The sequence below is a fragment of the Lissotriton vulgaris genome, chromosome 6, assembly GCF_964263255.1.
Source record: "Lissotriton vulgaris chromosome 6, aLisVul1.2, whole genome shotgun sequence".
In the NCBI taxonomy this organism is placed as follows: Eukaryota; Metazoa; Chordata; class Amphibia; order Caudata; family Salamandridae; genus Lissotriton; species Lissotriton vulgaris.
The window spans coordinates 1,222,822,685-1,222,894,773 of record NC_141694.1 but is presented as its reverse complement, the minus strand read 5'-3'; the positions used below and the strand labels follow the sequence as shown (position 1 = coordinate 1,222,894,773).

Sequence of the window (72,089 nt, the reverse complement as noted above, 5' to 3'; positions counted from 1 at the left end):
AAGGTACTTTAAATCAAACTTAGGTAATGAGTCAGGAATAATGTAACAATTAATTTGATACCTCAAAGCCCTATATTTGATTGTCCCACAAGGAAGTTAGCACTTAGCAGTTAGGATTGTGAAACCCCAAGTTAGACAATAGGACTACGGTCCTTAGTATGACGAAAATTACCATTTCAATTTTTCACTGTCAGGTCTTGTAAACCACAAAATAAACATGTCCTTCTTTTTACTATTTTGCCGCCTGCTTTGCGTGCTGATACGACCTGCCTTAGGGGAGGCATAACTATTAAAAAGAAAGGTTTAGACTTTGCAAAAGGGTTATTTTTGGCAGTTTAAAACCTAGCTGATGCTGCTGTGATGGCATCCCTAAAGCCATGTTTTCAAATGGTCACTTCAATGGTAGTGCAACTAGTGCTGTTGTCCACTGGTGACATTTAATTTTCAGACACTGGATACTCTTTGTACCATATACTAAGGACCTATAAGTAAGTTAATTATATCAATCAGGCGTTAGCCAATTGCACAGATGATTTTAGGGGCAGATCACATGTAGTGAGACATGGTCAGCAGGGCCCAGTCCACTTCCGAGTTGAAAAACCAGAGGCATCCAATGGGGAGGGGGGTGATCATGCAAAATGATCCCTTTCTTTACACCATTTCAGTAGGCTGGACAAGTGATGTTAAAATGTTTTGCTGTACAAAAAAGAGAATGATGATTAGTTCTCATAAAATTGTGTTACTAATAATAGGTCGTTTATTATACAAACTGTGGAAAGAGGATAACAGGGTGAAAGGATGAATGAATAGACAATGGATGGGTGCAGAGAATAAGGGTGGATGGAGGGACAGATGGATGGGTGTCAAAACAGCTAGGTGGCAGGCAGACCAAGAATTTTACTTACAACCTAGAACACTGACCCCGACTCAACATGTTTGATTAAAAAAATAAAAGATACTCCTTTTTTATCTTCCAGGCTTATGGACTCTCAAATAAAATAAAATTAAATAGTTATTTTAAGAGTGATTAGGGGTTTTGAGGAAAAAGATCCCTTATCAACTGGCTAATCAATCGGCCTGCTGTTCTCATTTGACCTGTAAGTCTCCTCTTTGAATGTTCACTGAAAAACACAAAGGTTACAGGGGTGTTATAGTTAGGCTCAGATTTCACTCATACAAAAACCAGTGACAATCAGCAGCTACATGTATCTGAGATAACTATAACTTACGCCCCTGCAGTGCACTCCTTATAACCTCACATATTACATCACTCATGGCATGGTCAGTGGCATCACTCATGACATCTCAAACGACATCACTGATGACATCATCTAGTGAGTGAAAGTGTTTTTTAAATGTTTATGAGACTTAAAGATATATAGTAAGCTACTGCATAAGTTACATTAATACCTTTCTAAAATAGTAAGGAGTGATACTATTTCTAACAGATTTCATCTGAGAGGCTATGTGACTGTTATCAGTGTGGGAGTGGGTGTGTGGGTGCTCTATGTGTGCGAGTGGGCATGTTAGTGGATATATAGGTGAATAAGGGTGTATATGAGTAGATGTATGGGTGTATGAGCAGCTGCATATGTGATTAAGTGTGATTGGCTGTATAGGTGAGTGAGTGGTTTTCGTAGTGGCTTTATGGGTGGGGAGTGTGTAAGTGGCTGTTTTGCTGACTGTGGCTGTATGAGTGGCTCTATGGGTAGGTGAGTGAGTGGATGTGTTAGTGGCTGTATGGGTAAGTTAGTGACTGTTTGAATGGATATATGGGTAAGTGAGTGTGTGAGTGGCTGTTTTGCACAGTAAGTGTCAGTGGTAGTGGCTGTATAGGTGAGTGAGTGGGTGTGTGACTGCTTTTATGGATGTGTCAATGGGTATGTAAGTGGTTAACTGAATTATTGAATGGATGTGAAAGTGCTAGTGTGAATGGCTGTGTGGGTGGTTGTCTGAGTGGCTGTATTAGTGAGCGATTGGCTCTGTGAGTGGTTCTCTGGGTGAGTGAATGCTGGTGTGAGGGGTTATATTGGTGAGTGAGTGGGTGTGTGAGTGGCTGTATGGATGAGTGTGTGGGTGTGTAAGTGGCTGTATGGGTGGGTGATTTGGCTCTGCTTGCATCTTTATGAGTGAGTGTGTGTGTGTGTGTGAGTCATTGAATGGGCTTGTGAATGATTATGTGAGTGGTTGTGTGGATGTGTGAGTAGACGTATGGGGGGTTTTCAGGGGGTGTGTGACTGCTTCTGTGGATGATGATGATGTCATCAGTGATGTCATTAGTGATGTCACCAGTGATGTCACTGACCATGACATGAGTGATGTAATATGTGAGATCATAAGATGTGTATTGTGGGGGCGTAAGTTATAGTTAGCTCAGGTAACTATCCTGCTGAATTTCAATGGTTTTGTACCCCAGGGATGTGGTAGTCCCGAGGGCAAGGGGTCAGTGTGGACCCCCTCTTTGATGAGTATTTTTGGCCCTTGGGGGTGGTGGTCCCGGGAGCTGGGGGGGTTTCTGCGCAGGTCCCGCATTTTTAAAACAATAGCCCCAGGGAGGTGGCATAATTTAGCCCATGGAGGGGACCTTGTGCGCCCCTGTTCTTATTCATAAAAAGCAGCATGCCCCCAGGACCTGGCCTACCCAGTGGCAACATTAAAAGCAAGCGCGGGGGAATGTGCTTGTTTTTTTTTCAATTCAAGATGATATTCACAGACATTCACAAATGTTGCTGTGAATTTCAAAATAATTGCCTTTTTACATTCCTCCAGAACCAAGGCTGCGGGGTTAGGGTATTCGTACCCTGCCCCCTTTTCATTTTTTTGTGGGACTCGGAGTCCCAAGATGGCTGCCTTGTTGAAGCATTGGCAGCCAATCAGAGCTCTGCACAAGCTTGTTACTATTTGCAAAGGCTTCGCAGTCGTAGATATACAAATTTGGACAATTAATCAGTAGATTTATATAGTCATACATATCACCCCTGAGGGTATCCCGGTGCTGTCGGTGGGCATGGAGAGAATAAATGATTTGCCCAGATTTACATGATGTTCAGCCGACACCGAGACTCGAACCCGAATCCTCAAATCCCAAGTCACAAGCTCTGGCTGCAGTGCCACATCCTCTCCTCTTTCCTTTAACTTCTCAAACTACAAAATGGATTGATAACAAATAACTGAAATTGTGATATGCGAATCAAAAGCTACTTTTATGCCAAATTGAGTATAATTCCATTCAGCGGTTCGGGCTGTAGTCATGTTCATAGCCTCTAGTGGAATTAACATGGGAACACACCATTTTTGACCTGTACTTTCTTGGCCCCCGCTTGGCGATTTGCCCCCAAACTTTCTATGTACAACTAAATTCACCAGCGCACTTTTTGGGGAAAATTTCGTGAAGATTTGTCAAACAGCGTCAAAGATAAAGGCACTTCAAAAATGCTTCATCTATGGAAACATGGTCTTAAATATGACTACTTATTGGTGCCCCTCAGTAGGTAATGGCAGTCAAAAGAGGTTATATACCAAAAGACACACCTATAGTCTCATTCATGTGTTTGAAAGCATCATATGCAGTAAAGCCCTACCTCTCTCGAAACTGACTTAAGTGGTGTTTATCATTAAGGGAAGACATCCCTTAAGGATTAGAACCCTCACTCACCCGAAGTTGACATGCTTCATCATATGGGTTCTCCTTACCAGTGTTGAAAACCTAGTTAACACTGGGAGCTGCTACTTTTGAGTTTAAGGAAGGAGCTCAGAGATGTTTTTTGGTAAGGAGACGGATAGTAATCCCATATGTGAGATGATGAGTGTAGTGAGGTTTGCAGCGCTGTGTAAAATAAAGATAGAAAGTGAGTTAAAACTGCATAGATAGAAATCACTGTCAATTGCTTTATTAATGTGTTCTACCTGACAGGGTTAAAATGAGACAGCACAGTGGTATGGATGTACAACCACTGTCACTTATTGGTCAACATGTTTCATCCTGTTGATCAAACTTTGTATCAGCGGCTTTCTACAGGACCAGATATACTCGTGCTATTGCTGCTGCAACAATGTGAAAATAATAAAGTTTATACAACACCGTTATTCCTATTCATCCTTCTTTTCTCAGGTTATACCCAAGGTATCTATGGATAGAAGACAAGAAACAGGAAATGGAGAAAGAGAGAAAGAGAAAAAGGAAACAAGCAATAAATCGCATGTTAACTTGAGCATTGTGCATTGTCACTATGTCAAAAGTCTATTTATGCTTCTTATTAGTCACAATCAATATGGACTTACCCTCAATTGTAGGATAGCCCTGCCTCACCTCTACCTGACAGGCTGCTCTGGAAGGAGGCCCCGCGCTGCGGGAAAAAAGAAAAGTGTTGAAGGTGTCGGGGATCTCTACACCATCTACACTCGAGTCCTTATTTCTTTGTAAACCAGGAGGCCAATAAGTACATCTAGGTCAAGTAGTTAAAGGAGACCTATCACGCAACTCCTCTGAGTATCTCTTTAATTTAAATTAGAGGGTATTAGCCAGATACTCTATCGGGAGAAAACAGACTATATCCTACTTAACAAATGGATAGTATCACTCATTTGTGACTTGCAGCGATCAAAATCACAAAAACCATATCTCAAAAACGATATAGCCCCTGCAAATCTCTTACTTGTCCGTCGGTACCTCGACTCGAAATAGAGCTCGCCCAGGGAGGTACCGAATGTGACAGCAAGATCGTATTTATATGCAAGCGGCATGATTTCTTGCCGCTGTGTGAGAAATGGGTCCTCATGCTCATAGGGGTCCTCGCCATAGCCTGTATTTTCTATTGCGCCTGAGTCCTTGAGGGTGACACTTCTTTCTGCGCGTGTGCGCTCAACCAGCATCATGCTTAAGGCACTCCTGCAACCGATATGACAAAAATTGTCGACACATGAACCACAAAAGGAACAAACCCCCTCCTATGAATCACATAATCGCACCTTTAATGCCCCGTTGCCTCCCGGAGAACTGCACACTCCATTAGGCCTGCCTGTGTGGGTGACACTACATTCCGTGCATGCGCACCCGATCAATGTCATCCTCTCAGCATTTCTTATTAGTGAAATGCGAAAAGTATTGACTAATGGACCCCGTGGAAATTAGAAACACGGTACATGTATTTGTTAGTCACACTCTCATCTCACTCAATGTCTCGTTCATTACAAGGGAGACATATTTGGTTAGTTATGGGTCAAGATTCGACCCTTTTTCCTAAAAAGCAGGAGCCGTCTCCTCTAGACACGCGCATGCGTATGAACCAATACGCTCTATCTAAGCTGTGTAGCTTCTCAAGACTAATACTTGTGAGATCATTGGGCGTCTGTTGTCACCAGTCTACTACGGAGCTTCCAAGGTTGTGTGCAGAGACATAATACTTATTCTCCAACTAGTTCAGGTGATACATCAGACATTCAATGATTGTGATCTATCAATCCTTTTGTATTTTGGGAGTTACTTATAAATACTGCTTTAGAGAGAAGCCCAAGGTATTTCATCATTTAGGCCTGTTCTATCTGTTTTGAGTCTGTAGACCCACTGTTGTTCTTTGCGGAATAAGAACCTAGCCGGATCAGTCAAGTGTGGCGGGATCCAAGGCTGTTTTAATACCACCCAATGTAGATCAGTATCTAGGTGGCCTTTATCCAGAAAATGATTGGTCAACTTTGTGGAACGTTTACCACATCTGATTGTACTTTTATGTTCTTGAATTCGAGTTTTTATTTTTCTAGTGGTCATCCCCACATAACGAAGCAGGCAGGGACACCATATCAAATAGATCAGTCGCACACTGTTACAATTGGTGTGTTTATTGATTTTCCATGGGCGGGAGGTTCCAATGTCAATTTCTAGAGTTTTTTCTGTTTGGGGGCAAACTGTACACGTGCCACAAGGAAAATGTCCTACCACAGGTGGAAGATTCCATAACGTTGTCTGGACCCTGGTGTCCTTAGTCCCTTGTGGTCGAATATGGACTAATTTATCCCTTAAATTGGCACTCCGTTTGTATGCGAACAGAGGTCGAGGAAGTACATTATCCGCTAAGTTCAAAACCTGCCAATGTTTGTTAATACTTTTCTTAACAGAGTTAGAAAAATTAGAAAAGGCATTCACAAAAGTTAGTCTTTGGTTTGCTTCTTTTGTTTTTGTCTTTTCTAACAGCGCTTCTCTATTGTTGTTAGCTGCTCTTTTTCTAGAGTTGTGAATTATATGGCTGGGGTATTTCTTCTCCCTTAGGTCTCGTGATAGTGCTTTTGCATGCTCTTCATATTGTTCCAACTCTTTACAATTACGTCTTATACGTACAAACTGCCCGAAAGGTAAGTTTTCACGAAGGGCTCGTGGATGGTATCTCTGAAATGACAAACGAGAGTTACACGCAGTTGGCTTCTTATATAGCTCTGTTATCAGCTCACCATTTCTCGGTATGATTCGAAAATCCAGAAACAGGAGAGTAATCTTAGAAGATTCAAGGGTGAACCTCAAGAAATCATCTTGATTATTTAGCCATTCGTGGAACATTTTCAATGTCTTTTCATCACCTCTCCAGATGACAAAAATATAATCTATGTACCTTTTCCAGATACGTAGATGGTTCAAAAACGGATTGCCCGGTGTCAGTATCGTCTCTTGTTCGAATTTGTGGACATATAAGTTGGCCAGGCTGGGGGCACACACTCTTCCCATACAAGTACCTGATATTTCCAGATACAGTTGATCCTCAAATCTGAAAAAATTCTCTTTGAGCACCATTCTTGCACAAAACATGACGAATTCAATGGGTGTTATGCTCTCCCAAGTTAGTACTTCCAACATTCCCTTTATTGTGGTCAGTGTCTCTTCCTGTGGAATACACGTGTAGAGAGATTCCACGTCGAAGGACACTAACCAATCCAGTTCTGTGTCAAAAGGCACATCTTGAATATCCGTGAGTAAATGTTTTGTATCCTGAATGAGAGTTGGCATCTGGGATACCAGGAGATGTAGAAAGACATCTACAAAGCTCGACAGGGGTTCAAGTAAAGAACCGATCCCCGAAACAATCGGTCTCCCTGGTGGAGGTCTAGTGGCTTTATGTATTTTTGGTAACACATAAAAGTAAGGTACTATTGGTGTTGTAGCTACCAAGTATAGTGCTTCATTATCCTTAATTCACTTCTTTTCTTTTGCCTCTTCCACTTACTTGATGATCTCTTTTTTCAAGCGTGTGGAGGGATCTAATTGTAACTTTTGATATGTCTTAGGGTCACTCAGTTGTCGGAGACACTCGTCTCTATAGGTCTCTTTATTCAGAAGTACCACCACTGAATAAAAACTCGACTTCAAGAACATAAAAGTACGATCAGATGTGGTAAACGTTCCACAAAGTTGACCAATCATTTTCTGGATAAAGGCCACCTAGATACTGATCTACATTGGGTGGTATTAGAACAGCCTTGGATCCCGCCACACTTGACTGATCCGGCTAGGTTCTTATTCCGCAAAGAATAACAGTGGGTCTACACACTCAAAACAGATAGAACAGGCCTAAATGATGAAATACCTTGGGCTTCTCTCTAAAGCAGTATTTATAAGTAACTCCCAAATTACAAAAGGATTGATAGATCACAAGCATTGAATGTCTGATTTATCACCTGAACTAGTTGGAGAATAAGTTTTATGTCTCTGCACACAACCTTAGAAGCCCCGTAGTAGACTGGTGACAACAGACGCCCAATGCTCTCACAAGTATTAGTCTTGAGAAGCTACACAGCTTAGATAGAGCGTATTGGTTCATACGCATGTGCATGTCTAGAGGAGATGGCTCCTGCTTTTTAGGAAAAAGGGTCGAGTCTTGACCCATAACTAACCAAATACGTCTCCCCTGTAATGAAGGAGACATTGAGTGAGATGAGAGTTTGACTAACAAATACATGTACCGCGTTTCTAATTTCCACGGGGTCCATTAGTCAGTATTTTTCGCATTTCACTAACAAGAAATGCTGAGAGAATGACATTGATCGGGCGCGCAAGCGCGGAAGGTAGTGTCACCCACACAGGCAGGCCTAATGGAGTGTGCGGTTCTCCGGGAGAGAACGGGGCATTAAAGGTGCGATTATGTGATTCATAGGAGGGGGTTAGTTCCTTTTGTGGTTCATGTGTCGACAATTTTTGTCATATCGGTTGCAGGTGTGCCTTAAGCATGATGCTGGTTGAGCGCACATGCACAGAAACAAGTGTCACCCTCAAGGACTCATGCGCAATAGAAAATACAGGCTATGGCGAGGACTCCTATTAGCATGAGGACCCATTTCTCACACAGCGGCAAGCAATCATGCCACTTACATATAAATACGAGCTTGCTGTCACGTTCGGTACCTCCCGGGGCGAGCTCTCTTTCGAGTCGAGGTACCGACGGACAGGTAAGCGATTTGCAGGGGCTATATCGTTTTTGAGATATCGTTTTTGTGATTTTGGTCACTGCAAGTCACAAATGAGTTATACTATCCATTTGTTAAGTAGGATATAGTCTGTTTTCTCCCGATAGAGTATCTGGTTAATACCCTCTAATTTAAATTAAAGAGATAGTCAGAGGAGTTGCGTGATAGGTCTCCTTTAACTACTTGACCTAGATGTACTTATTAGCCTCCTGGTTTACAAAGAAATAAGGACTCGAGTGTAGATGGTGTAGAGATCTCTGACACCTTCAACACTTTTCTTTTTTCCCGCAGCGCGGGGCCTCCTTCCAGAGCAGCCTGTCAGGTAGAGGTGAGGCAGGGCTATCCTACAATTGAGGGTAAGTCCAAATTGATTGCGACTAATAAGAAGCATAAATAGACTTTTGACATAGTGACAATGCACAATGCTCAAGTTAACAGGTAATTTATTGTGTGTGCCCTTTTTCTCTTTCTCTCTTTCTCCATTTTCTGTTTCTTGTCTTCTATCCATAGATACCTTGGGTATAACCTGAGAAAAGAAGGATAAACAGGAATACCGGTGTTGTATAAACTTATTATTTTCACAATGTTGCAGCAGCAATAGCATGATTATATCTTGTCCTGAAGAAAGCCGCTGATACAAAGTTTGATCAACATGCTGAAACATGTTGACCAATAAGTGACAGTGGTTGTAAATCGATACCACTGTGCTGTCTCATTTTAACCCTGTCAGGTAGAACACATTAATAAAGCAATTGTCAGTGATTTCTCTCTAGGCAGTTTTAACTCACTTTCTATCTTTATTTTACACAGCGCTGCAAATCTCACTACACTCATCATCTCACATATGGGATTACTATCCGTCTCCTTACCAAAAAACATCTCTGAGCTCCTTCATTAAACTCCGAAGTAGCAGCTCCCAGTGTTGACTAGGTTTTCTACACTGGTAAGGAGGACCCATATGATGAAGCATGTCACCTTCGGGTGAGTGAGGGTTCTAATCCTTAAGGGATGTCTCCTCCTTAATGATAAACACCATTTAAGTCAGTTTCGAGAGAGGTAGGGCTTTACTGCATATGATGCTTTCAAACACATGAATTAGACTATAAGTGTGTCTTTTGGTATATAGAGTTATTAATGAGGGAACACACACCCACAGGTCTATAAACTTTCCCCTTTGACCCCTAATCTACGGTAGTGATATAACAGTCAAAAGAGGTTACCCACAAGTGAAGTGTACTCTCAATTAGGCTTTTATTAGTAGAGAACAACTTCAGTAGATCGCACATCGAAACAGTAAAATGCAGATACTTATCAGACTTCACGTCATTTGGCAAAAGAAAACTGCACAAGGACAGCAACATTGTTCCCAAATCATCCCCATTTTAAACAGTCATCATACTCAGGTGAACAAACAGCTAGTGCCAAGAAATATGGGATTGGTAGTCCATGTATTCACCATGCGGGTCGCTGTGCTCACACAAAACCAACAATAATTTCCCTGCTAGTGCAATCCACAATAAAGTAATTCTCTAACGCTTTGACCACTGTTGCTCCACAAATTGCTGCCCAAATAAGCACATTGTGTGTCACAAAGAAATAAAATATCCACGAAAGAAGGGACTCAAACAGATAGATTCAACAAAGAACAAAAATATATTTCCACTACAATGTTTCAGCTTCCGCCTTCCTCAGGTAGTACAAGATGGTTGGCTCAGTGGCTGCACGGATGACGCAGCTGAATTTTCAAAAAGCATCATGAATGAAGATTCCATTTGGAATGTGGAGTCAACGCGGTCCTGAGAGCTCTTGAGATATGCAGTAATCAGGTTGTATTGTCAGTACTGTCAGTCCATCTGGATGCAGTGATTTTAAATGGTACATCCAGAAGTTTTCTCTGGAGTCCAGTAGATCTTCCTTTGAGACATGTTCCACGGGAAAAATCTTCAAATCTGATAGTAAATGATCCACAAAGTTAAAATAATTGGCTACAGACTGGTCAATTTTCTTATTAATTATTGCCGATTTGTGGTTCCTGAATCGGGTACTGCATATCTCAAGAGCTCTCAGGAGGGGCCAACTAGCCTACAGGAGTTTCCATGATTGACAAAGTACATGGCTAAGTGCCCCTTCTACACTTTCTACTTTTCTATCAATCTCATCCTATTTTAAGACTCGGTATTAGGGATTCTTGTAATTCACAAAATACATAGCTCAGTGCTACTTTCTATACTTTCTACATTTCAAACTATCTGTTTTATTCTGAGGCAAAGTGCCTAGATGACCTACGGATAACTTACCATCTCTTTATCCACAAAAGGTCAATATTCTATGTCTCCTTCTCCCCTTTCCCTGCTTACCTCCCTTAATGTTGGCTAAGGGCCTCAGTGGCTATTCGGGTGGCTGGACTTTCTCCTCAAACCCTGGTTAGCATTATCTATACCCTCTTTTTTACCTGCATTCTCCTGTCTTTTGAAGTATATATATATATATATATATATATGAAGAAACACTTTCCTGACGAAAAGAGGTGAGTCGCACACGTATCGCATTACTTTTTAACAGCTGATTTATTGAAATGCTCCATATTCCGTTTCCTAATGCATTTCGACCGTTCCACGGTCTTCTTCAGAGGAGGAGCTCGGCAAGTCTTAGTGGCGGCGCTGTAGCTGCATGGCCATAACGAAGCTTCTTTTCATTGTCCAGCCCATCATGGGCGTGTCATTTTACCTTGAGCTTCTGGTCAATGTAGTCACTTTGCCGCCTTCGTCACAGCCCTTCAATGGGAGACGCTTGTGCCAATTAGTGCTGATGCGATATTCCAACAATCCGCTTTAGGAACTGCTGGGACCTGTACCATGGTCCAGTCCATGGTGGCTGCCGCTGCCCTGTAGCCTTGAGGCAGGAAACTTGAACGGTCAGATGCGGGCAGTACCGGCGCTCTTCCCAGGCGGTGCGGTGTTCCACGGCCAGACCAAGCCGTTAAATATGAAGAAACACTTTCCTGACGAAAAGAGGTGAGTCGCACACGTATCGCATTACTTTTTAACAGCTGATTTATTGAAATGCTCCATATTCCGTTTCCTAATGCATTTCGACCGTTCCACGGTCTTCTTCAGAGGAGGAGCTCGGCAAGTCTTAGTGGCGGCGCTGTAGCTGCATGGCCATAACGAAGCTTCTTTTCATTGTCCAGCCCATCATGGGCGTGTCATTTTACCTTGAGCTTCTGGTCAATGTAGTCACTTTGCCGCCTTCGTCACAGCCCTTCAATGGGAGACGCTTGTGCCAATTAGTGCTGATGCGATATTCCAACAATCCGCTTTAGGAACTGCTGGGACCTGTACCATGGTCCAGTCCATGGTGGCTGCCGCTGCCCTGTAGCCTTGAGGCAGGAAACTTGAACGGTCAGATGCGGGCAGTACCGGCGCTCTTCCCAGGCGGTGCGGTGTTCCACGGCCAGACCAAGCCGTTAAATATGAAGAAACACTTTCCTGACGAAAAGAGGTGAGTCGCACACGTATCGCATTACTTTTTAACAGCTGATTTATTGAAATGCTCCATATTCCGTTTCCTAATGCATTTCGACCGTTCCACGGTCTTCTTCAGAGGAGGAGCTCGGCAAGTCTTAGTGGCGGCGCTGTAGCTGCATGGCCATAACGAAGCTTCTTTTCATTGTCCAGCCCATCATGGGCGTGTCATTTTACCTTGAGCTTCTGGTCAATGTAGTCACTTTGCCGCCTTCGTCACAGCCCTTCAATGGGAGACGCTTGTGCCAATTAGTGCTGATGCGATATTCCAACAATCCGCTTTAGGAACTGCTGGGACCTGTACCATGGTCCAGTCCATGGTGGCTGCCGCTGCCCTGTAGCCTTGAGGCAGGAAACTTGAACGGTCAGATGCGGGCAGTACCGGCGCTCTTCCCAGGCGGTGCGGTGTTCCACGGCCAGACCAAGCCGTTAAATATGAAGAAACACTTTCCTGACGAAAAGAGGTGAGTCGCACACGTATCGCATTACTTTTTAACAGCTGATTTATTGAAATGCTCCATATTCCGTTTCCTAATGCATTTCGACCGTTCCACGGTCTTCTTCAGAGGAGGAGCTCGGCAAGTCTTAGTGGCGGCGCTGTAGCTGCATGGCCATAACGAAGCTTCTTTTCATTGTCCAGCCCATCATGGGCGTGTCATTTTACCTTGAGCTTCTGGTCAATGTAGTCACTTTGCCGCCTTCGTCACAGCCCTTCAATGGGAGACGCTTGTGCCAATTAGTGCTGATGCGATATTCCAACAATCCGCTTTAGGAACTGCTGGGACCTGTACCATGGTCCAGTCCATGGTGGCTGCCGCTGCCCTGTAGCCTTGAGGCAGGAAACTTGAACGGTCAGATGCGGGCAGTACCGGCGCTCTTCCCAGGCGGTGCGGTGTTCCACGGCCAGACCAAGCCGTTAAATATGAAGAAACACTTTCCTGACGAAAAGAGGTGAGTCGCACACGTATCGCATTACTTTTTAACAGCTGATTTATTGAAATGCTCCATATTCCGTTTCCTAATGCATTTCGACCGTTCCACGGTCTTCTTCAGAGGAGGAGCTCGGCAAGTCTTAGTGGCGGCGCTGTAGCTGCATGGCCATAACGAAGCTTCTTTTCATTGTCCAGCCCATCATGGGCGTGTCATTTTACCTTGAGCTTCTGGTCAATGTAGTCACTTTGCCGCCTTCGTCACAGCCCTTCAATGGGAGACGCTTGTGCCAATTAGTGCTGATGCGATATTCCAACAATCCGCTTTAGGAACTGCTGGGACCTGTACCATGGTCCAGTCCATGGTGGCTGCCGCTGCCCTGTAGCCTTGAGGCAGGAAACTTGAACGGTCAGATGCGGGCAGTACCGGCGCTCTTCCCAGGCGGTGCGGTGTTCCACGGCCAGACCAAGCCGTTAAATATGAAGAAACACTTTCCTGACGAAAAGAGGTGAGTCGCACACGTATCGCATTACTTTTTAACAGCTGATTTATTGAAATGCTCCATATTCCGTTTCCTAATGCATTTCGACCGTTCCACGGTCTTCTTCAGAGGAGGAGCTCGGCAAGTCTTAGTGGCGGCGCTGTAGCTGCATGGCCATAACGAAGCTTCTTTTCATTGTCCAGCCCATCATGGGCGTGTCATTTTACCTTGAGCTTCTGGTCAATGTAGTCACTTTGCCGCCTTCGTCACAGCCCTTCAATGGGAGACGCTTGTGCCAATTAGTGCTGATGCGATATTCCAACAATCCGCTTTAGGAACTGCTGGGACCTGTACCATGGTCCAGTCCATGGTGGCTGCCGCTGCCCTGTAGCCTTGAGGCAGGAAACTTGAACGGTCAGATGCGGGCAGTACCGGCGCTCTTCCCAGGCGGTGCGGTGTTCCACGGCCAGACCAAGCCGTTAAATATGAAGAAACACTTTCCTGACGAAAAGAGGTGAGTCGCACACGTATCGCATTACTTTTTAACAGCTGATTTATTGAAATGCTCCATATTCCGTTTCCTAATGCATTTCGACCGTTCCACGGTCTTCTTCAGAGGAGGAGCTCGGCAAGTCTTAGTGGCGGCGCTGTAGCTGCATGGCCATAACGAAGCTTCTTTTCATTGTCCAGCCCATCATGGGCGTGTCATTTTACCTTGAGCTTCTGGTCAATGTAGTCACTTTGCCGCCTTCGTCACAGCCCTTCAATGGGAGACGCTTGTGCCAATTAGTGCTGATGCGATATTCCAACAATCCGCTTTAGGACCTGCTGGGACCTGTACCATGGTCCAGTCCATGGTGGCTGCCGCTGCCCTGTAGCCTTGAGGCAGGAAACTTGAACGGTCAGATGCGGGCAGTACCGGCGCTCTTCCCAGGCGGTGCGGTGTTCCACGGCCAGACCAAGCCGTTAAATATGAAGAAACACTTTCCTGACGAAAAGAGGTGAGTCGCACACGTATCGCATTACTTTTTAACAGCTGATTTATTGAAATGCTCCATATTCCGTTTCCTAATGCATTTCGACCGTTCCACGGTCTTCTTCAGAGGAGGAGCTCTGCAAGTCTTAGTGGCGGCGCTGTAGCTGCATGGCCATAACGAAGCTTCTTTTCATTGTCCAGCCCATCATGGGCGTGTCATTTTACCTTGAGCTTCTGGTCAATGTAGTCACTTTGCCGCCTTCGTCACAGCCCTTCAATGGGAGACGCTTGTGCCAATTAGTGCTGATGCGATATTCCAACAATCCGCTTTAGGAACTGCTGGGACCTGTACCATGGTCCAGTCCATGGTGGCTGCCGCTGCCCTGTAGCCTTGAGGCAGGAAACTTGAACGGTCAGATGCGGGCAGTACCGGCGCTCTTCCCAGGCGGTGCGGTGTTCCACGGCCAGACCAAGCCGTTAAATATGAAGAAACACTTTCCTGACGAAAAGAGGTGAGTCGCACACGTATCGCATTACTTTTTAACAGCTGATTTATTGAAATGCTCCATATTCCGTTTCCTAATGCATTTCGACCGTTCCACGGTCTTCTTCAGAGGAGGAGCTCGGCAAGTCTTAGTGGCGGCGCTGTAGCTGCATGGCCATAACGAAGCTTCTTTTCATTGTCCAGCCCATCATGGGCGTGTCATTTTACCTTGAGCTTCTGGTCAATGTAGTCACTTTGCCGCCTTCGTCACAGCCCTTCAATGGGAGACGCTTGTGCCAATTAGTGCTGATGCGATATTCCAACAATCCGCTTTAGGAACTGCTGGGACCTGTACCATGGTCCAGTCCATGGTGGCTGCCGCTGCCCTGTAGCCTTGAGGCAGGAAACTTGAACGGTCAGATGCGGGCAGTACCGGCGCTCTTCCCAGGCGGTGCGGTGTTCCACGGCCAGACCAAGCCGTTAAATATGAAGAAACACTTTCCTGACGAAAAGAGGTGAGTCGCACACGTATCGCATTACTTTTTAACAGCTGATTTATTGAAATGCTCCATATTCCGTTTCCTAATGCATTTCGACCGTTCCACGGTCTTCTTCAGAGGAGGAGCTCGGCAAGTCTTAGTGGCGGCGCTGTAGCTGCATGGCCATAACGAAGCTTCTTTTCATTGTCCAGCCCATCATGGGCGTGTCATTTTACCTTGAGCTTCTGGTCAATGTAGTCACTTTGCCGCCTTCGTCACAGCCCTTCAATGGGAGACGCTTGTGCCAATTAGTGCTGATGCGATATTCCAACAATCCGCTTTAGGGACTGCTGGGACCTGTACCATGGTCCAGTCCATGGTGGCTGCCGCTGCCCTGTAGCCTTGAGGCAGGAAACTTGAACGGTCAGATGCGGGCAGTACCGGCGCTCTTCCCAGGCGGTGCGGTGTTCCACGGCCAGACCAAGCCGTTAAATATGAAGAAACACTTTCCTGACGAAAAGAGGTGAGTCGCACACGTATCGCATTACTTTTTAACAGCTGATTTATTGAAATGCTCCATATTCCGTTTCCTAATGCATTTCGACCGTTCCACGGTCTTCTTCAGAGGAGGAGCTCGGCAAGTCTTAGTGGCGGCGCTGTAGCTGCATGGCCATAACGAAGCTTCTTTTCATTGTCCAGCCCATCATGGGCGTGTCATTTTACCTTGAGCTTCTGGTCAATGTAGTCACTTTGCCGCCTTCGTCACAGCCCTTCAATGGGAGACGCTTGTGCCAATTAGTGCTGATGCGATATTCCAACAATCCGCTTTAGGACCTGCTATGTATATGTATATATATATATATATATATATATATATATATATATATATATCCTTAGTCAAAGTTCGCTAATCCTCCGGCCTCCAAATGACGGCGGGCATAGAGCGAGGGAGTGACCCCCTAGTATTGTAGGCAGTCATCCACAGATTACATTTAGAAAGTATACGGCTTTGAAGGATGTCTTGTGTAGCAATACCCCGAAAGAAAAAACTGTTATGGGAGTTGTAGTGCCAGCAATTCCTTAGTCAATTTGAATGCGCTTGTACCTGCCGCAGGTAAGACCCGGCATGGGTCCCGGTCGTTGCATCCATTTCAGATCCTGCCACATTCCTCCATATATACAACTCCCATAACTACATTGACGTGAATAATGGGCATGACATTACATAAAGGAAGTTGTTGCCTACCTATAGCGCAAACTTTTCATGTATGCCTTTGAAGAAGGGATGGCCCCGAAACGCGTCAGGCTTTGAAAGGACTGCTTATTGCACTGGCCCGCGCATCCATTTGCACCTGAAATAAAGGCTGGTAACCTTCACCTTGTTTCGAGTGTGGCTCGCTTTGGGATACCGCGTGTTTGAAAAAAAAAATATATATATAGTTAGGATTTTTTCTCTATGGGATTTTTGAAAATTCTATGTCTAATAACTTTGGCGTTTGTGGACGGAATTGGCTGAAATTTTCAGGAAAATGGAACATTTTGTTTCTGAGCAGCCCCTGACAATTTGGGGGGGTTTCATCAAGGGGGGGCCGAGAAAAAAGGGGGGTCCCAAAACGCGTTTTTCCCATGTTAATTTCCATAGGGCGGTTGGCCTCACTTTTAGCTCGAACGGCTGAATGGATTTGCACGAAACTTGGCAAAATTGCAGGGACTGTTAGCCCGATGTGCCTTTGCTAGGTCTCAATATATGTGCTCCAGTGGATTTTGAGTAATTTAGGTTCAAAAAAAGATATATATCTGGGCGGAGCCTAACCACACATCTGATCTGATTGGCTGTCAGCACTTCATCCAAGAAGTGTTGGCAGCCATCTTGGGACCAATATACATGATAGCACCTCATTAAAAAGCATTGTAGTTAGTAGAGGGTTTTAGGACTTTAGTTACATTATAAATCATTTGTTGATGGTACCATACTCGTTTTAGGAATTGTGGTGGGTTCTAAGGTGATTTTACCATTGAAAAAACCTTCTGCTGTGATATCATGAATATTGTTTGAAAGAAAACTAATATCTCATGATTTTCCCACAGTGGTTTGGAAGGGGATCTAGAAGCTAAACTGAAAGCATATTTTCTGTAAATTCACATTATCTTTCTCAGTCATGTGAAAATGAAGTCTGACATTCTCAGTAAAACCTGTACATCCAACAAGGACAGAGACTGTCAGTTGATTCCTTTGTGCTCTACTGCAGCCTCCTAAAGTGTTCTAAAGAACAACTAGAGCGCCAACAGTCCTACGTATTACAAAGGTATAGCACACCTGGAGCCATCGTGATGGGAATAAAGTGGTAACTCTTAAAACATTTAATTTAAAAAGGAACAAAATGAGGGGGTATATTATGCAATAGAAGGTATTATTAGTGCTGCAGAAAGAAAAATTAGGGCACATTTTGAGTGACTTTTCAAATCCTCTTCTATTTCATTAAAAAATTCTGACATGCAGTCTCCCAAAATGGCCACCAGAGACAAAAGAGCCCAAATGTAGCCCAAATATCACCCAGATGTAGCCCAAGTATAACCCAATGACAGAATGTCCCAGAGTGTTCTAAAGAACAACTAGAGCGCTAACAGTCCTACTTATTACAAAGGAATGGCACACCTGAAGCCATCTTGATTGGAATAAAGTGGTAACTCTTAAAACATTTAATTTAAAAAGGAACAAAATGAGGGGGTATATTTTACCATATGAATTATGATTAGTGCTGCAGAAAGAAAAATTAGGGCACATTTTGAGTGACTTCTAAAACCCTCTTCAATTTCATTAAAAAATTCTGACATACAGTCTCCCAAGATGGCCACCAGAGACAAAAGAGCCTAAATGTAGCCCAAATATCACCCAGATGTACCCTAAGTATAGCCCAATGACAGAATGTCCCAGAGTGTTCTAAAGAACAACTAGAGCGCTAACAGTCTTACTTATGACAAAAGTATGGCACACCAGAAGCCATCTTGATTGGAATGAAGTGGTAAGTCTGAAAACACCCAATTTAAAAAGGAACAACATGAGGGGGTTAATTTTGCCATAGAAAGTATGATTAGTGCTTCAGAAAGAAAAATTAGGGATCATTTTGAGTGACTTCTCAAATCCTCTTCTATTTCATTAAAACAATTCTGACATGCAGACTGAAACATGCACTTTGAATACCAGCAGCAGACGTCCCTGGTGAGCAGTAGCTTTACTACAGTGATCTAATGTGCAACTAGAGTGCTAACATTCAGAATTTATGGCAAATGTGTGACACATCTGAATGCCTTCTTGATGGAACCAAAGTAAACAAGCATTGAAAATGCAATAGATCTCGCCCTCTTTTAAGTTAAAGCCATTCTGTTTGTAATGAGGTGGCTTTTTAGCTTTGCTTTTATTAGTGTTTTTTCAACTTTCATGTAAATAACATGCATCTGTATGCATATAAGTATATGTATGCATGCATTTATGTTTGTATTTATATAGATATACAGATGATATATGTTTATATATGTATGTATATATATATATATTCACTGAAAAAAACATAGGTTATAGACCGGGGGTCGCCAACCGGTCGATTGCGAGCTACCGGTAGCTCGCAGAGGCCCTGTGAGTAGCTCGCGCCGCTTGTGGCTCAATTTAGTAGCCCTTCAGTGTTGTTTGGGCTCTTTAGGCTGTTTTGATGCTCCGTTGCCCGCTCTCTCCCAAACCAGCTGCTCTGATTGGCTTTGAGCTTAGCTGGGGCGGGGCAGGCCGACGAGGATGACGTCGTTGGTCATGATGAGTGTCTCGTGACCATTCTATGCGCCCCCTGCCTTTCCCTTACTAGCACCACACTGCATTGTTGTGTGTCACGAGTGCGAAGGTACGGTGCTAGTGTGTCGTAGCTGCAGCAGGTGTGGCTGGGCAGAGCAGCTGGTTTGCTGGTCGCGCTAATTGCCGTTTTCAGCAGCAGCACAGCCTGCCACCTAATTTTCATCAATATCCAGAGCAGCAGCAGGTAAGCCATGGGTGCACGCCAGCACTGGGGCCTGGAAATACGTCGCCAAAGACCAGATCTGCTAAAGGCCCTGCATTCTAGTCATATTGTCTTGTGGAAGCCTCCATCCAGCATGCAGGGTCCTTTAATCTGGGACAGAGTCTTGTCACCATGAAGCGCTGGTCATGGGAGCCTGGTAATAGGAGAGGCCGCTCTGCGGTATTAACATTGATGCAAATTTAAGTGTCTATGTCTGAGTCAGACACCGCCCATTGCTGCCTCTCTCTCCTCTCTCATAACAGCTCCCTTGTGGGTAGGCATCACTTGGATGCAAGGGTGAGGTAAAATGACCTGCCTTGGCAGTATCATTCATCTCTCTGCCACCGCTGTCAGCCCCCGTAGATTAGGCCCGGGGAGATAGTGGTAGTGTAGTGGAACTCAAGGAGGGTACGGTTCTGAATCCGTGACACAAATCCAGTGCGTCAAGTGTGCTGAGGCAGGGCCCACAAATCTACACACCTTCCTCTGATGACCTGGAAATAATTTCCTTTTCTAGAATAGAGCCCTGTTCTGGCCTGTCGGTAGGTGGTTTGGGTGGACCCAAGATCGGGATTGAGACTGTTAAGTGTTAATTTTACTCTGTTTTGATTTTGAGGGAGCGGGTGAATTTTCTACAGCAGGCATATTTGGTTGTTCCGATGTATAAGAATGTGAGTGTTGTGCACGTCTTACAATGCATTTTGAAATGCAGCCGGAAGTTTTCCAGCACTTGCGTCTTTGAAAGCATGGGGCCCAGGCACATTTAGGTTCTGCTCTCAGTTTACTTGAGAGGTGGGTTGGTTGGTGACTACAAGTTTCTGAGAGCTGCCTTGGGAGTCAGGGTTGGGCCTGGCCCATTCATCGTTGCAGGGCCGGCTCTTGTTGCACGTACAGTAGGTGTCAGTTACAGGGTAAAAAGCCTCAAGGTTTTACACTCAGTAATAAATTTGTGTAAGTCAGGCCTGGTGTAAGTGAAAAGGCCTTGCCAATGACGTGTTGAGCTCACATCCAGTGCTCCTGCGATAATGACAAAGTCCCTACACCAGTGCCCCCTGCTACTGCCCATGTAGCACTAACTTTGCTTCTGTTTCATGAAGCCCCAGGTCCCTTGATAGTACCAACATCTACCTCTCCATACAGTACCCACCCTGCAACTGCCACAGTTTGATCCCCTTCTATAGCGCCCACCTTGCAACCACCACACAAAGTCCTAACCTTACCTATCCTAGTGCCAACATCGCTGCTACCGGAGCTAGTCTTTGCAATGCATTCTATCACCAAACTCCCCCTCATCCTACACACCACAATGTATCTTTTCCTTTCTGTGCCCTTTCTACTTCCACAATGTGCCCCACGTACAAAGCCTCGGCCTTCCTTCCACAAGTAATTATCTTTCCAGCTGATATTACTACTTAAAGCAGTGGCCTCCTCTTTCACGGCTTGTGTTGTCACTATTGTGGCTTCTGCTTTACTTTGTTGTCTCACTGTTGTGTCTGAGTCTGAGGTACGCCCCACATGTCAGTAATGTGGCATGTCATGGCCCTACTACTTACTACATTCCCACCTATTGGCCAGGAGCCAAAGCTCTCACATGTAGCCCAGTACCATCATCTTATTTTACTTTTCAGGGGAACTGTGTCATTTTCTTTTTGTGTGGAGTTTTATAGCGCAAACTAGACCTGAAGGTATCAGAGCGCTTTACATGAGCACCAGTTACGTTACTAACAGACACATTAATTTTTGTTAGGCACAGGGAGATTAAGTGATTTGCCCAGCCCCAGAATGTTGAGCGCCCATGCTGAGAATCGAACCTGGTTCCCCACCTCAGAGTTCGCCCGCCCTAGCCATTAGGCCACATTTTCTCCCCATCTTTAAAATGGCTACACTTGATATCTTGCATTGTCTGGTTCTGGTTATTAGTAGGTGTGTGCAAAATACACATAATTTCCATTCACGCAATTAGGTGACATTTTGGAAAAACTTACTAGGTCCAATCACGCAAAATGCTTAAATGCCAAATTAATTAAGAAGCGCTCTCTATTACTTTATTCTGGTGGGCATATTTAGCAAACGTTCACACAGCATAGAAAGCCACCTTGCTGCGCTAATATAAAGGGCAGGAATGGACAGGCATTTAAGAGGGTAATCCCAAGAGAATGGATAATTAATATTGTTTAGGAAGGTGATATTGTGTAGTGTGGGTGATACCATCACCATAAGCCTGAGGTCACAGGGCTATGTCACAAAAGTCTGCAGCTGTCATGGAATATTACCTGGAGTAGTTTTGAAAGCTCGTGTTAATTAAAAAAGAGCCCCATGTTTGCTACAAATGTAGGAGAACCCAATAAAATGTTGATTTGCAAATCCTTCATCTTTGTGAATTGGGCACTTGGTGAGTGTGGTACAATTTTAAGTCCTCTTCCTATTTATAGAAGTCAACTAAAGACCATACAAGCCAATAACCATGCTTTGGTCAAAATTATTCAAATAGCAGGTCATTTGTGAAAAGCAGTTGTCCTGTGTTCATAATTAAACATAGCTAAGGTGAGTTAGTTATCTCACTTTCCAACTGTGCTGTTTCATTTACCAGCATGGCTTCTACTCACAAATGGTCTGCAATACAACATTATTAAAGGTGTCCATGTGGTATTCCTGCCTGTTATGGATTGGGGATGTTGACACATGCAAAGTCTTTTCTTTCAGTGTTATTGTGTTCAAACCACAGTATGGGCTCTGAAGAAATAGGTTTAACGTCAATGAAACTGGGCGGGGGAGGTCTCTCAGAAAAAAGTGCGAGTTGCTTGGGGTTTAGTAGCTCACGACGATTTTCACTGACAAGAAGTAGCTCTCACTACACAAAAGGTTGGAGACCCCTGTTATAGACCATATATAGTTAGGAATTAGCATTTACAAAACCTTGAAAATTCACTGAAAAAACCATAGGTTATAGACCATATTTAGGGGGTCATTAGGATGGAGGATTTTCCGCATCCTCTGGGCCGGCGGAAGCCACCACTGGCCCGGAGGATGCGGAAAATCCTCTGCGGACCCACCAGGACCCACCGCCACATTAGGATGGCTGGTGGGTCATGGTTTAGGTCCGCAGCTTTTCCGCCGCGGCTGGCTTACAACCGCGGCGGAAAAGCACTAAAATGGTGAAGGTGTCTCTTAGACACCGTCAGCCAGATTAGGATGTGCTTGGGAACATGCTTTTCGGCGGCGGCTTTTCCGCCGTGGAAAAGCATGTGTAACTGCACTGCAGGGGCCCGTTGCGGGCCCCCTAGGTGTAGTGGGGGGTGCACATGGGGGGTACCTATGGTACCCCCCTGCATTTGCGTGCACAATGCAGCAGGCACCGCGCGGTGCCTGCCGCTTTGTGCACGCAAATGCTGTGCATGCATTTTTAACATTGCTGCGGGTGCAGCTTGAAGCTCCACCCGCAGCAATGTTAAAAATAGAGGATGTGACCGCCACCCTGGCGGTCACATCCTAATCTGCATAGAGGGAACGCCGCAGCCCATGCGGACGTTCCCTCATGCTCTGGGGTCGCGGACGGACTCAAGTCCGTCCGCGATCCTAATGACCCCCATAGTTAGGAATTAGCATTTACAAAACCTTGAAAATTCACTGAAAAAACCATAGGTTATAGACCATATATAGTTACAAATTCGCATTTACAAAACCTTATTTTACTCACACAAAACCATTGAAATTCCATATATAGTTAGTTGCACTAACTATATATCGCGCACCCGCAATCCACTGCTGATGATGTCACATATTACATCATTCATGACATGGTCAGTGACATCACTGATGACATCACTGATGACATCTCAAATGACATCACTGATGACATCACTGATGACAACATCCAGTGACTTGCTCACCTCCCGACCTACAAGCGCCACTGCGGTATCGTGGAGCTGACTATTTCATTCACTGGCAATATCTTTCATTTGGCATTTTACTCTCTTGTGATTAAGCGCCCATTCCACCGCGTAGCGCTCCGCATTTGCGTAGTTGATAGCAGTTTAGTGCAGATATTGTCTCAGGCGTATTGTGCTATTACTGCTGTTGTCCATCTCAGGATTTTTAATTTTATTTGCTACCTGTGTGCATAGCGCCGCTGTTCTGACTGATCGCATTTGTTTTGGTGCATTTACTTTGCCCTCGCATAGCGTTGTGTTGTTGTTTGGGAGCCCTCCATTTTGTTGTGCCTGCAGCCCGTCCCTCATCCTTCGCTAACGCCTCCCAGCTCACCCTCCCACCCACGAAGCACTTGGAACCACTCGGCTGAGAAGCCCCTGTGACCAGCTGAACTCCCTGCGAAGCGGTTGCTCCTTGCTCACCTCCCGACATACAAGCGCCACTGCGGTATCGTAGCGCTGACTATTTCATTCACTGGCAATATCTTTCATTTGGCATTTTACTCTCTCGTGATTAAGCGCCCATTCCACCGCGTAGCGCTCCGCATTTGCGTAGTTGATAGCAGTTTAGTGCAGATATTGTCTCAGGCGTATTGTGCTATTACTGCTGTTGTCCATCTCAGGATTTTTAATTTTATTTGCTACCTGTGTGCATAGCGCCGCTGTTCTGACTGATCGCATTTGTTTTGGTGCATTTACTTTGCCCTCGCATAGCGTCGTGTTGTTGTTTGGGAGCCCTCCATTTTGTTGTGCCTGCAGCCCGTCCCTCCCCCTTCGCTAACGCCTCCCAGCTCACCCTCCCACGCTCCCCCCCTCCATCTTCCATTTATGGCCAATGCCCCCACGCGCAGCGTCCATGCGCTACGGCCACGCCGAAGGTGCGCCAAAGGTAAGCCCGTCTACGCCCGTCCGCGCCTGGACCGCGCCCAGCGCCAGACCCCCTGGTCCTCGTAATGCCCACCTCTCCCGCATTACTTACGATGCCACCACCCTCCTAGCCCTTAACCCCGACCGCTCCCCCAACTGCATCCAAGCCGCTCCCGGACACACCCATGGACCCTTTTCCTGCAACTCCTGCAAGTTCGAGGGCACCAAAAACAACTCCTCATCTAAGAACACACGACAGACATCCGACCCCAACCACCTAAAATGCATCCTGCTCAACACCCGCTCGGTCCACAGGCATGCCATTGACCTCTGGAATCTACTAGACACCATCTCTCCGGACGTCGCCTTCCTAACAGAAACATGGATGAACGCCACTTCAGCCCCAGACATCACCATCGCCATCCCGGAAGGCTATAAGATCATTCGCAAGGACCGTACCGGCCACACAGGTGGAGGCCTCGCTATCGTCCATAAGAAATCCATCCGCATCTCAACCAGCTCAGACATCAATCTCGCCAACACTGAACACCTTCACTTCCAGATCCACATCGACCCCAAGACCACACTCAGAGGCACCCTCCTTTACAGGCCACCAGGACCCCGCGCACAATTCAGTGAAGACATCACGGACTTCATCACTCCACACGCGCTCCCCTCCGAAGATTACATCCTTTTGAGAGACCTCAACTTTCACCTTGAAAAGAACAACGACCGCAACACCACCACCCTTTTGGACAACCTCGCCAACCTCGGACTTAAACAACTTGTCACTACCCCCACCCACATCGCAGGTCACACACTCGACCCTATCTTCACCTCCAGCAAACATGTCTCCTTCAGCCACACCACAGCTCTCCTCTGGACTGACCACAGCTGCGTTCACTTTACCTACAACAAGCCCACATCCAACAACCACCCCCAACCCACTCAGCAAAGAAACTGGAATAAAATCACCATCGACCAGATCTCCTCTTCTCTTCTTCAAAACCCCCCAGCCCACTCCTCAAACTCAGACCAAGCAGCCACCAACCTCACCCAATGGTTATCCAACAGCGCCGACATCCTAGCACCACTGAAAAAACGACAAATCAAACTAGGCAGCAAGAAGGCTCCCTGGTTCAACGAGGATCTTAAGAAATCCAAGAAACTCTGTCGATCCCTTGAGAAAGCCTGGAAAAAAGACCCAACCACCAGCACCAAGGACGCCTTCAAAAACGCCACCCGCATACACCACCAACTGATCCGGAATGCCAAAAAAGCCGCTTTCAAGGACCGTCTAGATAACAACGCCCACAACAGCAAAGAATTATTCAACATCGTCAAGGAATTTACCAACCCCTCAGCCAACTCCAACGACATCACCCCCTCTCAAGCCCTCTGCAACTCCCTAGCCTTATTCTTCCACAACAAAATTGAAGACATCCACAACAGCTTCGACAACCAACCCAAAGACAAATCCACCCTACCCCCTGCAGGACCCCCACCCCCTCTGAACATCCTCAATGACTGGAAGCCAATCTCCACTGAGGACACCATCCGTCTGATGAACTCCATCCACTCAGGATCCCCAACAGACCCATGCCCTCACCACATCTTTAACAAAGCAGACTCCATCATAGCACCGCACCTCCGAGACGTCATCAACTGCTCCTTCAACTCCGCAACCTTCCCGGAAAGCTGGAAGCATGCCGAACTCAGCGCCCTCCTGAAAAAACCCACAGCTGACCCCACCGAACTCAAAAACTACCGCCCTATCTCACTTCTTCCTTTCCCGGCCAAAGTCATCGAGAAAGCGATCAACAACCAGCTCGCCGCATTCCTCGAAACCAACAAATCCCTTGACTCCTCACAGTCCGGCTTCCGAGCCAAACACAGCACTGAAACCGCCCTCATCGCAGCAACAGACGATATTCGAACTCTACTGGACAATGGAGACACAGTCGCCCTCATCCTCCTCGACCTCTCTGCAGCCTTCGACACGGTCTACCACAGCACCCTTTTACAACGCCACAGAAACGTCGGAATCCAAGGAAAAGCACTGGAATGGATCACCTCGTTCCTCACCGGAAGAACCCAGAGTCCGCCTTCCACCATTCAAGTCAGAGGCCACTGAAGTCATCTGCAGTGTACCTCAAGGATCTTCACTCAGCCCCACACTCTTCAACGTATACATGAGCCCCCTCGCGGTCATCGCATGCCAACACAACCTCAACATCATATCCTACGCCGACGACACTCAACTGATCCTATCACTCACCAGAGACCCTAACACTGCCAAAACCAACCTGCATGAAGGAATGAAAGAAGTAGCAGAATGGATGAAGCACAGCCGTCTGAAACTGAACTCAGACAAAACAGAAGTCCTCATCCTAGGCACCTCCCCCTCCGCCTGGGACGACTCTTGGTGGCCAGAGGCCCATGGAAAAGCACCCATCCCGACGGACCACGCACGGAACCTGGGCGTCATCCTGGATTCCTCACTCTCGATGAACAGACAAGTCAACGCCGTTTCTTCATCTTGCTTCAACATTCTTCGCATGCTCAAAAAAACATTTCGCTGGATCCCCACCGAAACTAGAAAAACAGTCACCCACGCCCTGGTCACGAGCCGACTGGACTACGGAAACACCCTCTACGCCAGTACCACCGCTAAACTCCAGAAAAAACTCCAAAGCATCCAGAACGCTTCAGCCAGGCTCATATTAGACATCCCGCGCAAAGAACACATCTCTGATCATCTGAAAAACCTCCACTGGCTCCCCGTCAATAAGAGGATTACCTTCCGGCTCCTTACCCACGCACACAAAGCACTCTACGAAACCGGACCTGAATGCCTCAACACACGACTGTCCTTCAACACCCCCTCCCGCCAGCTACGATCCTCCAACCAAGCCCTTGCCACTGTACCTCGCATCAACAAAACCACCATGGGAGGTAGATCCTTCTCCTACCTAGCAGCTAAAACCTGGAACTCACTTCCCACTGACCTTCGCCTTACTCAGAACCACCTAGCATTCAGAAAGCAACTTAAAACGTGGATATTTGACAAATGATTCCCCATCCTTCTTCAAGCGCCTTGAGACCCTCTGGGTATGTAGCGCGCTATATACATTTTTTTACTTGACTTGACTTGACTGTATGTTTCTGTAAAGTTAAAATATGTCTTACATATTGAAGAATGAGTGGATGTATAAGTGTCTGGATGAAGGATTTAGTAGGTGTATGACTGACTGTATGAGTGAGTGATTAAATGTGTCTCACTGAGTGCATGGGTTAGTGACTAAACTGTCTTAATTTGTGCATCGTTATGTCTGTTGTTCTGTAAACTGTTGCATGTGTTGATAAGTAGCTATATGAGTAACTATATGGGTTATTGATTGGTTGCCCAAGTATTTGTATGGGAGACTGAGTGTGTGTGTGGGTGGCTGGGAGGTGTATGACTCTGTGCATAGATGTGTGAGCAGTTGATTCATTAGATGTATGGTTTCAAAAGTGCATGTGGAAACAGCTGTATGGGCGGTTGACTGTGTGCATGAGTGTATTGGTGAGTGAATGGATATCTCAGTGCTACATGTCAAAGTAAGTACATATGTAAAACACAGTACATGTGAGAGTTGACATATATAAATAACTGTGCATAAGAGCCAGTGAATGTGTGAGTGGCTGTATGGATCATTGTGAACTTGTATCAGGGATTGTATAAGAGAGTAAATATGTGTTGGTATATGTTTGAATAAGAAAAGTTTGTATAACTGTATAGTTGAGGAAATGGAGGTGTGATTGATTCTTTGCATGACTGACTAGGTGTGTGAGTAACTCCATGGATGAGTGACAGTCTCTGAGTGTCTGTTTACACTGATTGTATCTAAGGTTATATTAGAGTCTGAAGAGGTTCATCGTATTATCACATGAATGATATCATCAGTGATGTGATCAGTAATGTCAAATGAGATGTCATCAGTGATGTCATCAGTGATGTCATTTGAGATGTCATCAGTGATGTCATTTGAGATGTCATCAGTGATGTCACTGACCATGTCATGAATGATGTAATATGTGACATCATCAGCAGTGGATTGCGGGTGCGCGATATATAGTTAGTGCAACTAACTATATATGGAATTTCAATGGTTTTGTGTGAGTAAAATAAGGTTTTGTAAATGCGAATTCGTAACTATATATGGTCTATAACCTATGGTTTTTTCAGTGAATATATATATATATACAAAAATCCTCAAAGCGCTCGTAAGCAATGCGCACTCGGAAGCAGGCTGTTCCCAAAATTGATTTATTCTCAAAATACGCTACTCGTTTCGACACTAACTAGTGTCTTGCTCACACGTGTGAGCAAGACACTAGTAATGTGTTGAAACGCGTACCCCAAGTGCATTCTGGTATTGAAGGGAGGTGAGGGTTTTATACGGAAGGTGTTGCTTATGGCGGCAGAATGCAGCTTTTCACTTTTTCATCAACTCATTGAGGTGTTTTAATTGTTGGAACATTGAACTACCGCACCACCCACTGAGGTAATACTGCTTATTGTGACTGCCAATACCAGAATGCACTTGAGGCATACGCCGGATGAGGCGCACGTACCCGCCCATGTGGGTGTAACTTTTTTGAATAAAGGCAGGTGTTCAATAGCTTGGCTGCCGGAGTTTCTGTGACGGAAGGCTCCTGATCAAGGGCGCAAGCCTGAAACGCGTTGAGTGGCGTAGTGTGATGAACTGTGATTACTGTTACTGCTGTGGCATCCGTGACAGAAGTTCGCCCTCCGGGAGGGCATCCTTTCCTGGGGCTACCTTTTGTTTTGATATATATATGTATATATGAGTATATATATATGTATGTGTGTGTAAATATATGTGTGTGTATATATATATATATATATATATATATATATATTTATATTGTTTGCAAATTAAGAGATTCACCGCACTCCAGGAGGCTAAATTCAAAGTAAATAATTGCAGCTTCAACCACTCCTCCAACGTGTTTTGACTCAACACGGTCTTTGTCACGGTTCATGCGCCCTTCATCTATGTTCACTATTTTATACTCAATCCCATATTGCCACCTGTGCTGCATTCTGGGAGTTGTAGTTTACTTTGTGAATGGAAAAATAATTATAATGATAGAAATTTCATTTCAAATACCAAAGAGTGTATACAGTTACTAATTGCTATTGGATGCTGTCAAATGATAATGCTTCTTATTAACGTAGTCACTGTCAGTTTAGGAAAGATGTGGCAAAAGGAGTGTTCTCAGTAGTAACAAAAGGGTCATTTAGAACATGGAGACCACACACACACACAGAACTTTGTAACTGTTTAAAAAGTGTTTTGCTGCATTTCCCTATCCTGAATGCACACATAAGGTTAGTCAAAGTAAGGAGGCAGCAAGCATTCATTCAGGGTGGGAGGGTATTCCAGACAACCCTTTAGTTTACACACAGTGCAAGGAAATTGATTTTCCACCTGGAGAAATGTTTTCTATATGGAGACTAAAACAATAAATAGAGCTAAAGAAAGCCCTATACTGCAGATTGTCCACCTCCAGAACAACTGCACACATACAGTTATTGGAAACATGAACAAGGATGTGCATCCTATCAGTTTTGTGAATCCCATAAAATGGGTTCATTTACAAAACTTGCTGGCGCAACACTTACATTTTTGGAGATTCAATACCATAAATAATTGTTTTTATATGCACGCAATTTATAGTCGTAAGCAAAGTGGTATTTAAATGAACGTCTAGATCTGTGAGAGCCGCTTTTTAAATACAAATTCTCACATTTAAACCCGCTGATGTTTGTCTTCAAGAAATACAGATTTTTGTGATTTACTCAGTAACATTTTTCTAACCATGTGATCCGAATTAAAATGGGAAATACATTTTTAGCCCAAAGTGAAGCGAACAAAGAACAACTTCTATTTCGCTCAGCTTATTTTTGTCAATCATTGGTTAGGAAGACATTTCTAGTTGGGCTTAGCAGGCCCATTTAGTTAAAGTTTAACAGTTTTACAATAGGATGTGCAAGTACTGCCAAGTACAGCGAGACTTGACTGAAGTTTTTGAATCACGCACTGGCACCGTGTGCAGACATTAGGTCACCAAACAAGGGTGTGACCAGAAATAAGTATCTGATCCTGTTCTCCTGTGTGTAAGCTGAAACCTCTCATTAATGGAGCTGTATTTTAATAAGTTCCATTACTTGACACTCCTTCGCCTCCAAACCTCTAAAGCAGTGGTTCTTAATATCTTAACTCCCACTTGATCATTACTGGAACCCAGGGGCCCCCACTGAATCATAGTTCAGGGGCCCTTACTTTGTCATTCCTGGAAAACCAGGATCCCGGCCCAAGGATTTTCAATGAAATATGTTGTTTTCAAAGGTAAACAATACACAAAAGATTACAAATGATTAAATTGTTTTTTTGATCTACAAACAAATATCAAAGAAATTGATAAATAGCTCTTATGAGAAGGTTGGAGCTTTTCTAAATTCAATTGAAGCCACTCATTGTCCATACTGTATTCTATTTGATCTACTTGCACTGTTACCACGAATCAATAAGGATACTAACGTAATTTCTAGCTTCCAATTTCAAAATTCCTTCAAAGTTACAGAATGTTTTAGGATTTTCAGTTGTACATTTTTTTATATACACTTTATTAATCTGTTAATATTATTTTATTTTCTGAGAAGTCGCTGGCCCCCTTAGTAGGCTTTGCAGACCCCCAGAAGTCCTTGGATCATATGTTAGGAACCAATACAGCCTACTTTCGAGCTGTATAGCAAGAGTAAAATCGAGTTTTAAATGGTTTTATTCCTGTTTTACACAATTTCATGCAAGTTAGGTTCAGTTCAACATATTTTGCCCATGCAAGGACATTGTTCAGATAGAAGAGTGCAGTAAGGTAAGCACCATGCAAAATTATGGTGGTAATGTGAATACAACGAAAAAACCTGGAGCGCCAATACAGTTTTAGCTTGTTATACTGTTCAACTGTTCAATAAACTATATTCGGTTCACATATTTAGGAAACCATAAAAGTTACATTTCATCAATTTAATAAACAGAGCTAAAAAATACAATCCTAGTTATAAAATACAATTGTTCCAGTTTACGTTCTATAATTGTAGGGTCAGAGGGCATCACATTGTACAGTTTTATATTCTCAATCAAGCAGCATTCAAGTCCCCTAGGGTTTCAAACATTTTCTATACCTCAAGGAACATTTCAAGAAACCAACCACAAACGGAATATATTCAGGCTTTAAAAGATGCGAAAAAAAGAGGGTGGGGCGTACCTGTAAGAAGTTTAATTGTTTTAAAATTGATTTTAAAAACAGCCTCCGTGGGGCTTCATAAAAATCACAAAAGAACACAAAGTGTATCAGATTATGAGGAGACAAATTGTCGCAGCCACAGGGTGCTAACACTTTGCCTTTGTGACGTCCCTTAGGTACAGCTAATAAAAGATGGAAATAATCCAATCTAAACCTAATTAGTAAAAAACGCTCATAAGCCAACAAGGGTCACGAGAGGTAAGGCTCCACTTCTAAGGATGTTCTGAGCATCATGTACTTGCGAACGCCAGTTTTCATCAATTCTGTCTCCTCACGCTTGGCTTTTTTACGCATTAAAATAGATTCTTTTGCAAGAGCCACGTCTGCCCTAGTAATACATTCAGGTAATAAAAAAAGGTCCGGGCGCCCCAGCTCACTAAAACACCCCTTTAAATACTTTAGCCATGGTATATCAATCATGTGGTCCAGGCTCAAAGCTTCTTTTAATAATTTGTGGGTGAGGTTTAAATCTTTGTTTAGCCAACTTTTAAGCCAAAAAAGCAACGGGTGCATTGCCAGAGTATCACAGATGTAAGAAAGGCCAGTTTCTTCATGAACAATAAAATTAGATGTCCCTTTAGGAACCCCCAGCAACTGTTTTAAAAAATTATTTTCTGTCACCTGGATGCCCTCCACACCAGTATATCCCCACAATTCGCTCCCGTAGGTAGCTATAGAGACACTCTTAGCTTGATAGATTTTCAACATTGCAGCCACTGGGCGATTGCCCATTTTGGCTGCAAAGCTGAAAATCGCTGCGTTAGACCTGGTCACCTCACCCCTTTTCTTCTTAATTAGGGCGCCCCAATCCAAGTGATCATCTAATAGGACGCCAAGATAGGAAAAAGTCGGGGAAATCGGTACTCTATCTCCGTTTACCCTAAAGGTGTACTGGCATTTTCGATGGAGCCCTACCTGCATTGCATAAGATTTCGAGTTATTTATGGCCAGATCTCGCTCTGCCATAAACCCTTGAAAGGTGTCAAGCAGGATCTGCAAGCTTTTGGGGGTACGTGCCAGGAGGACCGCATTGTCTGCATATAGCAAGACGGGCAGTCCCCTGCGACCCACATACGGAAAGTCAGACCCGGTTTCCAGCAGGGTCTTATCCAAATCGTTGATATAAAGATTGAAAAGGAAAGGGGCCAGGATACACCCCTGTCGGACCCCCCTTTCTGTGTTAAAATCCCTGGAGACCCTCAGATCCTGAGCATATCTAATGTTCTCCCTAGTATCCCTATGTAAATCCCTCAGAAAGTCCACTAGGTTTGCCTCCACCCCCATGGCCCTCATGGACTGCCACAGCTTTCCTCGATTCACACAATCGAAAGCAGAGGAAAGATCCATGAAAGCCATGTAGATTGACCCCCGGGGGCAATGGTGTACTTTCCGAGGATTAGGTAAAGATTGAGACATTGTGCCATAGTTGAGTGACCTGGGCGGAACCCGTACTGGATGTCGGATATAATCTTATTTTCTTCCGCCCACGCAGTCAGTCTATTTAGAACGACTCCGCCAACAACCTTAACCACAGAGTCGATAAGGGAGATTCGTCTATATTTCATTGTGCAATTACGGTCTCCCTTTTTAAATACTGGGACAATTGTGGAAACTTCCCATGATTCTGGGCACCCTTCCTTAGCGACGGCATTCAGCACAGCCACCAGGATTGACAACCAGAGAGAGGGGTTAGATTTAAAAAGGTCAGGTGGGACGCCATCCGGACCTAGAGCCTTCTCGCTTGTAAGACTGGTGATACTATCCTCCACTTCTCGTGCCGTGAATCCGGCTACCTCCTCGTTCTGGGTTCTTGCCTGCAACTGGGGTAAAGTTGAAGCACTTTTGAAAATGGCGCTAAAGTGGGACACCCATTCCTCCTTGTTATATTAGTGCCCAAATCCTCAGCTCTTTCCCTAGTGAAAAGAGGTCTGTTGACAATGTTCCAAAATCTGGAACTACTGGATAGGGACATAGGATCTAAGAGCTCCCGCCATGTGTCCTCTTTTAGTTCCCTTTTTCCGTGAGTCAGCATCTTTTTGTATTTGGCACGTAAAGTACGGATCTGTAAATTGTCCCTAGGGGTTACTTTAAGTGCAACCTTTAATTCTCTTGCGGCTTTAGAACATGATGGATTAAACCATTTGGGGTCACCAGTAATCTTACTTTGTCCTGGAACTGATAACAGAGTCCCTACTATAGAGACAATCCCCTTAAAGGCATTGAGTGTATCTAGAGCTGTTGAGTCAGGATTCAAACAGTAGGAAAATTCTGCCACACAGGACTCTTGAAGCTTTTTATAGAAGAGGGATGGAGTTACTTGGGTCCATTTGAGGCGTTGCCTACCATCTGTTAACTTCAGTGTTCCCGCTGTTGTTACTGAATCCTTCCTTTTCAGCACATTCCCACCTAGACACACACACACAGGGTTATGACTGCTAAAGGGGCTTGCTAATATTGTGTAGCCCAATAAGTAGGATTGAACGTTTGTAGAGATTAAAATATGATCTATATATGAATCGCCACTGTGACCTTTGAAGGTCGGTACCTTTTGTTTACTAGATGGGGATACAAAGCTCATGGCTGATACCAAATCATACTCGTTAAGCATATCATTGAGGACATCTCCATGTAGAGAGTGCTCAAAATTAAGGCCCTGGATCCTTGGGCACCCCAGGTCGCACATTTTGGTCAATTCAGAATTACCACATGGGTGGACATTAAAGTCACCCACAATCATAAGACTATTTCTGTAGGGGCCACAGTACTGCGTAATGAAGTTATTCAGATTAGTTATCTTACATTCCTCTTCTCTATGTACTGCATTATAAAGATTAATCAGGCATACGCTGAAAGTTCCGCGCCCAATAACAATTGCCTGAAAATCTTTATGTGAGGAGGAAATAATCTTAATCATGCATTTCAAAGACAGAGAGGTAAAAATGACCAGTCCGCCCTTTGCTCTCCTACTCGAAGCTGGAATTGCAGGAACAAAAAACGCTTTGTACCCCTCCAAGAAAAGGTTACAGTTAACCAGCCATGTCTCCTGGAGACATATTACAGGGAAATTGCTAACAAACTATACCCATACTGGGTCTTCAAACTTCTCTGCCAACCCCACGATGTTCCATGACAACACGTTATGTGCCTGGATCATAAGATGACCCTCTAGCGGGACAATATTTGTATCTAAATATGGGGCAACAATGGGAGTTCCTGGCAGTTCTCGTTCTAATACCCCCTGACCTATACATATTTCTGGCTGTACTACTATAGATGTTACTGATGCTATTTTAGGTAGAGGCTCAATACCCGGCTGGACAACAATGGGCTCCGATGTCCGGGCTATCTGGTCGATTTGGGTTGTCCTTTCACTCAGTCAATCACAATCGTTCAACCCCGAAAGTGTTGCAAATCTATTCAGTCCCTGGGTGAAGGGAAAAGGATAAAGGGCCCCCCATGGATTATCCCTTCCCGCCCAATGCTTGTGATTACTATTCCTATTGCAGTCCAAGTGCATCTAAGGCCGTAAGTAATGTTCAGTGTTCAGGTTGGTTTGCCTGGGGTTCATCGCCCTGTAAAAGAAGCCCGAAGGCGTACCTGTATACCTTGTTCACTACAAGACAAAACAGCATAGGCCTCCCTGAAGATTCTCTCAACAGGTAGGGGGTTGCTAAAGTTTACCACAACACAGTCCCCCCTTCTTATTTTCCTGGAGCTTCTTGGCCATGCAACACGCCGTACCATAATAATATCATGCACAATATTTGGTCCCGCAGCTGTATTGCGGGACAGCCAATGAATTACTTTGCTTTTTAATTGGCCATAATCCTCCATTGCTCCATCTATTAGGGGAGGGACATTACCCAAGATAACTACCAGCGGGGTAGATTGAGGGGGTAGATCAATGATTGGCAAATTCTGCGGGACAGCATTGACTCGATCCTGCGGCTTTCCCACAGAATTAATAGTTACACAGGAATTCTCTACTACTTGGGTTCTGTTTGATGGCAAACAACCCAAGGTTTTAACAATCCGCCCCCCCACGCTACTAGTAATCAGGGCCGTAGGCCTTGAGTCGTGGTTATTTTGAGGACAGGGGGCATCAGCCAACCCTTCTATACTCCATAGCATGTCAAAAATTATACAAACCACATATGTGTTTCAAAGTGTGGCATTTGCACCAGTTCCAACCGTGAAGCATGGGAGAAGGCTAGATGTATTGAAAGTAACTGATGCATGGCTTTGCTGGATTTTTCAAACTTTGTGTTCAACTAGCGAATCTTAGGTAAAATCTGGTTTGCTTTTATCACAGTTTCTGCTTGTTAAACCTCTTGTCATGTGCACACGTTTTAGTGCAGCATTAAGAAAGTTCAGTGACGCGTGTCCTGCTTCTCAAAATCAATATGTCCTAGCAACGCACCAGGTCAGCACAGCCTGTAAGTATGGTAACACTGACAGGAAAGCAGGCACAACAAACAGCGATGCACAAGCCTTAGAACAAAATAGGTAATTAGAAATAAAAGCGGCACTAATGGTAACATGGCAGATTTGTCCTTTCCGTCTTTTCTGTGAAGTGCATTACATAGATACTATCATCCTCCGCAAATATGGCTGCAGAAGTCCAAGACGTTCAATATTTTGTGGTTTTCAAAGATGCATTTGAAGAGTTTATTTGTTTTTTAAATTCTATATTGCACCAATTTGTGTGGCAAAATCTACGATCAAAGTAACCAATCAAAGGCCTGCACTTAGCTTCCACACCCTTTCTGAAGTTCCAAGAAAAATAACACGAGGTTTCAAGCAATTTGGAAAGATTTTTTATTAGACACAACGTCGGCAAAAATAGAGTTTGCAATAGAAAAATCCAGCAAATTAGTCTTGCAAACATATTTTTCAAAATAAATAAAACATCCTGAGGTGTTTATTCCCCTATTCTGTTGGAAATCTATTTGTGAAAAAACGTCTTTCTTTGGGAACAATTCATTGCAGAAAGGTTTTGTGGCAGAAAAACGTTCATAATAGGGCAAAAAGTTCATAGCTTCGCAGTTTTGTGAATTTGAAGAATGCAGCTCAGTTCCACAGGTGGTATTCATGTTTCTCCCAGCCGCAGTGTCATTATTCTTCTTCTAGTCGCGTTTTTGTAGCAAGTGTATGGAGAAAGCAAGTATTTAACAACGTCGTTGCCATGACTGAAAAATAGCTCCTGTCCACTTGGGCACAGAAATGGATGTCTCCCTTCCACAGAGGTTAGTGTAGCCAGCCCACATCTGCTGCATGTTTTGGAGAGAGACCGGCTTACCATACAACCTTCTATCAAAAATGACGATGACCTGCCAGTGAAATATTTATGGGCATTCTTGGGAATATTCTGGCTACGCATGGCATAACAGGGTCCAGTCCTTGGCTTACTGCTCCATTCTTTTTATTTAAAAAAAAAAACTTTATTGTACCTTTACAAAATTACACAGCCAGTGGCCTACAACCCAGAGGGCCGGCCGCAATCATTCAACGTTGGATATATTGCATCAGGTTAAGTCCACATTTTGGTTACGTTGCTGAGAGGAAAAATGTTCACCATAAGGCAAAGTGAAAGGCACATAACTAGCGATATGTTGCTAATCAATAGCGGTTTTAGTTTTCTATTTTTTATAAAAACAACAAAAAGAAAAACAACAAAGAAATCACATTGCGGTCAGCAAAGAGTAATTAGTGTTATTTTAGCTGAATTTAAAGCCTATCCGACAGTACGTGCCACTGTTGATAACCGTTGAATCAAACATATGTTAAAAGGTCGGTATCGCCTATGTTTCCTGCACGCTACTTTCCACAAGTCTCACCCTTGTCTACCCACACTACCTATCCTTCGGGACTCGGGCCCCTGCATCCCCCCTCTGCAACACCCTCATGGCACCTCAGCCTCCCCCCCCCCCCTCTTCATCTGACTCTAACGGGTCGTCCTCTGGCAGGGGATCACAAATTTCTCCTCTATACACATTCCATGGGGTCCATATTTTGTTCCATTTCCCCGGACATGCATGACTCAAGTATACCGCCCTCTCCGTCACCATTATCTTATCCATATTCATGCACCACTGTGATTTCGTCGGTAGTTCTGCCGCCCCCCAGCACTGTGCGATATCCCTCTTGGCCACTATCATGCCCAACGTAACCCAAAGTTGGCCACATCTGGACAGGTCGTTCGGTCCCCACACATTTAATAGACATTTTCGCGGTTCTGGAGTTATAGAGGTCCCCAGGGTCTGTGACACAGTGCGCATTATTTGCCTCCAATAGTCTTGGATGCGTGGGCAGTCCCAGATTGTGTGAAAGAAGGTCCCCTCCTCCCCGCAGCCACGAAGACAGTAAGGGTGTTGTGCTCTGTGTATACGGTGCAGTAGTGTTCTTGTGTAATACACTCTGTGTAGGACCTTTAGTTGTACAAGCCTCAGCCTGGCTGAGATGCCCACCTCTCTTGGGGATGCTAGCGCCTCATTCCAGTCGTGTTCGTCCAGGGCGTCCACTTCCCCTTCCCATTTATCTTTCAATGAGGTCAGTGGGTCAGGCAAATTATTAATGAGCTTGCGGTAAGTCAATGACGTCGCTCGCTCAATCATAAAGTTCGTTAGGAGACGATCCTCCATTAGGGATGATTCTGGTATATCCTCCCCGGAGGGGATGGCCGTGAGTAACGCATGTCGTATCTGGACGTAGCGGTATGATTCTTGTGGCCCCAGTTCGTATAGCTCCTTCAGACGGTCAAATGTTATAACCTCTCCTCTTTCCCACAGGTCTCCCACCGTGGATATCCCAATGGGGTCCCAGTGAGAGAAACCCTTGCTGTGTCTCAAATTTCCCAAGGCACGTGTGTCCCAGAGCGGGGTGAGTTTGGTTATTTTCCCCTTCCAGCCCAGAGCCGCTAGTGCCGTATGCCACAGCGCTGCGGTGAGTCTAGTGGGTCCCATTAATTTCCGCACTCGACGTTGGTCATAGAGTGGGGCCAGCATACTATTGGTACCTAGTTGTGCCCTATCTGCTTGGAAAGCTGGGTCAGTCTGCGGGGCATGAATCCACTGGTTAATGGGCTTAAGGTGAGCTGCCCAGTAGTACAATTTAAGATTCGGCAAAGCGATTCCACCATCGTACCAACCCCTGTGTAGATTGGCTTGCGCAATACGCGTCCGGCGATTGCCCCACAGCAAACCGGATACCACTGCTGCCACCTTTTTGAAGTATCCTGGCGGCACTGGATACGGCGTGTTCTCTAGTATGTATAGGAAGCTGGGCAAGGACATCATTTTGTATAGTGCTGCTTTACCCAGCATTGTTAAGGGCAACCACGCCCAGAACTTGGCGTCTTGTTTAAGTCGTTCCATGGGTGGCGCCAGATTCTTTTGTACAAATTCTGTTGGGTCCATTGTAACGTGGATCCCTAAATATTTAAAGGAGGAGCCAGCTAACTTTAAGGGGAAGTCAGGGCCCAGTACTGGGGCCGGGCCTTTCAAAACATACATTTCTGATTTATTCCAGTTGATCGTGTATCCTGAAATTTTACCATGATCATCACATAGGTCCAGGAGTGCAGGCACTCCACGCTCTGGGTCTGTTAAGTACACCAGCATGTCATTCGCATAAAGGGACAGCCGGTCTTCCCAGCCCTCCTTCCAATGTATTCCTTTAAGTAATGGCGTTTGTCTTATCAAAATTGCTAGTGGTTCTAGGGAGAGTGCAAAGAGCAATGGCGAGAGGGGGCAACCCTGGCGGGTGCCTCTCCCCAAAGGGAATGTTCGTGAAATGTGGCTGTTCGCCACCACGTGTGCAACTAGCTTCGTATATAGTAGTCTGATCCACGCTATAAATTTCGAGCCGAAGCCCAAACAAGCAAGAACTTCAAACAGGTAGTTCCATTCTACTAGGTCAAAGGCCATATTTGCATCAAGGGCCAGTATAACCGCTTGATCATGGATCAAGTCTGCTCTCACCAGCACCCCATGCACTCTGCGGAGGTTCAGTGCTGTTATCCTGAGGGGCATAAACTCGGATTGATCCGGATGTATGAGGTCTGAAGGACTGGGTTTTTCTAAGACCCAGCGGTGCCAGGGATAACACCTAAAACCTTCGTGGGTAACCTGTTCCGGCGTACAAATAACAGAGACACGGGACACTTCCTTCGGCGTCAAAGATTCGAGGTTTATTACTGCAGGGAACACAGAAGTCACAGGAAGTACAACACGTGTATGTTCGAGGAGACTGTTTTCTTGTATCTGTGGATCGCTCCTTTTATACAGTTTTCAAGCATAGGATAACATGGTGCACAAAGGATTACGACTCGGTTCCCATCGTAAAGATCATGAGGGGTCGCTTTCATGTATTCAGAGCCCGGAACATAATTACAGTAACATTTGGCAGTTCCCAACTGTAAAAGTACATCTTCCCACCATTAGTACATTCCATTCAACAGTAAACGAATCGAGGAAAGGACAGAAACAGGTGCAGAGGAAGACGAGGACTGTGAACAGAACGAAAAGGGTGTAAAAGGGGTGGTACCAGGAAACACGAGTTGCAGGCATCAAAGGGGACGTGCCTAATGAATGCACAACTGAGACAATAGACCGGCACGGCAAGATGAGCCTCGAGCGGGGCCATCTGCCTTACAGTGTCATCCCCCTCATCATAAAGACACCTTCAAAGGAAACGTGTCTTCCGCAAGAGTTTGGGAATCCCAGGGTCGCGAAGCGGACAGCGTCCGTTCGCTGGCTACTTAAGGGCAAGAAACAAAATGGATGCCGTATCTAAGATGGAACCCGTGGGTTCAGATGAAGAAACCCACGAAACAAACGAACGGTTCAGGCTAGCACAGCGAAAACGCGTACACCCACTAAACTCGTCATTTGCGGTTCATAGATACCAGACTCGACCATATTCGTGCGAGTCGAAAACACCACTTACAATTGTCACAGAACCTCAGACGCTCCTTTTGCCCTCATGTAGGCAAGCACTAGTCGGAATCATAATCGATCTCGATATTCATCAGACCATCTAGATGCTGTTGCAACATAACTCTATCCATCAGAGTTCCTTTGTGTCCCGAGGGTGCTGGGACGTTGGGGTTTGCACTCTGGGTTATCGGTTCTACCGATGGGGGTGAGGAAAAGAGGAACGCAGGCGCCTTCAATAACGGTTTTAACGAAGGCTTTATTGGGACGTAAGTCTTTTTCATTAAACTCAGTCTTTGGAATAGGAACAAGGAAAGGGAATCCTCCGGTTTTAAACTCTTCGTCTTCGGGGCGTCAGGTGGTCGAGTTCCTCACCGAGAATTCGTCGGTTGGTTCCGCTCCGGTACCGGTAAAGGAAAGGAAACAAGGATCAGGACCAAATAATAATTTGTTACGTTCTCAAGGGTCAGGGAGTGAGGGAGTAACTGTCGTGAATTCGTGCAATAGTTTGTTACCCCTAATTGCGGAGGAAAGAGAGAAGTGCTCGTGTAAAGGTAGGGGAGTTGCAGAGGCAGAGGATAGAGGGCTTCGTTACAGAAACGTTCACTACTGTTTCTTGCGCCCGACCCAACCCGCTACCCGACCCCGTACCTCTTGAAGCCACGCTCCTCCCGTGGGAACGTGGCGGGGCGAAGCGTGAAACCGTTGGCCTCCTGGCTTGTCGTTCTCCGTTGGCTCCGCGTCTTGGGATCTCCTGTCGTCCTCCACGTGGGCTTCCGCTCCTTGGGAAACGCCGTCCCTCGAGGTTTCTGCTTCTCCGTCTTTTGACCCCGCTACGCCCACAGGGGGTGGAGTCTCGTTACCTGGCTCAAAAGTTTTAAAGGGGCCTTCCGGAGCATTAAGCGGAATCCAGCCTGAGTCATCCTCTTCACTCCATGAGACCGCGGTATTCTATGGGGACAAGGGGCAGGGTAAAAGAGGTGTGGCTGTCCACCATTCTGCAGTAGTCTGAGGTTCCGGCTCCCGTGCCCCATCACATTCCTCCCCCCCTGGCTTCTCCCGTTCGGGGAGAGGAAACACCCTTGAAAGGAAGTCCGCGTTACCATTGTCTTTTCCTTTACGGTGTTGAACGGTAAAGGCATACGGCTGAAGAGACAGGAACCACCTCAGCACTCTAGGATTTTGGCTACTGTTTTGATGTATCCATCTCAAGGGCGCGTGGTCTGTATGAAGGATGAATGGTTTTCCCTCGAGATAATACCTAAGCTTTTCTACAGCCCACTTTATAGCCAGGGCTAACCATCTCCCGGTTTGTTCTCACCCCTCATAGGTGTATCGCCCAACTGATCTGGAATTGCTACACCTTCTCAGTTTCTTGTGGTAATGTACCCAACACTCCTTTTAATTTCTTTTATACTGGAATCCCTTCATAATAAATTGTAAAATAGACTTATACTTATCCTTACAGGTGCTTCCCCGTCCCCAGCCCCCCCCAACCGTCCTGAAGAAGACCCGCAGCAGAGGTCGTGACTTTCCCTTATTGCGCCAGGGTCGAAACGTCGACGATCCCCCCCATTTTTATTGTTCAAAGCCTACACCAGTCCCTCCCTGTCCCCCTGTATAATATTGTATATATACTGTGTATGGGTAGGCTTTATATGTGCAATGTAAAAATATTTTCTTTGTTGCACTGAATCATTCTAAACCTTTACTTACACCTTTCTTCTCCTCATCACCTGAGCACCAACTTTTCTTTTTTCTTCTTGCTGAAATGAAATTTTATGAAATTGTAAATAAACTGCAGTAGAATTTGTCGTGATACTGTTGTGTTGGGTTTTTGCATTTATAGCTGAATTAGCTAATTGTACATCTCCATGTGTTTGTATGTTCAGATTAAATCTGACTATTTGTTGACTGTGAAGAAGTAATACTCACATCATTTGCAGTGTTTAAAAAATTGTGTCTAGGACCACTTTCTTTATATATACACTTTATAGCCAGGGCCTCCCTTTCGATAGTGGAATATCTGCATTCCCTCGGAAACAGTTTCCTACTCACATACAACACAGGATGCTCTATACCATCTGTACTGACTTGGGACAGGACAGCCCCGATACCCACATTGGAAGCATCTGTAGCTAGAATATAGGGTTTATCATGGTCAGGAGAGGTCAATACGGGTGCTGTGGTCATGGTGGTTTTTAAATACTGAAAAGCTGTCACCAATTCCGCTGAGGGATGCCTAAAGACGCTAGGCCTAGTGTCTTTGCGAAGGAGATCGGTCAAGGGGGCTGCTATCTCTGCAAAATGAGGAATGAACCTGCGGTAGTATCCCACCAGCCCCAGAAAAGCTCGTAGATCTCGTTTGTTAGATGGAAAAGGTACAGCCGCTATTGCTTTCACTTTCTCACTTTGGGGAGCTATAGAACCTTCCCCCAAGACATACCCTAGGTAGTTCACAGAGTGAAAGGCCGCTCTTGATTTTTTTGCATTAATGTGTAGTCCTGCTTCCTTCAAAGCAGAAAGGATGGTTGTCAAATGTACCAGATGTTCCTTCCAGTCTCGGCTGTAAATGACTATATCATCTAAGTAGGCCGAGCTGAAAGAAGCATAGGGCTGTAGCACTCGGTTCATTAACCGTTGAAAGGTTGCAGGGGCCCCATGCAACCCAAATGGCAACACTGTAAATTCGTAAGCCCCATCGTCTGTTACAAAGGCCATTTTTTTCCGATCTTCCTCCCTAAGGGGCACTTGCCAATACCCCTTTGTGAGATCGATGGTGGTTATATAACGGGCATCCCCTATCTTTTCTATCAGGTCATCAACCCTAGGAATGGGATAGGTATCGAAATGTGATACCGCATTTAGAGCTCGGAAGTCCATACAAAAACGTTTGGACCCATCCGGTTTGGGGATCATCACTATGGGTGAGGACCAATGACTCTGGGATGGTCGTATAACACCGAGTCGTAACATGTCTTGGACTTCTTTGCGAACTGCATCTTTTCGGGCAGCTGGGATCCTGTAGGGTCTTTGCTTTACCACTTTACCCGGCACGGTTTCTATTCTGTGTTCAGCAAGATTGGTTCTACCAGGTAAGTCTGAAAAGACGTCAGAAAAGGGTTTCAGTGTTTCAGTCAACTCTTCCTTTTCTTGACAGCTCAGTTCTGAGTTTACCACTAACTGGTCTAGGGTTGACGTCTGTGTCACATCCATTTGTGCAACTAACTGACCGTCTCGTGGCACGGGTCCTATCCATTCCTTGAGTATGTTAATGTGATAGGTTTGTGTCTTGGATGGGGACATCTGTAACCTGTATGTAGTAAGGCCAATGGTTTCCACAATCTTATAGGGACCTTGCCACTCGTGTTTCTGTTTACTCATGCTAGAAGGTAAGAGTACAAGGGCCCAGCTTCCTTTCTTTAAGGTTCTCAACTTCTTGCCTTTATCATAGGTTTGTTTGTATCGGTTCTGCTGTGCTTCCAAATTAGTATAGGCTAGCTCTTGTAGCTTTCCCAGCCGGGATCTTAAGCTACTGGTGGACTTTTGTTCTTCCACCTCCTCACTCTCCCACATGTCCTTAGTTATTTCCAACAAGGAACGTGGCATCCTTCCATATAGAAGTTCAAAGGATGAACATCCTAGGCTGCTTTGTTTCTGGGCCCTTATAACATAAAGGGCTATGGGTAAAAGCCTGTCCCAGGAGGGTCCTTCGGCTGATAACATCTTCTTCAGGGTAGACTTAAGGGTCTGATTATACCGTTCCACCAGACCATCGGTCTGTGGATGGTACACCGAGGTCTTTAGATGTTTTATGTCCAGGGAAGCACAGACCTCTTTCATTGGCTTGGAAGTAAAGGGAGTTCCCTGATCAGTCAAAACTTCCTTAGGAAACCCTACTCTGGAAAACAAGTCTACAAACTTTTCAGCGATGGCTGCTGTCGTGGTGGTTCGTAATGGGAAGGCTTCAACAAACCGGGTGGCGTAGTCAACTATGACTAGGGCATATGGGTTCCCTCGGCTCGACTTTGGCAAGGGGCCTATGATGTCCATGCCGACCCTCTCAAATGGTACTCCTATAATGGGCATCTTTTGTAGGGGAGCCATGGGTGGACGACGCGTATTTTGTCGTTGACACACTTCACATTTTGCACAATATTCCTGTACATCTTTATATATCCCAGGCCAAAAAAAATGTCTGGTTATGCTGTCAGTGGTTTTTTCTTTCCCTGCGTGACCAGCTGTTAAATGGGCATGTGCAAAGAAAAGAACCTGCTCTCTGAAGGATTGGGGCACTAGCAGTTGTAATTCACCATCCGCTTTGTTTTGTCTATACAGGAGTTCGTTTTTGATTACAAAAAGTGGATAAGAGGAAGGGGCTAGATTTCCTGCAGCATGGGCGGTTTCCCAGGCATTGACTAGGGTTCTATCCGCACTTTGAGCAAAACGAAAGTTTCTATCAATAACCCAAGGCTCAGGGGACAGGTATGTAGGAAGGCAGCTATTCTGTTTTGTTGGGGAAAGGGTCTCTTTGAAAAGGGACAAGAACTCAGGGTTGTCTGTTCCTAAGATCATGTCTTCAGGAAGCGAGTCCACCACCCCTACCCAGACTTTACATGGTTCCCTATTTGGAAGGGCTATCGTAATAGAGGCTACTGGGTATGGTTTTACATCACCGTGGACACACCTTATATAAACAGGCCCCTTTGGATTCATCTGTTCTGGTTTAACAAATCGGGTTTGTATCACTGACTGCCTACACCCTGAATCTAACAATGCCTTTACAGAATAACCATTCATCCTCATACTCACGTAGAAGGTGCTGCCCATTTCGGCGGAGTACATCACCGTTCTCGGGAGATAGCCGACTTCCATCGGTTCCTCGGGTGGCTTACGTTTGGGACACATTCTTGCAATATGGCCCCACTCTCCGCATTCGAAGCACTGAGGACCTTTGTTTGGTGGAAGGATCATACTTGTGGGTCGTAGAAGTCGGCGCAGTTCAACCCCGCCCTTAGGTTTTTTCTCCAATTTGGGTGGCGGAATCACTTTCTGAGTTTTCTCCGGCTCCCAAGTGAGGGTTTTTGGTTGAGCTCTAGCATATTGGGAAGCCATTTCAATTGCGTGTTCTACAGTAAGTCCCACATGTTGGCGCAACCAGCGCTGGGTAGCGTAAGGCAGGGCTTCCATGAACTGCTCCAAGTAGATTTTCTTTAGAATGTCCTCTTTACTACAGAGGTCTGGACGTAACCATTTGTCTGCTGACATCTTTAGCCTAAAAAAAAGAGTCTTTGGATTTTCCCCTGGTATGCCTCTTTCTTTCCTGAATCGCACCCGATAAGCCTCCTGATCCAAACCTAAATGGTCCAGGATCACAATTTTGATGGTGGCGTACGGTGTTGTACCGAGGGGATTAGCTGCTTGATAGGCAGACTGTGCTTCACCTGTGAGAAGAGGCGCTAGAAAAAACGGCCATTTCTCTTCCGGCCAACTCAGCGCACGTGCCGCCCGTTCAAAATTAATCAGGAAGGCGTCCGGATCTTCACCTGAAACATATTTCTGAAGAGCTACTCCTGGGGGATGGGGGGTATGTACTCTAACCTCCCCTTGGACGACCTGTGGAGCCGGTGTTACACTCTTCATGCTTTCCAGCTGAGCTGTTATCGTGGAAGTGAACATGTCCCGGTCTGCCTGAGCGGACGACATTTGGTTTTCCATCGTTTTCTCCAATTTCTCCTGTCCTTTAATTATATGGTCGATTAGGGCCTCCATCTTTTCCTTACAGACGGATGATAATCCCACTTCTGACACCAGTTGTCCCGAGGGTGCTGGGACGTTGGGGTTTGCACTCTGGGTTATCGGTTCTACCGATGGGGGTGAGGAAAAGAGGAACACAGGCGCCTTCAATAACGGTTTTAACGAAGGCTTTATTGGGACGTAAGTCTTTTTCATTAAACTCAGTCTTTGGAATAGGAACAAGGAAAGGGAATCCTCCGGTTTTAAACTCTTCGTCTTCGGGGCGTCAGGTGGTCGAGTTCCTCACCGAGAATTCGTCGGTTGGTTCTGCTCCGGTACCGGTAAAGGAAAGGAAACAAGGATCAGGACCAAATAATAATTTGATACGTTCTCAAGGGTCAGGGAGTGAGGGAGTAACTGTCGTGAATTCGTGCAATAGTTTGTTACCCCTAATTGCGGAGGAAAGAGAGAAGTGTTCGTGTAAAGGTAGGGGAGTTGCAGAGGCAGAGGATAGAGGGCTTCGTTACAGAAACGTTCACTACTGTTTCTTGCGCCCGACCCAACCCGCTACCCGACCCCGTACCTCTTGAAGCCACGCTCCTCCCGTGGGAACGTGGCGGGGCGAAGCGTGAAACCGTTGGCCTCCTGGCTTGTCGTTCTCCGTTGGCTCCACGTCTTGGGATCTCCTGTCGTCCTCCACGTGGGCTTCCGCTCCTTGGGAAACGTCGTCCCTCGAGGTTTCTGCCTCTCCGTCTTTTGACCCAGCTACGCCCACAGGGGGTGGAGTCTCGTTACCTGGCTCAAAAGTTTTAAAGGGGCCTTCCGGAGCATTAAGCGGAATCCAGCCTGAGTCATCCTCTTCACTCCATGAGGCCGCGGTATTCTGTGGGGACAAGGGGCAGGGTAAAAGAGGTGTGGCTGGTAACCATTCTGCAGTAGTCTGAGGTTCCGGCTCCCGTGCCCCGTCACACTTTGGTAACAGGCGGCTGCCTTATACACGTTGTAGCACAGAGGCCACATAAGGCAGACCACACTGCACACAAAGACAACACGTGAACAGGAATGCCACACAAACCCCGATGATCATCAGAATCTTCCAACCCCAAGTCGACATTAGGCCCCAAAACCACCCGAGAAGCGTCCAATCCCCTACGTCCACGTGTATGGACTCAGAGATCTTATGCAACTTCGAGATGGCTTGATAGACAGTCGGAGCGTTGTCTGGAATGAAAATACAACAACTCGAATGGATCACCTTACATACTCCACCTCGATCTGCTAGGACAACATCTAAAACCATACTATTTTGTAACGTCATCAGCCTATCTGCCTGAAGCTCTGCTGTAATGTTGCCAAGGGCACTGGCAGTGATATTAGCAGTTGATTCCACCACTCGAGTCAACTGTCTCAGGTTCCTACTATTGACCATAGGTCCCCAAAACGGAAAGAACCCCTTGAAAAAGTCTCCTGCCTCTTGACCGGCAGTGTCCTCTTTGCTAATCACGCCCCTCACAACTCTAGTCTTGTGGTAATCTAAGGCAACCATAAACGTCGGTGGCAACAAGTTTGCAATATAACAGGTGCCCGCGAAGTCCAGGGGCAACCATGTATATGCACGGTCGTAACAGACAAAGTACGTACCCTTGGCAGTCAGGAGAACAGGGGAAGAGAGCATTGGTAAGACATACGTCTCAGAGCAAGCACTCTCTCCAAGGTGAGCTCTCGGGCTTCGGCCACGACCTTTCAAACAGAAATTACCAAGGTGGGGTACGATCCATATTGGAGACGAGCTTCTAAGCTGTCTTTCGCCTACAAGCACACTATACTCAACCTCACTCAAATCCCTATAAGCTCGCACCTCTTCCTCTGGGATGAGCGACGGCTCATAGATATCCCTATCTAAATCAGCAATCGCTATTGCCAAAGGCTTGTGGTACGGACCGGGACCAAAGTGGGGAGAACGTGGCTCTCGGTTGGGGTAAGAATCTAGTGCACTTCGAAACATTGTTTGGAATGCTCGAGCTGAACCCTGGGAACTGTAAGGAAGCACCAGGTATGGAATTCCCTTATCGGTGGTATGTGGCAATAACCCACACACCCAACAATTGGTAGTGTTCACCACTAACTGATGCTGATGAAGGAGCTGAACGAAGGAATTGTTCATGAATTCCGCACGTCTAACCTGCTCGTGTTGGGGTAAGATGTGGAAGGAATGAGGAGAAACAGTGGAGGTAGTTTTAAGTTCAGAAGAAGGGGTAGGTGAGGCAGTAGGCAACAATGACTGTATCATGTAATACACCCCACCCACCAGTAACGAGGAAACAGTTAGGAATAAGAGGAACATCTGAAACATGAAACAATTTGTATGTGCAATCCTGCGCAACTCGAATCTATGGGCCTGAGCCTTTTCCAAGTCCGACAGCTTTGAGAAAGCAATCCTCTAAAACCGTCCACAACGTTCTTGACGCACTTCGTTCTGTGTAGCAATAGTCAATCCCCAGGAGTTCCTAGGAATCGACGGTCTTTGACCTAGTGTCAAGACCTACTAACCAGAAGGAAGTACCCGCGTGGCCCTACGGTCCACCCGGATGCAAGGTATTTTAATCAACAATATATACAAATCTGCTAGCTGTGGAAGCAAAAACACATATGTGGAAAAGACTCAAATTTACAAAAATCACAATCATACAAGTGTGTTCAACTGGTCAGTGATAATGGGGTAACGTAGATGTCCGGGGAGAGAGCAAAAATATTTTATTAGTCTCTAGTACTGGATCGAAGAAAATATCGGCTCCTCCCAGGACGTGTCTGTTAGTCAAACAATTGGTCCGATGATGAGACAGAGTTCTGTTGATCAGTTAATTGTTCAGATGTTGAATTTTTCGATGACAAATGTTCAACAATGTCGTTCTGCTGCACTGAGGTCTCTCCGACAGGCTGAGCGTCGCTAAAAGGAACGAAGGTCGGTACAGTTTCGACTTCAGACGAGGCGATGCCCTTCCTCACCCACGAGTCTGCTGGTAAAGGTATAGGTACCTTTTTGGTATGGGTGGCATGCACCCAGTTCTTGCGCCCTTCCAAACGAACAGCAGTCCTCGTGGCAAGGAGCACTTGTAGGGTCCGGTAAAACGAGCCTCAAGGTTGTGCTTCCGGGCAAAGTTCCTCGTCACCACCCAGTCTCCGGGCTGGAGCTGGTGGCCTGGACCCTCCGTCTGCGTCGGCAGTGCTTCAAAGACCTGTTGGTGAATTAACCTCAGTTTAGCAGTCAGATCATGAAGATAATCAACATTGGGTACTCAAGATCAGAGAACACACTGGGTCTAGGGACCCCCCAAATATTTGCAGGGCGGCCGAACACAATCTCATAGGGACTGAGCCCTACTCGGGAGTGTACAGTCGCCCTTGTTGACAGAAGAGCTAAGGGCAAAGCGTCAGGCCACGAGAGACCAGTCGTAGCCTGAATCTTCGCGAGTTTCAGTTTAAGGGTGCCATTATACCCTTCAACCAAACCTGCTGACTGGGGATGATTGGCGCTGTGGAATTTCTGTGTAATTCCAAGGCCCTTACACACACTCTTCATCACACTCCCCACAAACTCACTTCTGTTATTAGACCATACAATCCGTGGCATTCCATACCGAGGAAAGTATTCCTTCAGTAGGATTTTCGCAGTGGACAGAGCAGTGTTGTCTTTAAGAGGGTAGGCTTCAATCCATCGGGAGAATGCGCAAACCACAACTAAAACGTACTTCAGGTTATTGCATCGCTCCATATGGATGAAGTCTAGCTAAATCACCTCAAAAGGACATGAAGGGGGAGCAAAATGGCCAGGAGGTGTAGGGGTTCCCTTACCAGGGTTGTACATCATACATATCATACAATTCCTCACCAATCTCTCAGCACACTTAGTAATACCATCATTCTTCCATACAGGGGACAACAACTTGCAGATACCTTTCGCACTAATATGTGCCAAGCCGTGTGCCATCGTCACGACAGCTAGCACATACGCATCCGGCAACATCCACCTCTTATGCTCCGACAGATCAATCCAGCAGCCATTCACATCCAACTTTCCCGTACTCTCTTTCCACTTCGTCTTTTCAGTCTCGGTGGCCTCATTCTGAATCGCTTTCATGCTCTCGATAGTGTCTTCACACATACCAGTTTCTACAGGCCACCTTACCGAACTCGTCAGATACATTCTAGTGCTAAGGTTCCGAGCAGTCTCCTTAGCAATCTCATCCGCAAACGCATTGCCACGACCAACATCATCCGTCACCTTACGGTGCGCACTACATTTAATAATCGCCACCTGCTCGGGCAACGTGAGTGCATCCAAAAGATCATTCACAAGCTGTCCATGCTGAATCTTCGTACCATGCGATGTCATGAAACCTCTCTCTCTTCACAATCGTCCGAAGCTATGGGCAACGCCAAATGCGTATTGGCTGTCCGTAAACACATTCACCCGTTTCCCTTTTGACAACACACACGCTCTAGTCAAGGCGATCAACTCTGCCGCCTGTGCAGAATTCTGATTCAGTCTCGCAGTCTCTACAACCATACTCAACGTCACTACAGCATACGCAGTCGTCACATCACCATTCGGCAACTTAAAACACGACCCGCCCACGTACAAGGTACCATCGGGGTCTTCCAATGGGGTATTTTTCAAGTCAACACGACCTTTCGTTTCCTCCTCAGTTCGTAAGTAGCAGTCATGAGGTGCTACATCGTCTGATTCCATACTAATTGGCAACAAAGTCGCCGGGTTCAGGACATTACAACGTTTTATTTGAATGTGACTTGCCAAAAGCGTCAACTCATACCCAGACAACCTTGCACTAGTCAGGTGTTGGGTCTTCGTACGATTCAAGAGGGTGTCAACTGCATGCAGAACCATCACCGTAAGCATATTATCCATGACCAATCCTGCAGATTGTCGGATGGACACCGCAGCTGCCGCTGTTGCTCTCAGACAACTCGGCAATGCTCTAGCTACCGGGTCCAAGGTCGATGAAAAATATGCACATGGACGCTGTTTACCACCGAACTGTTGCGTCAAGACACTCAACGCACAACCTTCCCTCTCGTGAACGTATAGTGTAAACGGCTTACTGTAGTCAGGGGTACCTAACACAGGAGCCGAACACAACGCGTCACGTAGTTCAGAAAAACTTTTCTGACATTCTTCCGTCCATGGCAAAGGAGTTGGGACATCCTTGCACGTAAGAGCTACCAATGGTTTCGCTAGCAATGAAAAATGTGGAATCCATTGCCTGCAGTATGACGTGATACCTAAAAAGGCACGCACATCTCTCTGAGTTGTTGGCACAGTCATTCGGGCAATTGCCGCAATTCTCTCTGGGGTCAACCTTCTTCCCTCCTTTGACAATAAGTGACCTAGATAGGTTACTTCTTGGCAACAATATTGCAGTTTAGAAGGTGACACCTTGTGATGTAAGTCACAGAGATGCTGTAACAACGACCCCCTAGCGATTTTACAAAATATCCTGAGTATCTGCAGCCACCAATAGGTCGTCGACATATTGGATCAAGGCCGCACCGGCCGGCAACACAAAGGCATCAAGTTGGCCTTTCAAGGCTTGACTGTATATTGATGGACTTTCACAGTAGCCCTGGGGAGCACGTTTAAACCTAACGCTGCGACCACCAAGAGAGAAACCGAAAAGGTCTCTACTCTCCTCAGCAATCGGAATGCTGAAGAACGCATTCTTCAGATCGATCACTGAGAACCAAGATGCAGAAGCTGGAATCAGAGTCAGTAGAGCCATAATGTCAGGCACCACAGGGAAATGAGGAATCACAATTTTATTTACCTCCCGTAAATCGATAACAAAACGATAAACAGGAGGCTTGGATGGATCAGTGCGCTTCAGAATGGGCAGCACAGGACTATTGCACACGTTTCCCCGTGTCTCCTCGATAACATCTTTCTCAATCAAATCGTAGATGATTGCTAACAGCGCTCGCTCACCATCAAGGGAGATACGATACTGGGGAATACGTGGCAAACGCACATTAGATTTCAAGTGAACAACATAAGGGGAGATATCAAGCAGGCCCACGTCATTGGGACCTGTTGCCCACAAAGATGCAGGAAGCGAACTCAATTCCGGTGGAAGTTTATTGAGAGACAAGTACATTGGAGAGATAACTCTCTCACCCAAAGTAAGCTTTACTCCCGCAGGAGAACAATACAGAGTCGCATACAAGCGTTTTAGCAAATCCAGGCCCAAGAGATTTTCACCACAACCAGTAGTCAAAATCAAAGGAGCTTTCAGCTCACGAGGCCCAATTGTAAGGGGCAAAGGGCGTGAAACCGGATTGCTAACAGGGGCGCCAGAGAATCCAACGGAAACATTTGTTAAGCCAGACAAAGGTGCGCCAGGGAGTTTCGAATGCATGATGGAACTTTTCGCTGCACCAGTGTCCAACAGAAAAGGCTCAACGACGCCCGAGGTGGCAACTGCGACGTAAGGCCCTCTCTGATCAACCGGAACTGATACTACTCCCTCTCCTTGTCTATGGCTGTCCTAGTAATTACCGTCGTCAGTGCACTGATCGACGTAATAATCGTCCACATTGTACTGCGCAGATCTTCCTTGCGACGATCCACGCTGATCGAAACAATTATTAGAATCAGAAGAATTATCAGAACGATCATTTTGAGCACCGCGGCCTCTACCACGTGATGCTTAATGAGGACCACTACGACCTCCTCTAGATGAATTACCACTATTGCGATCACGTAAAACTGGACAATCGAATTTCAAATGACCCTCTCCCCTACAATAGGCACACTGGTTGTACCCCAATGAAGATCTCTGCGAAGAGGAGTCATTTCGTGATTGCGACCTATTCGACTGAGACTGTGATCGATTCCGCTGTTGCGAATCATTCTGATTCGAACGTGGAGGATACGCTTGTTGCAACAACACTTTAGTTTTGAGCTCTTTTGTCTTTTTATCGGCACGATCATTTTCCTCTTTCTCCCTATTTTCATAATATTGTGCCGTAGCCAATATTTGAGCAGAGGTAGAAACAGCCCACGCACTCTCAGAATTCCTTAATTTATTGCTTAAGTCCGGCAGCAAATTAGACACAAATTTGTCCACAAACAACCTCTGACCTCCCTCGGTACCCATATCCTGACCACTATGATAGATGAATGACTCCTCAAATCTCGTAAAGAAATCGGAGACACTCTCGTCCTTCTTTTGTTTGCAAGCGGACAACTTGTCCCAATTCACTTTCATAGCTGGCATACGCGTTTTCATAAGGGTAATAATTCTCTGAGGGAGATTGGCAATCAACTGTTCGGGCTTAGCCCCGCCAACTTGCAAGGCATCCGCAGCAAGAAGTGCAGCTCAGTCACCACCTAATTCTGCCACATGATTTTCTTGACGAATTTTCGCCCAAACCGGTTGCGGTACGGCATTGCCAAACAGCATATCGATGTCGGCAAGATTCATTATCGTAGCATCCACTAGCTGCGACAATTCCTTATAGTACCTGCAGGATTTTTGCGAGGGTCAGGCAAAGATTGCTTCACCTGTAATACTTCTGACCGCTTCCAGGGAAGATGTATCCACACTCTCTGAAAATGTGGCAGGATTAGCATTAGGGTTACCGGGCATCCATACTGGGGGAACCTCGCGCATGGGATACTGACCAGGCGCTGCTGGCGGTCCCTCAATGTCTTCTAAGAACAATGCCCGAGGCATTATAGAAGGACGAAAAGATAGCAACTGCTCAACAGCACGTCGAACATTGCTACCCACCATTATTCCGCTCGCAAACTGGAGCTGAAGATTAGTTAGAGCAGTCAATACATCATCAGACGCATCAGCCGATATCTGATCACGGAAAAGCTTGCACATTTCCTCAAACACGAACCTCTGTGTCGGTATGTTGAATTGAGAAAACGTATCAAGTACTACACGTGGAGGATTCCTAAGAGGGTACCTAATCCAACCCATCGCCATATTATATAGTGAGTCACGCTCCCTACTACCTGGAAGCGGACTTCGTCTTTGGGGACCTTCGGAACCAGCGGACTCAAGAACTGGTCCAAGAGAATCGAAAAAGTTAGCAGCAACAGAAGGAACACGACGTCGAGCAGATGGGGTAGTAGAGTAACACACCGGGGTAACAAGAGAGGTGTCGGGAACAGAAGGGACAGCAGGAGTAAGTAGAACAGTAGAAGCAGCAGGAGCAGGAGTATGAGGAAGTACAAGCGGAGGAGCAGTAGGGACGGGAGCAGGCAAAGGAGCAGGAACAGGTTGAGGAACAGGTACAGGTGGGGGAACAGGAACAGGGGCAACCACAGGAACTGCGGTACCCTGTGCATACGGAGGTGGTGACTTCATGAGATAGGACAACAAGGGGTCTTCTACTACGTCCTCCTTCTTATCCGTACCCGTCGGTAAAACGGGATAACACTTATCGACAGTCATGCGCTGCAATCTATCGAAAAATTCCTTTTCCTTTTCCTCCTTATCTCGCTGAAACTGCTCTGCGTTTCTTACCGTTGTGATGATCCCTTCTCTCTTATTACGTTTAATCTGCTTGATTTCTTTCTGCTTGGCTTCTTTACGCCATAACCGAAAGGAATCAAACATGGCCGGCCTTGCTTTCTTTTGGAACAATTTAGCTTCAAGATTATCTAGAATCGGAGCCTCAAAACTACCATGAGGTGGCCAACTAAGGACACCGTCTTTTTTAGTGTAACAAACCCAACAGTCATTGAATGTAATTGGACCTAAACTGTGTCGACTATACAATTCGTAAGTTGGAGTTCCAACCGGAGGTATCGGACACGAGTCCTCCAGTCGGGAATCCGTACCACAACCTCTAAAGCAACTGAACAAAGTACTACGGCTAGGCATCATGCACACTAACTGAGTTTCACAAACTTCAAGGGTTATAGGATTACAATGTCCCTGCAAAGAGCAAAAACCCTCGGTTTTTGGCGACTGCAGACGTCAAATATCACAACAAAGAACAAAATACCAAGAACCACAAATGCAATGGAACCATGCAAAAACTAAGCACCCACAACAAAGGACTCTGGGAGCGACCCACAAATACTTAACTCAAAGATCAATGGCGTCACCAGGAAGGCCCGTCAATCGTCTCGCTGTACCAAGGTCTACGCCAGGCGCCAAAACAGGTCTACAGTCAGGGCAGCAGTCCGTCGCAGCCGTCAGGAGGCGGGGATCTTCGCTGGAAAAGTCGTCGGGCCACTTGTTTCGACAACAGGATCGATGAAGCGGGGTGCACCTTCCCTCGGAGATTTCGCACGAAGTTCCTCATGATCGTCGGGCTTGGACCGGTACCACTGATGCAGCCCCGCGTTGGGCGCCAACTGAAGGACTGGGTTTTTCTAAGACCCAGCAGTGCCAGGGATAACACCTAAAACCTTCGTGGGTAACCTGTTCCGGCGTACAAATGACAGAGACACGGGACACTTCCTTCGGCGTCAAAGATTCGAGGTTTATTACTGCAGGGAACACAGAAGTCACAGGAAGTACAACACGTGTATGTTCGAGGAGACTGTTTTCTTGTATCTGTGGATCGCTCCTTTTATACAGTTTTCAAGCATAGGATAACATGGTGCACAAAGGATTATGACTCGGTTCCCATCGTAAAGATCATGAGGGGTCGCTTTCATGTATTCAGAGCCCGGAACATAATTACAGTAACATTTGGCAGTTCCCAACTGTAAAAGTACATCTTCCCACCATTAGTACATTCCATTCAACAGTAAACGAATCGAGGAAAGGACATAAACAGGTGCAGAGGAAGACAAGGACAGTGAACAGAACGAAAAGGGTGTAAAAGGGGTGGTACCAGGAAACACGAGTTGCAGGCATCAAAGGGGACGTGCCTAATGAATGCACAACTGAGACAATAGACCGGCACGGCAAGATGAGCCTCGAGCGGGGCCATCTGCCTTACAGTGTCATCCCCCTCATCATAAAGACACCTTCAAAGGAAACGTGTCTACCGCAAGAGTTTGGGAATCCCAGGGTCGCGAAGCGGACAGTGTCCGTTCGCTGGCTACTTGAGGGCAAGAAACAAAATGGATGCCGTATAAGCATGGGCGGAAAATCCGTTTCGCTCGCGGATTTTGCGGATTTTCGGTAAATTCGCAATCCGCGAGATTCGCGAATCTCCCGCAAAATCCGCAAATCCGCGAGCAGCGGATTTTATGGCTTGCTCGCACTGTTCGCGTGAGTTCGCGGCTTCCCAGTACAACTTCGCGCCCCGCGAATAAGCGCAAAATTGCAGAAATACGATCTTAGCAAAACTGAAACTACTTACCAGGTTCAAAAGTTCAGGCTCATCATTAGCAGCCATTTCCTGTAGTGCTTCCTGAGGGGCCCCTCCAGAGTTCAGTTGCCAGTTGCAACTATTATGTGACCCTGCTCTGAACCTCAGAATAGTTACACATATGCCACAAAGGTCCTGAATTACAGCTAAGGGAGACAAGCAGGAGCCAGGCTGGAAGTTCAAATCCATTAATCAGCCCCTAATTCATTATTGTCAGTTGGGGCAGGGCAGGTGTTGTAACTAATTTTGCAACAATGAAAGCACTTAGCAAGTGCAAAAGATCACTAATCAGGAAGCACTAAGGAAGCAGGTGCCAGCTAAAAAAATATTCTGTGACACATTAATCAGCCCCAAATTAATTCAGGTCACTTGAGGCAGGGAAGGTGTGCTTGCTTTGCCACAATAATGTACACTGACTGGACAACCAGAGGGTGCTGTGATGAAACAGAGGGTGGCATGGGTGGGCCAGAGGGTGGCATGAGTAGTCAGAGAGTGGCAGTGGTGACAGAGAGTGGCAGTGATGAAGAAGAGTGTCCCAAACAGGCTGGACACGTAGAAACAACAAGTTCGCAAAACTTGCGACCCGACAGGTAAGTTCGCGTTTGCGAAATTGTACAAAACTCTCGCGAACTGGCAGAAACCCGCGCGAACACACCAAAAAAAAATCCGCAAATTCGCGAGAATTCGCAGATTTTGCGAATTGCGAGTTCGCAAATCCGCAAAATTCGCGAACGCGAGATTCGCAAAATTCGCCCATGCTTAATGCCGTATCTAAGATGGAACCCGTGGGTTCAGATGAAGAAACCCACGAAGCAAACGAACGGTTCAGGCTAGCACAGCGAAAACGCGTACACCCACTAAAGTCGTCATTTGCGGTTCATAGATACCAGACTCGACCATATTCGTGCGAGTCGAAAACACCACTTACAATTGTCACGGAACCTCAGGTCGGATAGATGCGCTATCAGCCGGTTAGCAAGGAGTTTGGCTACGATTTTAACCTCTGCATTCAGCAAAGAGATAGGGCGGTAAGAGGAGCAGTCCTCCTGCGGTTTCCCAGGCTTGGGAATCGCTACTATAGTAGCCGTTCTCTGATCAAGCGGAAGTTCACCCTTTTCTAAGCATTCTTCATATATGGCTAGTAAATATGCACTTAGCTCCTCTGATTGGGCCTGATACCATTCTACTGGAATGCCATTTGGTCCGAGTGCCTTGCCAGGCTTTAGCGCTCGTATAGCCAATTGTATTTCATCCCTAGTTATGGCCGCTTCTAGGTCGGCTGTTGCTTCTGGTTGCAGTATCTGGGTGTCTATCCTATCCAGTGCTGCCCGTGCCATGTCAGTAGATACAGCCCGTCCGGGGGTATAGACTTCCTCGAAATGTGTCGCTAGTGCTTCCACTATCTGTTCAGGGCTTGTCTGAATTTCACCGTTGCTGCCCCTCACCTGTTGGATGCCCCTTGAGCTTCCCCCTCTCTTATCTAGCCAGGCTACCATCTTTCCCGCCTTATCTCCCACATCATATATTCTGTTCTGTGTATCAGTTATGTGCCCCTTCACCCGCTGCAGGACATGTTCCGTGTACAGTTGTTGTTGGAGTATAAGTGTGTGCGCCGTGTCCGGTGTGGGGTGTGTCTCATGCAAAGTTGTCATGCCGCGAAGGGCCAATTCGAGCCTAGACTGTTCAGCAGCTTGTTCCCTTTTGTGGCCAGTGATCGAGTTCATGGGCTGCCCTCTCAATACCGTCTTGTAAGCCTCCCATATAACCTCCGAAGAGGTCACAGAGGCTATATTTTCCTCGAAGTATTGTGTTGTAACCTTCTGAAGGGTTTTCCTGACTTTTGGGATTTTAAGGTATGATGCTTGAATGGGATATATACGGTTGCAAGACTTTTCTTGAGTAGAAACTGTCAGGGTGATCGGAGAGTGATCCGATATGCCTCTAGGGTGAATGTCTATGGTATCGACGTGTTGTAAGCCGTCACCCAGTGCTAAGAAATAGTCAATTCGTGATAGGCTGTTGTGAACCGTTGAATGAAATGTGTATTGCCTATCCTGGGGGTGGACATGTCACCAGATGTCTACTAGACCCATCGCTGTCAGGAATCGTTGAAACCGGGAAGGTCCCCCAATCGGGCCTGCCGCTGGGAATTTGTCAAGTTGTGTGTCTACTGTGGCGTTAAAGTCTCCCCAAGAATTACATCACCCTCGGGAAGTGACAGCAAAAAGTCACTGAGCGCTGGAAGCTTTATTGAATGAAGGGATGGCAGGATATATACCGATACCACAATAAGGGGTCGTCCCTCCCATTGTCCCTGTATGGCTGCGAAGCAACCCTGCCCGTCAGTTTTCGTGCCTAGTGGGAAGAATTGCGAGGACTTCTTGATCAAGATGCCAGTACCCAGAGAGCCCGAAGTAAACTCCGAGTGGACCACCATCTTATACCCCCTCCTGTCTATGGCCTTACATGCCCCTCCCGTTAAATGTGTTTCTTGTAGCAATGCTAGGTGAGGGTTTTGTCTCTGCAACGCATTCAATACCAGGCCATGTTTCACCTTATCCCCAAGTCCCCTCACATTCCACGACAGTATTCGAAGGGGGGAGCCACGTGTCCGTGACTCTATGTCCCCCACATTACGTATCAGACCATCCGCCATTTCTGATCATGCAGACGTATACAAATGAATCCAGGTGGTGGACCCGAACCCCTAATTTTACTTTTTCAGCTATAGTATTCAGACATAGAACTCCATTTTTCGACCGACGTTGTGAATTTCTAACAAACAACCAACAACCCCCCCTCTCCCTCCCCCTCCCTGCCTCCCTGCTTAACGAACCTTCAACTGCCCGCCTCCCCAACTGAGCAGAGCGCTTATCCCATCCCAAAAACAGAGTACTTGCACGTTGGGGGAGAGCGTCTCCCCGAGCAGGCGGCATCCCTGCTCCCTTCAGGGCACCCAGGCCAGCGTCCAACCATGACTCTTGTGCAACTGTAGTCAAGAAAAGAAGTCAGCGTCCAATGTGTTCATGGGTTGTCTGCGTTATTCCCCTCTGCCAGCCTCAGAAAGTTCTTGTGTCGGTGACTTGCTCGCGCCTCCTCTGCCTGATGTTTGTGATCCAGTTCGGCTGCCATCTCGGTGGCCGTGGTTAGTCTACTGGACCTACGCGGAGGCCCCACAGTGCGCCAGCCATCGAGCCAATCTCGGGCCACCTCCGGACAGTCAAAAAACCAGACCTTTTTGTCGGCGACCACCCTTAGCCGGGCCGGAAATAGCATGGAGTAGGGTAGTTCTTCCTCCTGCAATGTCTTTTTCACCTCTAAGAATGTCCTCCTCCGTCGCGATACCTCAGCCGTGTAATCCGTGAAGAAAGATACCCTTGAGTTTTGGATGTGGATGGCCGGTGCCACTCTGGCCGCCTGAAGGATGGTGTCCTGATCGCGAAAGTTAAAAAGTCTTGCCAAGATCGGTCGAGGCGAGGCCCCTGGTTTCGGTTTTCCTCCTGGAACTCTATGGGCCCTTTCCACAGTGAAAAAGTTTGAGAGGCCCTTGGGGGCAAGCTGGTTCTTGATCAGATCTTCCACATATAGATCCATAGAACCCATAGTTTCAGATTCCGGGACTCAGGATACGGACTTTGTTTCGCCGTGAGCGTCCTTCATGGTCGTCCAGCTTTTCCTTGAGCGATTTGTTATCGGCTTGCAGTTTCTCCCTTTCCACCTGCAGGTCCGATGCATCTTCCACCAGGGATTTAGCTACCACCTCCACTTGCTTCACCCTTTCACTCATTTTCTGGAGGTCCGCCCGAATGAGGGTTACTTCCGTTGCTGTTGCCCCCACCGTCGCTTGCACTTGGGCCAGGGCGCTCAGTACATCTTCTAACGTGGCTTTCTTTGCACTGTCCCCCTCCGTCCCTTTACTCAAAGACTTGCGTTGTTCCATCTGGGGGGAGAGACTGTTTCTCGTATTCGAATTTATCAAGCTTAGCTTGGGTGGAATTATGCTTAGGCCCTCTGCCACACACTCTGGTCACACACCAAGAAATTGCTCACTGTAGCACGTAGCCTGTGGTGGTATTCTGCCAGGAGTTTTTTCGAAGAGAGTGGTCGATGGGACCGCCCGAGTTTCGATGGCGCCTCGGCTACGCAGTAATTGGGCTTTCCGGGCCGGAACCCCACCGACGGCTTTGCACCCCTTCTCCAGTCGCGTTGGTGTTCATAAGACCCGTTGTCGAGTCTGCTGAGAACTCCGTGTGGGCCGCCCAGCCCGTTGTTCGAGAGAGTTCGTGCCCATAGTGGCGTATGTTATGCAAAATGGCGGCGTTGTCGCACTTGTTTTCCGGCTTCGGTTTCCGTCAGTGTTGCCGCTACCCGCAGTACTGACTTGTCTTGGGGCGATATCTATTGCTCTTGGACGGTCTGCAAGGGCATCGGATTCCTACTGCCGCTTCCGCTCGGGTCGTTCTTCACTACTAGCATTTTCGGTTAGTAACACCGCCGAGGCCTCGCTTCCGCCCGGGCAGCGCCTCAGCCAGCCTCCGCTGCTTTTCATGCGTCACAAGGCCTTGTTCGGATGCCGTCTTTTCCACCGGTTCCCGGGGCACTGCTGCTCCAAAACTTCTCTGCTAAGTGTCGTTCGGTCACCGGACCCGGGACATCCCGTTTGGGTTCGTTGTTGAGCGGATAGGCATGCGGATTGATGCGGGATGCCGCCTTACTTCGGGAGCCTCTCTAGTTTGCTGCCGCCATCGTCGGCTGCTAGCCACGACCCCCTACTGCTCCATTCTTGACATAATGCTGCCAGGGGTGGCTCTAGGCTCATGGCGGCCCTGGGTAGGGAGCGTAGGTAGGGGGCCTCGGAAGAGGGGGTCCGGGCGTAGCGCGGAGGCCGGTGAAGAGGGGGGGGGGGGGGTTCAGGGTGTTTGGAAGTAGAACAGAGCCGGAGGCCGCCAAATCTCTGCCAGGGGCCGCCATGCAAATATGTAGCCATCCTCAGAGGATTGTTATATTAAGGATATATATTGGCGTGGTGGCCCCTGGGGTTTGGTGGCCCTGTGCAGGTGCACAACTTGCACATGCCTAAAGCCGCCCCTGATGCTGCCTGTTCCCGTACATCGTGATGCTATCCTTGCCAAGTGATAATGTCCCTGGTATTTGATTTGGTTCAATGGACATGAAATGCATGTCCATGTGTAACAGTAACAATCGTGAGTTTCTGGTGAACATTTAAAGCTGATGTTTGCGGACCACAACTTTAGTAACTAAAAACTAACATTTGGTATTTTTTGACAAAACCAATTTACCGTAATTGCATTCATACCCTGATGGGGTGCTAAAGAATTGTAGACGTCTTTGTGTATTCAAATGAAAATACACTAATCAGTTGCTCTGCGCTTTGGTTCGCATGTGTATACTGACATTGAGTTATTGCAATCAAAACAAAATCATTTGAGGTTTTCGCTGGCTTGTGCTAACTAGGGGGTCGATTACGATGGCAGATGGAAGGACGACCGCCGGCCTGGAGTAGGCAGATAATGCCTTTTCACAGTCCGCCAGCCGCGGCCAGTCCGTCCGACATATTAGAATGAGAAGCACTGTCAAATTTCCGTACGCCGCGGAAGAACATGCACCGCCGCGTAAATACACCCGACCCCTGCGGCGGACGTAACCAATCCAGAGACACCGCCGCATGGAATGAAGTCTCCGACCGTCCTCGAAATCACGATGGCGGAAAAGACACAGAAAATCACAGCGGAAAAACCACCAGCCTAAACACGGCGGATTCACCACAGCTGAGAGGCAAAACATTACAGAGATACCCACCACAGGCAGATCGCCGTCATGGACCCAGCTCTACATGCATTTCCGCTCCTCTTCGTGCTCCACCACCAGCAAGTCATGGACCGTCGCCAACGCAGGTACGCAAACACACCAATCGCTGTCGGAAGGGGAGTACCTGCCGGGGCTGTGACGTGGGGAGGGGGAGGGGCATGTTGGGGACACAGCATTTACAATAGCACCAAAATATCAACAATGCAAGGAGACAACCAGGAATGACACAGAGAAACCACTACACAGGAATAACTTGCTCTATTGCACATAATAGGTGTTGACTCCTAGAGTAGCCAGGAGCATGGGCACTGGATAGAACAGAGCAGGTAAATCTGAGGCAGCACATGAGAGGGGCAACGAGCATCAACAGTCCATGGCAAAGAACAGGTACATCTGAGGCAGCACATGAGAGGGCCACAGAGCATCAACAGTCCATGGCAAATAACAGGTACATCTGAGCCAGCACATGAGAGGGGCTAAGTGCATCAACAGTCCATGGCAAAGAACAGGTACATCTGAGGCAGTAGATGAGAGGGGCAATGAGCATCAACAGGCCATGGTACAGAACAGAGCAGGTACATCTGAGGAAGCACATGAGAGTGGCTAAGTGCATCAACAGTCCATGGCAAAGAACAGGTACATCTGAGGCAGCACATGAGAGGGGCACAGAGCATCAACAGTCCGTGGCAAATAACAGGTACATCTGAGGCAGCACATGAGAGGGGCTGTGCATCAACAGTCCATGGCAAAGAACAGGTATATCTGAGGCAGCACATGAGAGGGGCAACGAGCATCAACAGGCCATGGTACAGAACAGAGCAACGTACATCTGAGGCAGCACATTAGAGGGGCAACGAGCATCAACAGGCCATGGTACAGAACAGAGCAAGTAAGCATATGTATGCCTTTCATATACAGAACAGAGCAAGTACACCTGAAGCAGCACAAGGACACGTGTCATGCGCCCCGTCCCATGGACATTAATAATGCAAGGGTGGTTACAATGGACAATCCAGACACCAAGTACAATGACGTGAGTGATGGGAACTGCACCTCACAGCACAGAATCAGGTGGACTGATTGACCTAGTAGCTTCGGACACAGTGGCAGGATCTGATACCGGATTGGGAGATACAGCCACAGTACCAGTGACTGACACATGAGCCATAGACCCAGACACACTGCCAGCACCAGAAACAGGAGCGTGAGACACAGCCACAGCTCTAGTGACTGACACATGAGCCATAGACCCAGACACACTGCCAGCACCATAAACAGGAGTGTGAGACACAGCCACAGCTCTAGTGACTGACACATGAGCCATAGACCCAGACAGACTGCCAGCACCAGAAACAGGAGTGTGAGACACAGCCACAGCACTAGTGACTGATACATGAGCCATAGAGCCAGACACACGGCCAGCACCAGAAACAGGAGTGTGAGACACAGCCACAGATGTAGTGACTGACACATGAGCCATAGACCCAGACACACTGCCAGCACCAGATACAGGAGTGTGAGACACAGCCACAGATCTAGTGACTGACACATGAGCCACAGACACAGACACACTGCCAGGACATGTCCCTGTACAGTGACCAACAAATACCATGCCAGCATCTGAGACATGAGAGTGGCGGACACACACAGTGGCAGTACCTGAAACAGGAGAGGGCACAACTGACACAGTGCTACTACATGAGGCATGTCAGGGAACAGACACAGTGCCACTATCTGACACATGAGAGTGTACTGCAGCTGACCCACTAGGGCCTCTGAAATGGTGAGCCACAGGGCTGTATGGACCAGGAGGCAGGGTGGCTATGGGAGCTGGGGACAGCTGTACTGGAGCGACATTGGGGGGGTCAGGTGTCACTGGTGTGTGTCTCAGTTTCTTTGGGATATGTAAGGACACCGCCAAGATTGCAGAAGCCAGGAGTCAATGACCACCTCATGCACACCAACATGTCCCCCACTGCACTTACCACCTGTCAGGGGGCACCGTAGAGCCGTTCATAGGGGCGGAGCACACCGTCCACAAGGACCTCCAGCTCCGCTGCAGTGAAGGGACGAGACCGGATCTCTCGAACTCTCGGCATGGCAAGGTCCAGGACTTTGGCACAACAGCAGCAGTTGTTGGAGTGCTCAGCAGCAGCAGGTAGAGGTGATGGGTGCAGGCAGCAGTTGTTGGATTTCTCAGCAGCAGCAGGTAGAGGTGATGGGTGCTGACAGCAGTTGTTGGATTGCTCAGCAGCAGAAGGTAGAGGTCATGGGTGCAGGCAGCAGGTGTTGGAGTGCTCAGCAGCAGCAGGTAGTGGTCATGGGTGCAGGCAGCAGTGGCTGGAAGCAGTGGATGTGTGCTGCTGAAATTCACACATTTATAGGGCCCTGAGCTGATATCAGTGGCACACGTCCGCAGCAATTGGTTTTCCCGGGCTGCCTCATTCAAAATGAGCCAATGACTGGCCCTGCTGTGGCGGTGCACGGCTTCCGCTATTTTTGAAATCGCTTACGCGTCCCGCGTTACCTGTTTCCATTGGCTACATGTGCAAGGACCATCACAGTCACACCCCGCCAACCGCATGTACGCGCTACCGCGATGGTGCATCTTTTAAAATTCATCACTCACTGGCATCGCAATGGTGGAGCACGCATTCCGCGGGGCGGGGCAGGCAAACACATACATTTGAATGTGCAAGTGGAAATGGCAGTTGGTATCCCCCTTCCAGTCACATAGCAGCACCCACCGCCGGGTGCGGGCGGTCACCCACTGCCGGGTGCGGGAGGTGGGTGACCGCCCTGTGTATTGATGTTACCCTGGCATGGATGTCCATGGCCGGTCACCCACTGCCGGGTGCGGGCGGTCACCACCGCTGGTGTGATGGGTGTCTATATGCAAAGGTAGATATAGGTATACTATATCTAAGTAAGGGGTGCTTACACCACCTTACCCAGGCTGCGGTGCAGACCTGTGGTGTCTGTTTGGAAGGCTAAACAGGGGTGGCACAATACATGCTTCAGCCCCTGGTAAGCCTCTGGGGTCCCTATGCCCTGGGTACCTAAGGTACCGTATACAGATGCTCCTAAGGGTGACCCAGTAACCAATCTGGTACGTACCTAAAGTACAAGGTATCAATTTAGAGAGAGAACAGCTAGGCTGTGGGCCTGATTAGCAGGGCCACAGCCATACTAAAGTCGAAAAACCAGTGAAACACAGTAAAAAGTGGGGGTAACCATAGGAAGCAGACTCTACTCTCCTACATAACCCCCCCCAAACGCAGGGAGATTAAACTAACCTTGACCAGTTGAGTCTTCATGTTCTAAGTGGAAATATCTGGAGAGTCCATCTGCATTGGCATGGTTACTCCCAGGTCTATGTTCCACTGTATAGTCCATCCCCTGTAGGGAAATGGACCACCTGAGCAGTCTGGGATTTTCATCCTTCATTTGTTTTAGCCATGAGGGGCTTATGGCCTGTCTGAACTGTGAAGTGACTACCAAACAAGTATAGCCTCAACTTCTTCAGACCCCAAACCACAGCAAAGGCCTCCCTCTCAATAGCTGACCAACGTTTCTCTCTAGGGGTCAGCCTTCTGCTAATAAAAGCTCCTGGCTGGTCCTGACCTTCTTCAGTCAATTGTGATAGCACAGCCTCTAACCCCAACTCATAAGCATCTGTTTGAAAAATGAATTATTTGGAGTAGTTAGGACTTTGCAGAATTGATACAGTGCACATGGCCTGCTTTTGACCGCTGACCGTCCACTGAACTTTCTTAGGCATTTTCATAGAAGTTAAGTCATTCAGGGGTATCACTTTGGAACCATACCCCTTGACAAATCTCCTATAGTACCCAGTTAGGCCCAAGAAACTCTGACCTGAGTCTGGTTGGTTGGAGCAACCCAGTCCATTATGGTCTGGATTTTGCTCTGCAATGGTTGAACCTGGCCTCCACCTAAAAGGTGGCCCAGGTACACAACCTGACTCTGCCCTATCTGGCACTTAGTAGCCTTGATAGTTAGGCCTGCTTTTTCAGGTGGATCAGGTGATCTTCCCAGGTGGAACTAAAGACAGCAATATCATCAAGATAAGCTGCACAGTAGTCTTCCAGGCCTGTGAAGACTTTATTCACCAACCTTTGAAATGTGGCAGGTGCAGTTTTTCAGACCAAAGGGCATCACCACAAATTGATAATTCCCACTAGGATTAAAAATGCTGTATTTGGCTTTGCATCATCAGCTAGTCTGATCTGCCAGTAGCCAGGTGTTAGATCAAATGTGCTCAGAAATTTGGCAGATGCCAACTTATCTATGAGCTCATCTGTTCTGGGTATTGGATGGGCATCAGTTTTAGTGACTGCATTGAGACCTCTGTAGTCTGAACAAAACCTCATCTCTCTCTTACCACCCTGTGTGTGAGGTTTAGGTACTAGGACAACTGGACTAGCCCAAGGGCTATCTGAAGGTTCAATCACTCTCAATTCCAACATTTTCTGGACTTCAGTCCTGATACAGTCCCTGACATTATCAAGTTGCCTGTAACTCTTATTTTTAATAGGCAGACTGTCCCCAGTGTCCACTTCATGAGTGCACCAGGTAGTCTGACTTAGAGTCAGTGAAAACATATGTCTGTACTGTTGTAGAACTTGTCTGCAGTCAGTCTGCTGCTGATCAGTGAGGCTGCATGCCAAGGCTACTCCATCAACTGATCCATCATCAGGGTTCCGAGAGAGCAGGTCTGGGAGAGGGTCACTCTCTTCCTCCTGTCCTTCATCAGTAGCCATGAGCAAGCCCATGTCTGCCCTGTCAACATATGGTTTCAGCCTGTTGACATGAATCACCCTATGGGGGCTCCTGGGAGTTCCAATATCTACCAAATAGGTAACCTCTCCCTTCTGTTCAACAATAGTGTGGGGTCCACTCCACTTGTCTTGGAGAGCTGCTGGGGCCACAGGCTCCAACGCCCACACTTTCTCTCCTGACTGGTAAACAGTCAGTCAGCCTTTTGGTCATGCCAGGCTTTCTGTAATTCCTGGCTAGCCTCAAGGCTTCTGGTTGCCTTTTTCATGTACTCTGCCATCAGGGAGTGGAGACCAAGTACATATCCTGTTTATGGGGTTTGAGAGGTAACTCCCATCCCTCCTTCACCAGACAAAGTGGTCCTCTAACAGGATGTCCAAACAAAAGTTCAAATGGGCTGTAGCCAACCCCCATCTGTGGAACCTCCCTGTATGCAAACAAAAGGCAGGGTAGCAGGATATCCCATCTCCGCCTGAGCTTTTCTGGGAGACCCTTGATCATGCCCTTTAAGGTCTTGTTAAATCTTTCAACTAGACCATTGCATTGTGGCTGATAGGGTGTGGTGAACTTGTCGTTCACTCCACACTCCTTCCACATTGCAGTTAAGTAACTTGACATAAAGTTTGCTCCTCTGTCAGAAACTACCTCCTTAGGGAACCCCACTCTTGAGAAAACTCCCAAGAGGGCTCTTGCCACAACAGCTGCTGTAGTGATTCTAAGGGGAATTGCCTTTGGGTACCTGGTGGCATGATCCACTATCACCCGGCTAAACCTGTGGCCAGATGCAGTTTGTGGATCCATTGGTCCAACAATGTCAATCCCTACATGTTCAAAGGGAACCCCCACCACAGGTAGTGGTATAAGGGGGGCCTTTGTAGTGCCACCTCATTTGCCACTGGCTTGACTGGTGACACAGGAGCAACAAAACTCCTTTGTGTCGTCAGACATGTGGATGCCAGTGAAAGTGAGGGACAATTCTGTCCCAAGTCTTGTTCTGGCCCAGGTGTCCTCCTAAGGGAATATCATGGGCTAGTGACAAAAGGAAGCCCCTGAATGCCAAAAGTATGACCAACCTCCTGGAAGCACCAGGCTTGTGGTCTCTACTCTCTGAATACAGGAGCCCTTCATCCCAATAGATTCTATGGGTGCCACAAGCATTCCCAACAGCCTCAGCAGCAGCTTGCTGTCTGAGGGGTTCAGGAGAAGGGCAGTCCAACTGCGCCTGACTCAGATCTGCCTTGGAAGGGCCCTCTGTCCCTAAGAACTCAACCTGATCAGGTTCAAGCTTCTCTGGGACAGTTCCTTCTTCAGGCTCACAATCAGCTTCCTCAAAAGGCTGATCCTCACTCTGAGTCAGGGGGGAAGGCACAGCCTTAACCCTACTGCTCCTTTTCTTGGTAGGCAACTGGTCCATTATTTCAGAATCCAGTGCCTGTTCAGTGTTACACTTTTAGACCTGTGACCTAGTCACTGCAAGGATACGTGCTGAGATTCCTAACATTTCTGCATGCGTCCTAAACTCCAGACCAGGCTGAAATCTGTAGGTTATTGCCAAGCAAACATTCTACAGGGAGGTCTGAACTTATCACAACATTCTTAAGGCCAGTTACCCCTGCCCAGGAGAAATTAACAACGGCCATACTATGTGTGGTAGTGACAATGCTAGCATTGGTCACTTGGTAAGTTTCACCAAGTATCACTTGTCCAGGTTTCAAAAAGTCAGGTATCACCATTGTGACACTGGCACCTGTGTCCCTGTAGGCCTGCCGCCTGAGCCTTTTTCTCATTGATTAACAGAGTTTGTCTGTACTTGCCCAGGTTACTCGGTCTCACAGAGGAGGTCATATCCATGCCCCCATCACAAATCAAAACAGCTTCAGTTGGCACTCTGACTAGGCCAGAGTCCATCTCATTTCCCAGGGTTAACCCTACTACATCCTTCTGTTGAGAACCACCACTTGGAGCTGAACTAGGGGAAACAGATGCCTTAGGGGCAATGGTGGATGGATCTGCCGCCTTTTTGGTGCACTCACTAGTCCAGTGAGTATTATTTTTACAAACTTTGCACCATGATTTTCTTGGACCTTCTTTCTTTTTGGACTGGGGACCCCACCATTAGAAGCTTTTTGGGGACCTTGTGAAGACTTCTGGCCTTTAGCTTTCTCCCCACCCTTTTGGTCCTGCTTCTTTGGTCACCACCTTGATTCTGTACCTGCTGCTTCACCCTGGGTCTGACCCATTTGTCTGCCTCTTTCCCAATTCTTGGGAAGAGGTCAGATCAGCGTCAACCAAGTGCTGATGCAATAACTGGTTCTGACAGTTATTAAGAACCTGTTCTCTCATGATTAGATTATACAATCCTGTATAGTCACACACTTTACTGCCCAGTAACCAGCCCTCCAGAACCGCCTTAGTAGTGTGGTAAATAAAATTACCGGGACTATTTTTCTATACATTAAATGACGATAAAGGATAGCTCAATAAATGAGAGGCAGAGTCCGTGGTATCTGAGTCATACGGGCTTTAATTAAGATTCTCGAGAACCGGGACATCGAGTTCCATCACCACTAAGGTTCAGGAAGGGATATTCAACATTTTATTAACATCACACATTATATATAGTAAAACAGTATAATTGAAATGAATACAGTAGGCGTAACAAGTGAAAAGAGAGAGATAAGAACACATGGGTGTAAAAGAAGGCGTGTACAGGGGCGTACACAGAGGTGTGTACTGGAAACGTCACAGAAGTGTCATAGGTGGGTGGATGCATAGAGAGATTCTGCAGGGTCAGCAGAAACCTTTACCCTGAGTGCGTGCGCAACTGAGCATGACGTGTAACTGGGGAGAGCTGAGGAGCTTGACTTTTAGCACTAGTAGAGGAGTCTGGTGTCTGGGATGTCAGAACGACCTGCACCTATAGCATATCTGGTATCTTGTGTTTGGAGGATGTGTTGTCTGAAGTAAAAGGTCTCTCGGGCAGAGGCCGTTCAATACTGAATGCTAGTGTGTGCATACGTGTCTTGGTGCAATGCGCGGGGGCCATGGGCCTACCATGGTAACGGGTTCAGTAAATTACTTGCATGGAGACAGGAGGCCGGGCCCTTTGCTCTGCAGCAGGGAACATGTTTACATATTTCACTAGACTGGAATGTGTTTTCGAGGAGGCTGAGCAGATAACTGTAGGCAAAATACTGTCTTGGCAGGCAGGCCAGGCCGAGCCGGGCACCGCTTCGCTGGGCAGGAAGTAAGGCAGAGGTCAGGGATGCATACCTAAACTACAGCTTTCAGAGACAGAAGAGACTCGGAGCCTCAATTAAGGGCCTGGCTCGACTGAGCCAGAAAAACGTGGAAAACGTGTGCTTTGCGATATTTAAAAGTGTACCAGGTAAAGACGTTGGCACCATAGGCCTGAAAGCCAAATTAACGTGGTTTTCTTGGAGGACTGAATAACTGACATGTGAACGTTGGACGCAAATGCATATGCGTCTTCATGGCAAGCACGGGAAGGGAATTACACGACATACATGGAACATAGGTGCATGGATAGGGTGCGAGTGGAGGGACACATTGATTACCTAAAAATTTCTATTTCCTCATTCCCTCCTTGGCCCCTACTACACCCTAGGATATATCTATCTTCATGAGACCATCTATCTGTTCGTATAACATCATTTGCTCATCTTTTTTCATTCTGGAACGGGACCGTGAACTTGGACGGGGAATACAAGCTGTTGCGCACAAGCCGCAAATCGCTGGCCCACATTGCAGACAGAGACAACAACTGAATACTATAAGCAGTATTATTCCTAAGAATAATAACACTTTCCATCCCCAGGCGGATATCACACTCCAGAGCCAACCGGACCAAGTCCAGGTGCCAGGATTCTGGTGTATCAGGTGAGCTATCTCATGAAGCCTTGTGATCGCTTTATACACTGATGGCGCATTATTAGGAATGAAAATACAACAACTGGATCCGATCACTCTACAAGCCCCGCCCCTATTGGCCAGGATGACGTCAAGGACAAGGCGATTTTGAAGAACAGCGAGTCTCATAGCAGACTGTTCTTCGGTCAGGTTACCTAAAGCAGAAGTAGTCTCATTCACTACTGCTTCCAAAGTTCTGGTTAATTTGCGTATCAGTTTACTGTTTTGGACAGGATCCACAAAGAAAAAGAATCCTTTATTGAAATCTGTATATTGCTCCCATGTTGTTTCAGTCTGATCGACAATTGGGGTCTTGATCTCCCTTCTATGTCTTACATGCACAAGATGTGAATTTCGATGATAATCAGGTGGGGCTAGAAAAACAGGTGGTAATAGGAACGCAATATAACATGTTCCATCCCAATCCAAGGGCAGACGTACATAGGCTGTCGGACCACATATAAAATAAGAATGGCGGGAAGCTTTGAAAGTAGACTTTCCTTTATCACTAAATTCGACCACAGTATTACAATCACTGTGTCCTAGATGTACTGAACCATTCTTTCTGACGCATAATTCGCCTTTCACTGGTAAAACTGTTATAAACGGCAAGTCCGAATTAGTCTCGGATTGAACGTTCAGAATCATGAGGTTAAGTGTAAAATTTCCTAATCCATACACTTCATTTTCTAGATTCGTCCCTGTCCTTTGGGGAAGGCCTTCCTGGTCTGGAAAACATATTTTATTCATAACTGTATTCAGGTTCCCCCATATCCAATTGCCTTGGGAAACTGTGGACTTACTGTCTAGGGAGGACATTAAAGTAAACCATGCTCCGCACGAACCATTATGTGTAAACGGATAAGGAAAGAGGGGCAGAGCTCCCTTGTATTTCTGATAGGGAGGGAGTCGGCCACATACCCAGCAATTTGTGGCATTGCTGGTCTGGTGAGAATGGTGTAACATA

At 46.6% G+C, this 72,089-nt stretch overlaps 1 protein-coding gene across 1 annotated transcript; it reads right to left on the bottom strand.

Annotated features, from left to right (window-relative positions):
* Positions 1-41,074: 41,074 nt before the first annotated feature.
* On the bottom strand, positions 41,075-46,420 carry LOC147708649 (uncharacterized). Its single transcript, XM_086925757.1, has 2 exons — positions 45,281-46,420; positions 41,075-41,419 (listed from the first exon to the last, which is right to left on the bottom strand). Exons 1-2 carry the CDS (start codon positions 46,418-46,420, stop codon positions 41,075-41,077), a joined length of 1,485 nt encoding a protein of 494 aa, XP_086781883.1.
* Positions 46,421-72,089: the final 25,669 nt, after the last annotated feature.

Excerpts from the sequence above, each read along its gene's own strand:
- LOC147708649 (XM_086925757.1), bottom strand. The coding sequence starts at position 46,420 with ATGAAAAAGACTTACGTCCCAATAAAGCCTTCGTTAAAACCGTTATTG. Across the intron at positions 41,420-45,280 it reads AAATGGGCAGCACCTTCTAC|AATACCGCGGTCTCATGGAG; the intron begins GTGAGTATGAGG and ends TTGTCCCCATAG.